Raw genomic sequence first — 72089 nt, forward strand, 5'->3', positions numbered from 1 at the left:
AAAAGTCACTGATCAAATCAGCAAGCCTTGATATGCTTGAAAAGCTAGCTTGGGCACCTGACCTGTCACTGGTAAATGCAGAGTTATGCCGTAAGTGGAAAATTAAACTTTTTACTTGGGAGCGGAATAACAACTATGTCAAATTTAGGAAGTTAAGATCATATGCTAATGTCTTTGAGAATATGGATACATATCATAACTCCTTGATGATATTTGCTTATTTGCCCCTCACCTAAAGTTTGATGATTTACTTTATTATTTCGGATTAACCAGCTCCCGGTACCGAGTATGATGGGGGCCAGATATGGTCTATTCTTGGAGCAAAGACATTGCTGTTTATGTAATCTTAGTAATACATTGGAATCTCTCAGGCATGTTTTTACTGAATGTAAAAATCTGGGACCTTTGTATATGAATGAGCTGGGCAAATATGTTTGTTTGTCATTAATACGCGATCAAGGGTATTGGCTATTGGAATTATTGTCTCAGTACGAAGAACATTGCACTGCATATCACACTATCGAATTTGGAATTGTATTGCTGCAAAATTGAGGGTGGAAAGATTTTAGCTATTTACGTGGAACAAGAAATTTTAGGCGCAGCTATCATAATATATATTTACCAGCTGTCTTAGTTAACAAAAGATGAACATTGATTAATGAACATTTGGAATATTATCAATTTTATTGGATGATTATGGATTTTATGAATTTGTCACTTGAATTGTTTTTGTGTTTCTTTATTCATTATGCGGTTGTATCATACGTGGCAACTGTCTTTTTCTCGACTAAAACACATTAAAATAAATAAATTAATAAATTACATAAACGTTGGCTGTATTGTCTTCCGATTGCATTTTTCACTCTCAGGAGTCAGCCAGGGAATGACCATAATTAAACTCCTCAAGAAATAAAAACAGGGAGGAAGCTGCATACCCCACCCACAGCTCAGCAGAGATTTTAGGAGATGAGTTTGAGGGATATCTTAGGGCCTTAACCAAATCTGTCAGCCTTATCTTCCGCCTCGTGGGGCCTCATCCAAGAGAGCTAGTACAGAACAACACCAAAGCATCAACAACACAACAGGACACTGCATCTCAACAACCGCAGCAGCTCTACCACAGGGATCACATTTTCATCAAGATCTTTAGCAGAAAATGGAATGAACCACACTTCGAGGCACCGTTGTCTGTTATCAACGCCACACCCACAGCAGTGAAGATTACTAGCAGGAAAACCTGGTTCCATTAAAGTGGCACCCAAAAGGCCAACAGACTCACACTTCCCATCCAGCAGCAGGAATAGTAAAGAGAACCACGAAAAGATGAGTGTCTCCAAACATTATTTGAACATTTTTAGCTCAGTACACCTGTTTGGGGGGGTTCGAGAATAACACTTCTTTGCAGATTAGCTGTAGGTTTAATAATGATATTAACCTTGTATCAATGCAAGATAATAGAATTCAGAGAGACATGGTGGATTCATAGGGCTTTCTAAGGAGTAGCACAAATGTTCATAACCTAGAGACAGACAATGGGCCTCATTACGAGTTTGGAGGTCAAAATCCGTCATTACCGGCATGCCGGTATGAACGTGTCCGAGTAGCCTTGATGCCGCAAACAGTGGCTGATTATGAGTCCGCGTGCACGTGCATACTGGCATAGCGGTAACGGATGTACCGCCATGCCGGTAACATCCCAAAAACCGCTGATAGCGGCATCATGAAATGCGCTGATACCTACTCCTCCATCGACATCCCTTAAATAACGGTACCGCTAATACCCTTAGCGTTATTCCCAGGTCCGTCACTACCAGAACCGCAAGTAACGTCATCGCGCAGGAACGGGAAATGCACCCACTGCCATCTTCAAAAACACAATCCATTGCAATTCTCTGCAGACAGGTCCTGTGCAGGCAAAATCCCAAACACTCCTGGAAGAAGATGTCCAAAGCTACAAAGAAAGCCGCAGCTTGCTTGCGTAAACTGAGATTTAGCGATGAGGAGCTAAATATGTCATCCGACACGCTAGTGTAGCAGACCTGAGGCGTCCAGCACAGCTAAGAAAAAAAACAGATATGGGAGGATGTAGTGAGAAAGGTGACTGCAAGAAGCGGTGGGGCGACCTGCGCCTGTGAGGACGCAACATCCTGTCGGCCAATTGCAAGTAGGGGCTGGCAGTGCACACTCCCCCATAAAGTTAACAAGGTGGGAAGAGACCTGCACCTCGACAATCGATATGGAGGCCATTGAAGGAGTAGGCGGAGTGGAGTATGGAGTCCCATCATCGGCTGATGAAGGTGAGTGACCCTTGGCGCACAACACAAGTTCCCACAAACACCTGACATCCAAAGTACAATGTTGACCAACGAATGTGAATCTGATGAGAGCTACTGCATGGCCCATCATACACACATTCACATATACCTTTATAGATTCTGGCCTCACCACTGTCACATTAAAATGCATGTAGCATGCCACTCCTATACCTAATACACACCCGATACACAGAATAACAGCACATGTCACACAGCACGCAAGTCACAACACACCTGTAGGCCACACAGCAGACACCATGCTGAACATGTGAACACCTGAGGGATGGCAATACTACCCCCCGAATCTTGCATGCACCCTGTCATCCACAACAACAAGCATGCAACAATCCACATGGCAGAAACTGCACAAACACCAATGCATGCATGATGCAAGTACTCCCATCACTGATTCCCTGCCTCTCTCTGTCCCCCACAGGCACAGATGCAGACAGTGACGGCATGATGCTGGTGCACAGCCCAGGACACCAGCCAAAACGTCAAGGGGTTGGGACGATGGCACCAGGCCATCCACATCCAGGGGCACAGGGTTGATCCAAGTGGCACACAAGGCACACACCAGTGCCCAACCAGCTGCACAGCCCCCAACACATGACCAGCAAACACCTGCCCATGCACCCTTGGAGACACACGTCTCACAGGTTGATCCCACATCTGTGGAGACCGAGCATGACGGCACACAGTCGGCAGCCACTAGTTCTGTTGGGGAGGCAGCTGCATCCGCACCACATAGTGCCGATGAGGACGAGGGGCATGAATAGTACACCCATGAAGGAAGCATCTTGTTGTATGAAGGCCCAGCCTGCAGGACGCCCCACAGGTCACCCCACATGGCACCCCTCTACATGAGCCTGAAGGCGCGGGCAGACATGAAGAGTGGGCTCCATCAGAGGACAGCCCCGCATTGCCCACATCAACACCAGCCAATGAATCATCCACCTCCACCGCAATACGGGACCTCGAGGGACGTTTGTCAAGGATGGAGGGCCACCAACAGGAAATGCACAAACTTGTAAAGCAATATGTTGCCGATGGGGAGGCAACACGCCATGCGATGAGGGACAACACTGTGGCAATCATCAAGGCCATTAACAGAAATTCCAAGCGGGTCCATGCGGGCCTTGCTACTGTGGCCCAGATCCTTGCGAGAATGGCCAACACCATGGAGCAGGGGCGTCCAGCGGCTTCCGAGCCACAGCCATCAACTTTGTCGCCTGCCATGCCTGCCAGCTCCACGCAGACCAGCCCTGTGCGCAGGTCCCTGCGCAGCATGCAGCGCACTGACATGCAACCCACTCCTCCGAAGAGGGGGCGGCAGTAGCAGGGGTACCCTTCACATGTTGACTGGCAGTGCATCTGGACACATGTTGTGCACTTGATGTGTGGGGGTGTTGGAGGGGAGGGGGGAGGCTGGAGAGGGTGTGTGGGGGTCTTGGGGGGAGGGGGCAGGGGAGGCTGTAGGGGTTGTGAGGGGGTGTTGGGGGAGAGGTGGAGGCTGGAGGCTGGAGGGTGTGTGTGGGGGTGTTGGGGGGAGGGGGGAGGGGGTGTATGGGGGTGGAGGGTTCATTCATGTTGTAAATACCATCTGTACAATACACCTGTTGTGTTGAAAAAATCACATGACTGGACATTGCTTCTTCAGCGTGTGTCAATTTATTGAATGACAATGTACAGTGCGAATTCATCCCCAAACCGAGTGCCAATACTCCCCCTGTCACAGTGCCCAGGGTCCCACATCCATGTCACCCTCTGCATCCCAGTGCATCAGAAACTATGGTTTATCAATGATTGGCGCAAAGCACGTCCCTTATGTGCATCGAGGCCTGGACGATGTGCAACATCCTCTCTTTCCTCATCTTCTTCACCTGGTGGTGACTGGTCCATGTCAGGTAGCAGAGGAACGTTCCGCCGGATGCACATGTTGTGCAGCACGCCACATACCATGATGATCTTGCCCACCTTCTCAGGACCGTAAATGAGTGTGCCACCCGACCTGCTGAGGCAGCGAAACCGTGCCTTCAGCAGGCCAAATGTCTGCTCTATGACCACACAAGTGGGTGTATGGGAACGATTGTAGTCCTCTTCGTGCCTGTTCTGTGGATTCCTGACAGGGGTGAGGAGCCACGGCTTCAGATGATAGCCAGTTTCACCTGCATGGGAGCACAATAAGGTATGTGTAAGGGTATTTCTTCTGTTCCATTTGTGCTCAGCCTGTACATCCTTCATGCTCATATGCAGTATATCATGAATGGCAGCTATTGACTTCACATCTGTGCAACTATCTGCCCTGTAAAAACTTGGCACTCCATGGTGCTGGTCTTGGGTCACGTACACGACTTAGGTGCCTTGAGATTGGAATCACCAAGCACTCAGATGGAGTGACAAGGTCCATGATGTAGTCACATGTGAGGGTTGTGTGACAGGGGATGAGACCAAATGCATGTTGGGCAATGTTTGATGCATTAGGCTAATGCCCAACGTGATACAGCTTGTTTAGTCTATCATGCTTTTGGATAATTGTTGATGTCATGCACGTGTCTCTCGACGTCTTCACACCAGTCATAATGGCACAATATGATTGTTGGTAGGGTCCTGCAGTGTAAGGATGTGTTCCTTGGATGTTGCAGGGTATGGACTTGCATGGTGGTACTCATGTGCTGTGGATGATTCCCGCACTATTCGCACCCATGTAGGTGTTGTTCAATACTTAATGGTTCCAATTTGAGGCATCCTTGTCACATGTGTTTTCCCATTTGTTTTCATCTGCACATGTTGCCATGGTGTTATGCAGTGTTACTGTAGGGGAGGGGCAGTGACAGGGGATTTCCCTAAGGTGGAATTCACACTGCGCACTCATGGAAGCATGACCTGCGAGGTGCTTCGATGCTGTCATGTGTATTCAGCTTTGTGACTGTATGATGGTGCATTGTGGTGCTGTGGATACGGTCAGGTGATGTCCAGTGGACAGATTCAGGGGTGTGCGCTGATTGTGAGTCTGATATTTAAACATTGGTGTGCGGGCCGAATATGTCGGCCTCCATTTTCTGTGTCAAGCATCTTATTTGTATGATTAGGGGCACATTGTTTGCCAGCATGGACAGTGTCCAGACACCACATTGAGGACACTCCAATGGCCCAGAGGGCAGACAAGTTGCATATGCATGCCTCCCCCACAATACACTCCCATGGCCCAGAGGGCAGACTCACCCAGCAGCTAGGCACATCGTGCAGCATCTCGTTCCATATAGCGGGGTAGCGAGGAGTTCCGCAGCACCATTGCATCATGCGTGGATCCTGGGAATCTGTCACAGCAATGTGTTATCATCTTGCTGGCATCACACACCACCTGCACATTGATGGAGTGGTATAGCTTCCGATTGTGGTACACCACCTCCACGGCATGTGGGACTACCAACTCCACGTGGGTGTAGTCGAGGGCACCAATGACATTGGGTATGCCTGCCAGTGCATGAAATGCTATTTTGATGTCATTCACCTCCTGTTCTGTCCGTGGTAGGGATATGTGGGCCGTTGCGTGCTTTAGGAGTGCATCCAGCACTTGGTTTAGCACACCAGAGAAACATGGTTGCGAGATGCCGTGCAGCTGCCCCACTGTGTGCTGGTAGGTGCCTGTGGCCAGGAAGTGGAGCACAGACACCACCTTCAGCAGAGGGGGAATGGCGGTGTGGATGTTGATCAGGCTGACCAAGTCTTCATGTATTGGATCCACTATGGTGGTGATGGTGTCCCTGTCCAGACGGTACAGGGTGTGGATCTGTGCTGGGGTTAAGTTGAATGGACTGGCCCTTATTGCGAGGGATTGGTGGCTGCCTGCGGGGAACCACTGCCAGCACTGGTGGGATTTGCTGGGGCAGTCTCACCCTCCTTCTCCTCCTGTGTCTCCTCTGTAATCCCTGGTGTACTGCCTGCTCAAGGAGTAGCAGTGCAGGCATGTCGTCCAGCTCCAGTGTCGCAACTGCAAGTGGAATCATTTTGGTCTTGGAAGGGGTGTGGTGTGTGTGTGTGCTCCTTTTGTGCATCGCCAGGCTCCATTGCCTCCACCTGTGTTGATTGTGTGCACCTGTGGCAGTTGGGAACACAGCAGTTTGCTCTTTATGGGTAATCTGCGATGCCGGTTTTGCCGGCATCATGGTGGCCCTTCTTACCAGCATCTGATATGTGTATGTCCATGCGACTCGTAATGTCCTCTTCCTTGTGGCATGCTGGTGTTACTGGCATGGCGCCCGCGCATATGCGTGCATGCCGGTATGGTGGTGCACGGCCACAGCGGGTCCTTGTCGATGCCGGTAGCACCGGCTTCTAGGGTCGTAATACACCAGTCCGGTAATGGATGCCGGTATTGCCTTACCGGTACCATTATTACCAGAGCGCCCACCTTGTAAGCAATTAACAGAGATAGAATGTGTTGTTTTTCTGGTTGGGAAAACTTTTGTTAGTTGTTGGGTATATGGCTGAAGTTTCAAGTAGTGCAACCATTAAGTAGGAAAGACATTGGGTTTTTATTAGCATGAGGGCCATCTGACACATTAACCAGAGTGCTGCCATTTTGAACTGGGCCCTGCTAGAGTCTGTAGCTTTCTACCAGTCAGGGCACTAGGCGCATTTCTGAGATTCAGTCATGTTCATTTAATTAGATTTTATTCCTGCTTCCCTCCATGAGCACCCATATTGCCAAGGCCCTAGGAGAAAGGGTAAAGCACCACACAAATATTGGTTATTGTTGCACAACTTACCTGTTCTCAGATGTTTCAGGCAGGAGATAGGTAACTCTATGTCCCCAACATTAGATACATGCAATGGCAGTGAAGAACATGTTCTGGTGTGAACAAGGTTTAGGGGCAAGACCTAGGGCCTCATTACGACCCAGGCGGTAAGTTACCGCCTGGGTCGTACCTTTACCACCATGGCGTAAACTACATTTACGCCATGGTGGTTGGCGGACTTACCGCCCCATTCCGAGGTTGGCGGGGTGGTAAGTCCCCAATCCCCATTTACCCTTCCCCATTCCCATTTTTGCCCCATAGGGCATAATGGGAGTGGGGAAGGCGTTAATTACGCCACCGTAAATTACGGTGGCGTAATTAACAACAAGGTCCCTTAGCGCCATGGATTTTAACACCTGCTAAAAGCAGGTGTTAAATCCTCCATGGCGCTAAGGGACCTCGGAATCAGGCGGTAAGGGTCGGCGCTGTTTACGCTGCCGTAAACCCCTTACCGCCTGGGTCGTAATGAGGCCCCTAGTCAGGGTATTGAAAGAGGTTGTGGTTCTACTGCCCCCATTGAGAAGTGGTAAGACCATAGGAACTGTACCTGAGAGGATAAATAGAGCAAATAAATCAGAGCAATTAGTCCTCAAGAGCTTTGTCTCAGCTGCGGTTTTAGGAAGCCACCTGGTTCCCAAGAGAGATATAGGAGAATGTCTGCTAAGAAAGCAGCATGTTTCAAGATGGGAGTCACAAGAGGTGTTGCCAAATATACAACTGCAAGGTCTGAGAATCGATGAAGGGTGCCAAGTTGTCTGGTCTCATTAGAAAGTATTATTTTGTCCATTTTGTTGCCACAGGGTACTGACTTCACTGCTCACTCTCATTTCAGGATTGTGTCGTTTCGAGGGGCATGCACATCATGAGGTTGTCTTGGCCAATGTGCCCACATTGTAGCAACAATAATATCAATAATGTCCAATCAAAACTGAGTATTTTTTGCTGACTACACAATTAGGTGATCCATAGGCGGTGACATTTAAATGATCATGGGTAGGTTACTAAACAATTGGTTTGGATTGTATAGGTTGTGTTTTTCGACTTTTGTATAGGGACTATCCAATGGAGAGTGGGGGATTCATATGCACTGGATATTTGTAACAAATGCTGTTTTGTGGTTTTCCTCTATATGATCTGTAAACTAATATGGGCATTTCGAGGGCGTTTTCAATTGTAAGGAGCTAACAGACATTCCTAGCCTTATTTGCATGTAATACATCTGTTTTTCTTGCAAAACATGCTCTCTTTTATTAAGTCCTTGGATTACTTTTTCCAATCGGTTTTGGGCCTACTCTGCAACTATTTCTTGTGTATTGATGAACGGATTTTTTGGGAAAATATGATGGATCCGAATGCAAGTTTTGATCTGTGTATTTGTTATCTTTATTTATAGCTGATTGCAGGTGCATTGTTCTTTCCAATTCCGGGTCATCTGTGTTCATCACCTCCTGCATCTTTGAGGTCATGATCCCACAGATTCGAGAAATGTGCCAGCTGAAGATAGGTTTAAGACATTTTGCAGGCTATTCATGCGATTTGTGCACATACATTGTTACACACGTTTATGTGAAGCCATCGAATGTATGTCACAACGTTTGTCATATGTGACCACTTGCATGCAGATTCCTGTGTTCTATTCATTTTATTTATTTTGCATTTTTAAAGCTCTCACACAGCCAGTGGGCATCGAGGCGCTTTTACAGGGGCATGTCTTATTTGGGTATTTATAACGCCCCCAGAGGACCTCGGGATCTAACCTGTGTTGCTTCTTGTCGTCTTGCTTCCAAGGCGAGCACGTTGCTGCTGAACCATCCTCCCGGGACTATTCTTGAACTAGTAGTGCATTAGATGAACAGAGGGTTGCATATGTGTCCTCACACGCCGCAAGTCTGTGAATTGGCAGAGCAAGAACATTCACATTAAAGTTTTGTTTAAAAAGATGCTGTGTCAACAAGGGCTGTGACGTCAGAAATCAATTGGAATAACGTATCATAGAAGGGAAGTGACAAAATGTTCTTCTTTCATGTGAGTAGTGGTATCCGAGTTAGATGGATTTAAGGTAGCGATGCATAGGTTTCATATAATAACAAGCTACTAGAAGTCCTATTAATATTGCATTACAAAATGTCCAACACTCGTAAAATGTACTGTTTGGTCTTAAACTAACCAGCGAGATCGCACACCAGAAAGGTGGAGAGAGTTAGCCTCCATGCCCATCTAAAAGGCAAAGAATGCCTGATGAGTAACGGCCCTAATTATAGAAACAGTATTGTAAATATATATTATTACCCATATTAAGGCGCCCCACAGCACTATTTTTTGGCATCATATACACAGGAGACTATTTACCTCAAGTTTCAGAGGCCACTCAAACACAGCCCTTACAGAAAGTGAAACACCTAAAACCAGAGACTTTGGGCAGCAGGCCTCTTGTATTCCATGAAACCGGACCAGGTTCGTTATGCTTTTGGACGTGTCACGCATTGTGGTTTGAAAACGATTGTCTATACCGTCCAAATCATTGGTTAACATCAATACCTTTCTACAATCGCCTACTTCATCTTCCCAACCCATAGGATCCAGGAAACAAACTTTTTTATTGTGTAGGCTTACAAGCCTGGAACTTGCCTGCGGTCTGTTGAGAAGGTTTCCTCACAAAGCCAGCAAAGTGAAAGAAACTGAAAAGGATGCAGGTGGGCTGATGCAAAGCCGTGCCCCTCACTGCCCCCTTAATCTTCATAGCTTGCAACATCTCCTACCTTTGATCTCATCATTCAAAGGCTCGACCCCCCTCTGACAGGGAGGAGGACAATGCGAGCTTGTCCCAGACGTAACTGTTTGCAGCTGCCAAACAAAGAAAGTTTGTCTTCGCCTTACAGGCTTGCACCAGTCACGTTTAAACCAACTTCATACAAATTAGCCGAATGCTAAAGACACCGCTAGAGCGGCCTACCTGCAGCGATTGCGAAACAGGGCATGCAATGCTTGCCTTTTCACCACAGCCCTCCGAAACCCTTTGCTGACCTCTTATCATGCAATCCACAGCCAGCTGCACTGGAGTATCTTTGAGTGCTAGGAACGAGCTTACAACGAAAGAAAGTGGAAGACATTTGAAAGGAGTGATCAGAATGGCAATGGAGTAAATGAATATGCTTAAAAGGAACAATGCAATGCTGCACTCGTATTATTATTATTATTATTATTATGAATGGCAATTGTAATGATAATTAATATTAGAAACAATAATAACAATACAGCCCGTTTTCCTTCATTTCAAGCAAATACTACTAGTACTACTGAACATAATAATAATAATAATAATAATAATAATAATAATAATAATAATAATACTAATAATACTAATAATAATAATAATAAACTCTGATATTTTGCAAGGTTGCCAAATTCAGTCGTGCTTAGTTGTTGCCTCTTCAGCTGCAACTACAGCACAGTATTTGTATTGGGTACATAAGCCAGACTCTATTCTTTGATAGTCTTTGCTGGCATCACAAGGCCTTCACGCTACAGTAACCACCTTCCTGCTTCATGGGCATTGATGAGTCTGAGAGAGCAATGAGGTCAGTGATTGAGGAATAATTAGCTTCACTCTTCCCCTTTTGCCTGCTGCGTCACATGCACGTCCTAGGGTTTATCAAGGCTGGAACGGTGTCGGGATTCTGCAATAAATTAATCTTGATATACCTCACTGAGTTAGGCAAATCCTCTAAACGGTCCAAACTGGCAAAAATGTGTTGAGTAGTCTTTATGTTTACGTTTATATATTGAATTAGTGTAGTAGCCCGCAGGCATGAGTGCACACAATAGATTGTCCAGCCAAGAAGCCATTTCAGCGAATAGCAGAAGAATTCTGTCTAAGGAAGCAAGAACAGGGCAACAAAGAGCAGTTAGTGGCCATGGGCCTCATTACACGGTAGGCGGTAACCATGGCGCTTTTAGCGCCATGGTTGCTGCCGGTATTTTACCGTGTCCGCCTTGGTGGATGGAGGAATTACCGCCCTACTCCAAGGTGAGCGGGGGCGGTAATTCCCCATTCACCAAGACACTTCCCCATTCCCATTTTTGCCCCCATAGGGCATAATGGGAATGGGGAAGGAGCTAATTACGGTACCGCAAATTGCGGTACCGTAATTAGCACCAAGGTCCCTTTGCAGCACCCTACTTTAACGGCTGGTAAAGCCAGCCGTTAAGGTCGGGTCCTGCGAAGGTAACTCGTATTAAGGTGGTAAGGGTTTACCGGTAACAGTGCCCTTAATGGTACCGGTAAACCCTTACCGCCTACCGTGTAATGAGGCCCATGTCAGTTAGAGCAACAAAGGATGGTGACCACATTATGATCATGGCTAATGCTTCTAAAATGAGACCACCAACTAGAAACATGTGTCTCTAAATGCCAGTAGTGCAGTGCAATTGTAAATTTGAGTTTGGTGGTCTGGACAACAATTCACTACCTCATTGGGCATGACCCGGACGCAGTACTTCCCCGGGAAGACGTCTCTCTGAAAACCTTTGTGCATGTGCATGTGCAGCACTTATTAAATGAGCACAGGTAGCTGCTGCAACTGGCATGATTGCCCTGAAATATAGCAATATAGCATTGGTTGGTGTCTGAATGCCCCAGGCATGATATATATATAGATGATCGGTTACTACTTTGGGCCTTCCCTTTGCCCTGAGAAAATCTAATTATGGATAACTGGATAACTGGGGAATTATCTGGGAGACAGAAATGCCAGACAGGCAAATGTGTCTCCATCTGGTGGCTATCAGGTTCAGGGCTGTCGCATTGTTCTGGAACCCAACAAGGCAGAACCATGTCTAAGGTTGTTTGTCTTTCTGTGCAGAGGGCGAGTGGGCCAGCAGTGCGGGCTGGACTGCTCCCATTGGTGTCAGTACCAGATTGATTTGCATATGGCTAGTCCCTTTTTGCAAAAATATACTTTTTATGCTGCCACTTTCATTCCCCGTCCACTCCCTGCCACAGACTCCCACACTGGCTCTTCCCTTGCTAACCTTCACCTCTCCATTTCCAACACTGTACATCATTGCCCCTGTCATGAGGATCAGCTTGAAGCCTGCCTCCAAGCGCAAGACCTGGTATGACTCAGACTTAGCCTCTCTGGAACTCAAGTGAAGAGTTGCTGAGCAGAAGCGGCAGGCATGAGACACATCCTCTCCATCCGCACAAAGAAAATGGCCCATATCCAAGCCCACATCTCAGGGGCCACTAACAACTTTGGCAAACTGTTTAAAATATGCAAGGAACTGGCCAATCCTATTGCAGTTTCCGCTTCTCCCCTACCATCCATGACCCTCTGTACTTCACTGGCGTCCTGCTTTTTAACCAAAATTCAGGTCATAGATTTGTATGGGATTGGGGAGTAAAAGATTCCGGCCCCTGGCAATGGTGAAATACAGGGTCTGCCAGGGTTGTAATGGCCCTGTATTTCCCCATTCCCAGGGGCTGGGAAAAATTCGGAAGTTTGGCTGCAGCCTGCCGGTTTTACCGGCAACGCTACCGCTAAACTTGTAATGAGGCCCAATGACTGTAGTGGAAAGAGAAATTACACAGATGGTTGTAATAACCCTTGAACTGTGTGTAAATTAGCTAAAAATAACTTGCACACAAGGGATACAATGTAGACAGTGGGAGGTAATTAGACATCTTACCTCCTAAAAATTAACTGATGTCATGTTCTGCAGGAAACACGTGGAGGCACAGTTCCAGGAAGGCCTGTGTTATTGGACTAACAGCATGCTGAACCCACTCATCTTACTGAAATGGTAAAGGCAAGAACACGGGTAATGCATCACCATAGGAATGGCTACACACCGGACACGTGATGGGATCACGTGTCTGGGGCGACAGGAATGCTGTGACGGTGTTGCCATGGTGACGCCTTAGAGGCGTTCTATCCCTATGTAATCTCTGCCATAGTGATGTGCACCCGGCACTTGGCTGAAAAAACTAAAAGCATATGTCCCAAAAATAGTGGATTAAAATCCGGGTAGCGGCCTGCGCTCGAAGGCAAGGAGACAATGGGCTTGTGGGACCCATGTGTCCATTGAAAGTGGGAACCGAAAGTGTCTGCTTCTGGAAAGGTGCCAGAATGCCGTTGCTGTGGCAATGCCTTTTCTGTATCTAGCGCTGCACTCGATAATGACTTGTATGGCAGCCTCCAAACCCGGCAACGAGCCCATGGAGCGCTAAACCCCTATATAGGTGCTCTCTGAGAGAAATAGGCCCGTGTTTGCTACAGCCAAGTGAGGGGCCTAGTAGAATAACTCAATGGCATAAGGGCCATTGTGTGGGGTCGGGCACATGATGAGGGGCCATTTTAATAAAGACCCCTGTGTTCCTGGTCATGTCACAATTACAGGGCAGACCAGGGGAGGAGGACTACAAGTCGGATACACTGCGAATGAAAAGCATGGTGTAATATCCATGTTACAAGGCAGTACAACATTCATGTTGAAGGGGGAGAATAGAAGCAACTAGAAAACCAGGAGAAAAGATGCACAATACATGTGCCAAGATGGTTTATAGGCCCAAAGGTTACCATTGTTCCTGCTGATGCAACGATTGCTATCTAGCTTGCATAACCAGCATTGTTGTTTCCTAGCTAGCAGTTGTTCAGTGTCTCTGGTGTCCCTCCCTTTGGTTTTGTCAATTACCCACCATTTGATGTCATCTTCGCTGTGACCCATAGTCACAAAATGTTCCACTATTGGCGCAGACATGGTATTGGGCTGTACTCCTCACTCTTATCAGTCTGGTGGTTTTCCCTATGTATATCTTGCTGCAGGGACACAGAATGACATACATTAAATTTGTGCTTTTGCAAATGCTGCAGAACATTATGAGTGACTTTGAAGTAAAGTTTCATCATGGTAAATTTATATACAACCCAACTTCCGCATGGATAGTGTCCCTTGACAGGCGGCAGTCCAGTGAATGGTCTTAGATTTGCCAGGGGTTTGTAGCTGTCGGTCGAAACCAAATGCAGCTTGAGATTTGTTCCTCTTTTGAAGGCAAAGAATGGGGTTCCATCTCAGGACAGTTGAGTTGGAGGATATGACAATTATTTAAAATCAATGTTTTGAGGGCATTACTCTGTGGACTGAAAGTGGTGGCGCATACAGTCCTCGACAACTCTTTCTTGTTGATAGTCTTCTCCAATAGCTATTTCTTTGCACTTTTTCAGAGCATGTTGGGGCTTGACCTTAGCAAGGAATCTTTTGAATGCAATCTCTGTTTCCCTTTCAAAATCCTGCACAAAGGTGTTGTTTCTCCTGATGCGAAGAATCTGTCCAAACGGTACCTTATCCCTCAGGCCCTTGATGTGATAGCTCTGATGATGTAAAATAGTATTGCGGTCCGTAGGTTTTCTGTAAAGACTAGTGCCTAGGGACCAATCTATGACTTTAATTACCAAGTCTAAAAAAGGGATGCATTCATCATTTTTAGCTATTGTAAATCTTAGTTCGGAATTTAGACTATTGATCGAATTGAAAAAGCATCAATGTTAGGCTCTCTGGTGTCCCACACAATCAAAATATCATCTATATATCTCTTATGTTGACGTAAAAGGCGTGAGACGGATTGCCTTGATTGAAAATGAAAAGTTTTTCAAATTTGGCCATGTACAGGGTACCCAAATAGGGGACAAATTAAAGCCCCATCGTTGTTCCTTTGGTTTGTATAAAGAATTGACTTTTGAAACGAAAAACATTTTTGTTTAATGGCACTTCCAGGAGTTCCAAGATAAATTCTGTTAGAACATTGTGCGGCTGGATTCTTTCATTCAGGTAATCTTTACACATTTTCACAGCTTCCCCCTGTGGAATTTTGGAATAGAGAGATTCCACATTCAAGGTTGTAATGCTTTTGACTTAAAGGGATGGTCTAGTAAAATTTTTTATTTAAAAAATAGATAGGCAACATAAAAAAAAATACTAGCATTCTCCGTTTTAAAACTTCCTATGTAAACTTTTGAGCTATTCAAGCTCAAAATTCGCAAAAGCAAGCACATGGGCGCATCCATTTTGTGAAATGGAGGCCCCGCCTGTGCTGGCTTTTGCTTTTGCGGCACTAATGAAGGAAAAGCCAGCCAGCTGTAGTAAACAAAAGCTACCGCTGGGTGGCTTTCCCTTCATTAGTGCTGTAGGCGGAGGACGGGGACCGGAGACCAGAGCAGGAAAGCTGCAGCTGAATCTCGGTAAGTGCTATTTATTTCTTTTAAAAAAATAAGCACTAGCTGCGTTTTTTTTTCTAAGTTTTCCGGGCTGGAGGAGCCCGGAAAACTTAGAAATAAAACCGCAGCTTTAAAAACGTTGTATTTATGTTTGCGGTCGCTTTTGAAGCGACCGCAAACATAAATACAACATTATTGTGTTGGAAAACGCTGCGGTTTTTCTTTCCAAGTTTCTCAGGCTCCTCCGGCTCGGAGGAGTCTGATAAACTCGGAAAGAAAAACCGCAGCGATAACCGCGTTGTTTCTGCCTGAATCTGCTTTCCCATTTGGGGCTCTCGGGCTCCCCACGGGGAGCCCGAGAGCCCCAAATGGGAAAGCAGATTTAGGCAGACAACGCAGCATTTAGCATTTCCCATTTGGGTCTCTCGGGCTCCCCACGGGGAGCCCGAGAGCCCCAAATGGGAAATCAGCTGCAGGTAGAAACACTACGCAGCATGTAAACATAACCGCGTGTGTTTCTGCCTGCTGTGGCTTTCACTTGGGGTGATAGCCACAGCAGGCAGAAACACACGCGGTTGTGTTGGAAAACGCTGCGGTTTTTCTTTCCAAGTTTCTCAGGCTCCTCCGAGCCGGAGGAGCCTGAGAAACTTGGAAAGAAAAACCGCAGCGTTTTCCAACACAATAACGTTGTATTTACGTTTGCGGTCGCTTCAAAAGCGACCGCAAACATAAATACAACGTTTTTAAAGCTGCGGTTTTATTTCTAAGTTTTCCGGGCTCCTCCAGCCCGGAAAACTTAGAAAAAAAAACGCAGCTAGTGCTTATTTTTTTAAAAGAAATAAATAGCACTTACCGAGATTCAGCTGCAGCTTTCCTGCTCTGGTCTCCGGTCCCCGTCCTCTGCCTACAGCACTAATGAAGGGAAAGCCACCCAGCGGTAGCCTTTGTTTACTACAGCTGGCTGGCTTTTCCTTCATTAGTGCCGCAAAAGCCAGCACAGGAGGGCCTCCATTTCACAAAATGGTTGCGCCCATGTGCTTGCTTTTGCGAATTTTGAGCTTGAATAGCTCAAAATTTTACATAGGAAGTTTTAAAATGGAGAATGCTAGTATTTTTTTTTATGTTGCCTATCTATTTTTTGAATAAAATTTTTTACTAGACCATCCCTCTAAACATGGCACCTGTGTGCAGTGCATTTTGGGGCACTCTGAGCCATAATGGACATTTGCTCCAGGCATCAGTGGAAGCTGCATTTAATGTGAACTATTTAGTCGATAAACATATTTTCAGCATTGATCGTATAATTCTACTGGTAAACATGTTTTCAGCGCTGCCTATGTTATGTTGGATTGCTCCAAAGACATTTTGGAAAAAAGATGCATGCATAGGCTAGAATGAGACAGATGCCGGCTGGTACTTGATAACATAATTATGGAAGTTTCTGAATTCGAGGAGAAGTTTTGTAGTTGTTTTTGCTGCTTTCTTGAGAAAGGGAAGAGTTTTGTCTGTTGGGGTTACCATGGGGCACTCTGGCTTGGGGCCCAGGAGAACTGTCAACAGGTAGAAACTTGAAAACCAGAAGGTGTGGAAAATGCCATCACGCTTTTGCTGAATAAAATCCAGTGGTACTTTGGAATGGGGAATAATGGTAATCTCATAACTACTAATACCACCAAAATCAAATGAGGATCTATGTCCACATTACTCAAGAAATACGACTGATTGTAAATGACCCCCTATACATATTACCACTTAGGGAGGCAGAAAACCTTACAGAATTATAATTAATTAGTACCTCCAGAAGTATGAGATTTCGTTTGATGGTACACACTGTTGGCAGGAATCAGAGCCACTGTTAAAAAAATAAAATAGATATTTTCGTGCCTTTACAGCATACCACCAAATACCAAAAGGGATACATGTTTACTACTAACTGTAATAAAATGCGGCCAGTCATAAAATACTCACATTGCCAGCGAGAGGATAGGTCCACTGAATCAGAAAACACATCCACATCAATACCTGGCTGTTTACTGAAGACCCATAAGACAATAGCACCCGGAGCAGGGGGGCAAAGCCAATCAGGTTCTGCGGTTGGTGGGCTGAAAGCTATATCTCAGCCCACTTTCCACGGAACACGCAGGCTGCCTCATAGCCGCAGGCTGCCATCTTCCTTCCTCCCCCTCCCGTATATTTATTATAATTTTATTTCAAGATCCCCACTTACCTGATTGTGCGGCCAGAGCAGCTTCTCTTTTCCAGCTGCCATGGTGATAGAATAGGGTCTCCGTACGCAGCCCCGCCTTCTATGACCATGGTGGCCATTTTGGATCAGTATTTTCATTCATTGAAGGGCATTAACCCCCGTTCCAATTGCTGGAATGGGTGGTAACAGCCCAGAGCCCTCATTAACTGCCCTTGCTTTGCTTGGGCCGTTAACTTGGGCTGCCGGCCCATTACGCCCCCGTTCCCACCCTTGAATTGGAGGGTTAACACCACATTGTTTACATTGCAGCATCGTTTTGTGAGTTATACACTTTTAAAGCAAGTTCAGAAATGATCTTATTTTGAGGGATCATTTCCATGATTTATTAATGGTATTTTGGTGTATTATTGAATTATTGTGAACTGATTTCTAATCCATTGATACATTAATGATTCTCTGTACCCAGAGTGGCTCTTTGATTACTGTGTCAAACACGACATATGCCTGCTGTAACAAAACCATCATTTAGCACCCAGGATGGTCAGTGAATGTGTCAATGCAGCTATTATCATGTTTCGGATGCTGGTGCGGGTGCTTAATCTGCAGCTCTAATCCATTTTCATGTTCATATGCCAGCTAGGTCAGGCAGCACGCGTTCCATTATTAACAATGCTGCAAACCCCGGTGGTAGCTGGAGTTTGTGTTGTAGTTCTCCTTCTTCTTCCAGCTACTCAGTGTCATGGCAGGAACACCTTCTGGGGACCATGCAAGGCAGAAGCCAGATCACCCCAGTCCCCTGTGACTTGGTGTCACAGTAAAAATAATTGAAAACCCCTCTGACTCACAACAATGTCCTAAAAAATGATACTTTAAATGGCTTCTGGGTTGGGAGCATCTGGTCCACAACTCTGTCTGGGCTGTAATAGTTTAATTGAGCACAGGGTTGAGAATAGAGGTCAGGGCTTGACACTTCAACAATCAAGTCGACTTGGTTTGTTCATACATGAAAAAGCCTATCGGAAAGTGTGCATCCACACTTTGTAACAGGCAAGAGGCAAGATCCCAAGCATCCTCCATGCAGTACCCTGTACTTTGCAGGATAATAACACATGTTTACACATTATACCATATCAATGAGGTGCCACAAAGCCACACTGCTTTGAGACAACAAACGGACTAACCCTGCATAACATGAGTCCTGACCTTCTTAAAAAGTCAAGCACTCACAGAGCAGTTTGAACCCAGCTCTTCCTTTTGCTCCCTTTTTGTGTTCACCTGTAACGCACCCTTCATTTCATATCTTTTTTTTTCATCGCTGGCAAATCTATTTACAAATCAATACTGCATATTTCAGCCAATTAGTGTGTTTAATTGCATGCCACTTTAGGTCATATCAGTTTTCATTAAAAAAAAAAAAGTTTGAAAACTAGCAAAGAGATTTGAACACAAGTTCACAAGGCTGTCTCTTTTTTAATGTCGCTGTATGTTCTTCTACTCTACCAATGCCCTGGCTGTAAAGCTTTTGCAGGTGTCTAAAGCTTAAACACAAAACATCACTTTAATGCACCTGTCACCATTTTGAGCATGCCATGTATTGCCTTTTATTGTCTACACTGTAAAACAGTCGATAATGCAAACTGTTGGGTATGCCTAAACCTCCCCCATGGGCACTGTGGGGGGAGTCTAGTGCCATACCATGGAGAGAGTGGAGAGGTGCCGTTTTTTTTCTTGAAGGTGCATCTACGATAGCATAAAAATAAATAAACCAGGTGGATATGTCATGCCAATATGCAGGCAATTGTATTGTGCTATAGAGGACATCACATAATGGCCAAGGTTACAAAGATTGATGACAAGTAATGTACAACTGTATATCCTTACAATGGCTCAAACTTTGGGACACCCTATCATTACATTTCAGGGAAAGATACTTTACTAGTTGACATAGAATGAAAGAAAATGATCCCCCTTAATAATCACAGGAAATAATCAAACACTAAAAAGTACTATCAAACTTAAGTGATTTCAAATCATGTAATCATAAAATTATTGGACTTCTTTGGTCTACCAAAGAAACTCTGAAATTTCAATATTGAATTGCATCACCCTCGCTTGCAAGATATAGAGCATTGTAAAACAAGGAGATTGTAAGGAATTCGACCATCCACACGGTGGGTATGCCCTTGCCTGGCCTTTTTTGAAATGTTATTGAAATGGAATGATGGTAGACCAACCTCAGGAATATGTGTAGGCTAATCCACACACATTTTGCTATACTCACTCCATGACAAACACATACACCAATGTATGCTGGGTGGACACAGCATGCAGGCACAGTCCACCCTGTCATATCTCCAGAAAGGGTGAGGACCAACTTTCTGCCTGCCATGGTCAGCCTGACTAACTAACAAAGGTTTCATGGATCTTCCCTGCTCTTTTGTTTTGGCCTACACCTGGTGGCAGAGATTAACATACAAATGGAGTGTACTTCAAACAGGCCCACATGGGGCCTGGCGGCAGAGGTTATTAGAGGAGACAGGAAACCCCAACAACCTTTCATATGTAACTGTGTCAACCAGAAGCCAACACCCATCCTCAGTATCATTGACAGTGCGTTGCCATGTCTGGGACTGTCTGCTTACAGTAGGCCTCCCTGGTAGGGGGACCACATTCACCAGGTACAAGAGTGTGGTTTGTAGCAGTCAGAGGGTCTGGTCTCGCCACAGCATAAAGGGAGACCTGCCGCTTTAATCAGGAACCACAGGGAGAGAGTCTTTGATCAATAAAAAACAGGAAGATAGGTGGGACTTAGTATCACACATTTTCACCCCTTTACCTTTGCAGTTGAAAAGCATGCTGGTTATGACTGCATGCATACAGAAGATTGTTGGTAGGGACCCCAGGGTTGGTTCTATACGGTAGGCTTAGCCTGTACCAATCACAGTGGCCCACTTGGCTTTAAAAGAGGGCTGAGCCCATCTTTTAGCAGATCATATAACAACTTCTCTTGAAGCAACAAAGAAGAACTAAACCTTGGACCCTGGCGGAAGGTACAGTCTGGCTTACATCTTCCGCCAGTTAAGGAAGGCCAGGATTCCCAAAGAGGGAAGCAAGATCCCTCCCCTAAACATCTCCAAGGGAACAGAGGGAAATCCAGAACTCCAGAACTCAGAGGCCCCTTCAGAAGCTCCAGAACCAGTACCCACCCAGCACACAGCATGCCCTGCTAGCCTCTGCAGCAGGTTTCCTAGGTAGGAAGTACAAGAAGGTCTCTGAACCTACAAGAAAGGACAAGGCAGCTGCCTGCAACACACTTCTCAGCGTTGGCCCGTCCGCCTTAAAGGATGACACAAGCCCATTGACGAAGCTTGGAGAGGTTCCTTGAAGAGCATCTACTCACGTCTGCCTTAAAAGACATTTTTGAGCCATTCGAGTTCCACGAGCTGCAACCGATGGCAATGCTGATTGTTGTCAAGCTGCAGTCGCCTAAAGACCTCTGAGACTTCTCAACCAGTGCTCCAGAACCACGAACCAGCGCTGGAACAATGATTACTGATCCCAAGCCGCTGTGTACTCTAGCCTTCAGCCGTTCGTTCAGCTTTGCTGGCTGAACCACCTTGCCACCTGATACCCGCAGCTGACTCCTGTCTTGGACTCTGTCACAGAAGCCTGCAAAGCCCCCAAAAGCCTGCTCAACCCTGTCAAGCACCAAGAACACCTACAGAACAAGATACATTGTCGTTCTGTTCCCAGGTTCCTTCATCGAAGGACCCTGGAGACATATCAAGACCCATTGCTCCCTTTGTGCTGAAGCCAGTAACCTTAAATTGTTGTGATTATTAACCATACTGACTACCCTCCTGTCAATATCCAGAGGGCATCCCTTTTCCTTCTTTGAAACTGTCTGTCCTCTGCATTACTTTACAGGGTGGGTTGTATTTCGTAGTGTTGCCAGAACAGTCTGTTGTGATACAAATAAAGTAGATATTATTGATACAACCTTGACTGGACAGTCCCTTTTATCATTGGGTAATAATTGCATTTTCGCTGTCTTGCAACTAAACACTGATCCACGACCTTTTGGAGATAAGCCTGCCGTTCCGTCCACGTTACTGAAATTGGACAAGGAGGTTTATAATTGACTTGTTGTTCCAATCTGTTTGGATCTCTTCTGGTGTATTAGAGGTGTGGACTTATTGATGATTGATAGAAACCGATATTCACCCCTGGACCACTGGTACCCCGGAGGTTGATTCTTCAAAGGGATACAGTAGGATATATGGTATGGAGATGATTAGAGATCCAGGGTATTAAGAGGACGGTTATAAGACTGTAGAGAGAGGGGCTACAGAGGGTTACAGGCATGGTAGGTCGTTTGGAATGGAAAAGGGGGACTCAGTCTACGTGGGCGAAGTTATACAGGTTTTTGGTCTGTGATGCACATTCAGCCCATTTCCTATTTGTAAGAGAGAGGGGACCAGTCGGATGTTAGGGAAAGTGCTATGTTGTAGGTAGCATGCATGTTTTACTTACCCCCTTTGCAGCACATTTCTCTGCTTCAACACCTTTGCATCACAGGTCTTCACCGTGCTGCTAAGGTGGCGTGGGTATGCTGGGGCTTGTGAGGCGGGCAGGATGTGGGCAGCTAAGGGGCTGACAGGGGCTGTGGGGAGTGGGTGGCTGACGATGAGCTATCTAGACATTAGGTTACATGGAGGAAGCCGTTACGCGCAAATGGACTCAGGTAAGTGTGGGGTGGATGGTTGAGGTAGCGGATGAAGGAGGGAAACAACCCCTTTATGGGGCCATGAGAAAGGGGGGTGTAGGGTGCAAGGAGAAATCTCCTTTGAAGAAGCTAGTTGGGATGGGTCAGGGAGGTTGCAGAGATGATAGATCTGAGGTGTCTATTGTATGGGAAAGACCTGCACAGAAAGTACCTGTAGAGCAAAGAAATGGAACTGTGTTGTATTCTTAGTACATATTTAAATTGGAGAAGAATTTCTTCCTGCTCTTTCCTTTTTGCATATCTTGGTTTGCAATTTAGTGATGCACACATTTCTAATGTTTTGTTGGTATCCAGAGATGTTATTTATTTAGGCAAGGTAAGTGGGACATTGATGGGTAGTGCCTTGTAGTTGATACAGGATGTCTTCAAGATGATGTGGCCCTGAAGGGGCAGCCAGTGTCGTTCCCTCAGGATCGGGGGTCATATGGTTGCAGATGCTTAGTCCTTGATAGAAAACAGATTGCTCCGTGCAGGCTATATTTCAGTCAGGGCAAAGAAGTGTTGGGTACACCAGTGAGCAGAGCGTTGTCACCATACAGTTTAGATAGGACTAGTCTCTTTTCAACAGACTGGAGGTCCACTCCATGAAGTTTGGCTTGGTTTTGTGAAGTAGGGGGAGTTGTCAACATACATTTTAGCCTGTTATATTGTGATTGATGTAGAAGCTTAGTAATTTGATGTCATTGGTGAGGTGGGAGGAGAGGCCATCCATGTGTAAGTATTTGTGCCACATCTGGCTTTATTCTTGTGTCATGCATTTGCCAAATGGGATGAAAACTGTCTATTTAAGTGTAATTCAGGAATACTGTAGACATCCATTCTTCAATGCTGGTGTGGCAGTATCTGGGATGGTGTACATTCGTGTCAAATGTGATCTTCATATAGAGTTTGCCACAACTGCCTACTGGTGGATTTACATTGCACTAACATCACACAAAATCAGATGACAATTTGCATCAATTGAATACAAATACAATTGATTGGAAAGTAGAGCTCAACTGTACAACTAGAAACAAACTGGGGCAGTTGCCTGTCAACCAGTTACAGAATTGATACAAACCGCACTCTTATATATAATCAACAAAGGATTTTGTTGCAGGTTAACCGACCCATAAGAAGATGCTCAATTACATCTACGCAATGTATTCCACATGCAAGTAGATTGTAGAACAATATCATTTGGGTGGTCAGACAGAAAACATAAACTGTGGTGAGTTCTGGAGAAGGAAAGCGACTTGGCAGAGTATATTATTATCTTCAATCATATATTATGTAAAATAAGTCTTAAAACACTGCGATATAGGTGCAGATTCAGCACTGCCGGGGGGCGCACCTACCAACTATGTGACTGATGGAGGAGCACAGTTTGGGAAGGGCAGAGGGCACCCTTTTAGGTGGAGACCTCATTGATAGTTGTACAGTGTAACCTATGTGACATGTGCGCAGGTGCAGCCGGAGTAGTGTGCGGGAAAGAGCAGTGTTGGGGCACCAAGGGGGCGAGGGGCAAAGGGACATACCGGGTATAAGAATAAGGGGCATGGGTAGGGGGAAGAAGTGGTTGAATGGCACAAAATAAATAGCATAGCAACAATACTAGAGCATAGGCCAGAAGTAAGAAAAAACATTTGGCTGTTCGAAGCTCCGGGGCACGGAGCAAATATGAATTTCTCGAGCGCTCAGCTGCTGCAGGGTACTGAAGAAATGTTGCAAGTTGACTGTTCCCAGGGGAACGGAGCTGTCCGGGAATGTGGCTAACACATACATGCAAAGACAGCGTGCCAGGCACCTGGGTGATCAATGACAAAATGTGGATAGTTAACAAATAGAAGCCAGCGAATAAAATAAAATCACGGTGGGGTAAGGGCTTTTAAATCCCCCCTACTTAGATGGGCCTGGAAGAGGGCTGTGGGGCGAAGGGATGAGCCGGGAAGGGTTAAATCGCCAGGAGAGTTTCAGTGTCCCTAAGGTGCAACTATGTTTTGTGTCCTCGCTGATGTCCGCAGCACAAAACCAAAACAGACAGAACTTGCTAGATAGGTCTACTGTCCAAAAAATGTATTCCAATACTGTGTGTGTGACCACATTTTTGCAAACAGAGCAATGCAATAAAATAACTAATAAAAAACTGTGGCATATAATACAATTGGATAACTCAGATCTGGGTCAGCCCCACTTTGCTTTCAGAAGGGTTCGTAATATTAAAGAATACTTGGTAAAAGCAGACAGATTGGCCTAAAAACAGACCTGTAACTTAAGAACATATTTTAGTTTACCTACGATAACAGGACATTTCCACTGTGGAAATTGCTCTGTTTGCAAGTTTGCAGTCAAAAGAACTTCCATTGAGGTCAAGGGTAGGGATTGGGTGTTGAAATGTCACAGTATCTGCAAAAGCATGCATGTTACATATGTGATCCAATGTCCGTGTAACAAGCTGTCTGTGGGGAAAACTAGCGGGCGGCAAAAAACTGGATTAGTGAACACTGTTCCAAAATCAGGACCAAGACTATCACAGCTGCACTCATAGATCACTGTTTGGAACAAGGTTATAGTCAGGATGATCTACAATGTTGGATCATTGATAAGATTCAGATGGAGACAGCAACATGAGAGAACTACAACTGTCGAGAAGAGAACAACATTGGCTCTATACTTTATGGAACCATGTTCAAAGCCTCAATGAAAGGAATGGCACCTTCTTGGATGCATTTGACTGTCTCAAACTTTGAACTTGAATTTCAATTGGTATGGGGTCAACCCCTGCTTATTCACTTTGTTTGGGAGACCATCTATGTAGCTTGACCAATTATTTTTGTCCAAATTCTCCTCACAACCAAACCCCACAATTCTATTCACCACTCCTCTAGGAAATAAGGAGCTTGGTGCTCCAGGGCTTCTCCAACACGGGTATTTAATATTCCTGAAGAGTGACCTACTTATGGTAAGGTCAGACCTGATGAGATTATTGTTTCACTAACACATCATGGCCTCGTACCATATCTGGCGGGTCCCAGGCTCATAGTTTGACTGCCAGCCTGTTCTCCTGCTCCACTTGCTGTCATGAGCCCTACATGGCTGTGTATTCATTATTGTGATGTTGCCCTCATGGCATTCCCCACGCTTTGATGACTTGGCCACTAAGACACATATAGAGAGAGTCCTGCGCATCCGACATTCTTTCTGGGCTGGGAACTCTCTCTTTTTACTGTGGTTTGTACACACAGACTTGGGGCCATGGCAACGCTCTCCGACATTGCCAGGCAAATACATGTAAAGATCTAAGAACTTTTCAGGCACCACTGAGTAACCACTGGAAACCATAACAGACTTCCTTAGTCTCATGACTGTGTTCACCATTCGAAGCTGCAGCGCTTTGATCCATGCAAGGTTTACTGCCATTTCCAGGCAAACACACATAACACACACAGACTACTTTAAGGCTTCGTGTATGTCTGTCTTCATGACATATGCTGCCTTTCCTATCGGCAGGTTATTTAGAAACCAACGCTGCAGCGATTGATCACCTTGTTCCTGTGCACACGCAACGCACGGTTAGTCACAGCTTGGTCCGGCACCATGAGGAGATCCTCCCCTTGCCAGGCATTATTATCGATCTCTGATATGCTACCCATGTGACAGATCGCTGTCAGGTAAGCGCAGGTTTGTTTGTTTTTGCAATTGTAATCCATTTTTTGCATTTTGACCCACGCGTAGCATTTGCCCACTGCGCTGACATACCAACAGAATTATTGTGTTTTTTAGATCACACACTGCAGAGTGGAACTCCCTTTATACTCACCTTCTCAACGCACTTAGAATCTCCAGCGTGCCCCAGGTGGAAGTGTACCTTTACACAGAAAACTGTAAGTGGACACCTAAGCAGTGCTTTTAATCCTTCATGACTAATGACAATCACAGGTTTTGAGTAAAGGTCTTTTTTCTCATGGGACAGAGCTATTTATAGACTATTTCTTTTTTTTTTTGTAGGTGTCTCAAAATCTCAATGCTCAAGGCACGATTTCTTCCGAGTGAGCCTTGAGATTAATGATAATCCAAAACTCAATTTGGGTTTTCTGGTAGCTGTCTCTCTATATTAGCAACACCAATCTCCCTAACACACTTATTTCCTTGTGTATTTTGTATCCATAGGAGCTCTGGGAGTCGTCTGTCACTGGACAAGAATAGGACTACTTTGACTACACAGAACACAATTGTATCCAGTCCTGTTGAAAACCAATCTCTTCTAATGGACTGATGCAGTGGCCCTGAGGCATCGTGGCGCTGTTACAGAAGATTCATATCAGGATTCACTTGTGAACATACAGAGACAAAATATGGTACAGAACAGCCGCACATGGCTGAACCTATATACAGACAATTACAGTATTAGACATGATAGGTTCAGATGTTACATGGGGACTGCATGCCTTGTTAAAGAGCGTGGTTTTCAGTGCTCTTCGGAAGGCAGTGAGGGAGGGTTTCTTCCTGAGAGGGAGTAGTAGAGCATTCCAATTTTTGGGTGCTAGTACAAGAAAGCTCGCTCCTCCGACTTTACCTCTTGTAAAGGAAGGGACCGTGAGCTGATGGAAGTGCTGGGTCCTCTTTGGTCTGACAGAATTCACTTGATGAATTCTTTCAGACAGATACAGGGGTGCCAAGAGCGAGCGGCATCTATGGGTGATCGTGAGGGTCTTGAAGAGAATACACTCTTTGACTGCGAGCCAATGGGCGTCACGTATGGCCTGGGAGGTGTGCTCCCTCCTCAGAATGCTTAATGCCACTCTGAGGGCATTATTTTGGGTGATTTGTAATTTGTTCAGATTATCCGATGAGGTGCCTAGGAAAAGTATGTTACAGTAGTCCAGCTTGTCAGCGATTGTGGCTCTGGCAATGGAGAGGCAGTTCTTTGACGAGAGATAAGGTTTGACTGTGTTAATGATTTTGGTCTGTGGAATGTATTAACGCACTTAGGCTCTGCCCTGCGGCATCACTGTGTCCTGGGGGTGCCAGAATGAAAAAAATGGCAGCAAAACCCTTGGGCATGCCAAAACCTATGGAAAATGGCGCTCTACAAAGTACAGAAAGATGGCTGCCAAATCTACCATGTACGTTGTCAGTGGTGGAACGGAGACCTCTCTCCTGAATAATGTCATTGGGCTGCCCAACCAGTATAAATGGAGCCTGCATGAAAAGCAGTGCTTGCAGAAATCTTGCATTTTAAATCTTTTCTTGGTTGCTGAAAATACAAAATGCCGGTACAAAACAACCACAAACATCCAATATTCTTGCTGGGTGTCACATTTTACTGAATTCAAGAAATCATTGTGAAATTGCAATTTCCTGGAAATCTGAATTGGTCATGAATAGACCCACAGCACAAGTTTGCCTGCCTGTGGGATCTGTCAAAATCTGGGCGCAGTACCAGCAGCCGCCTGAATGATTGTTTCAAAAGCCTGCATTAAAACTGCAAACTTGTACCATTGAAATCTAATGTCTGAAATCTAAGTGACCTGTTATCAAGAGTAACCTAGGTTGTAACTATTTAAGCTTCATGGTTTAGAGTCTGGAATCAGTGTTCTAGCTGCTTGTTTTAAAATTACAAGTTTATTTAAACAAAGAAAATTGCAACAAAATGACATTTAAATTTAAGCCTGACTCCAAGCCAAATCACAAACAACTTCCCCCAAAGGGCCAGGCACCTCCCTTCTGCTCTCCAGACCAGGAACTCACACCCTTGTGTTGATTAAGTGGAGAGGGGAACTTGGGCTGCTGTAGGAAGAGCAGAATGGACTTCCTCCAAGGCAAGGAGATGCTAATCAGGAAGGATCGTAAATGGCCTCTGCCAGAAGGAAGGGGGCGGAGATTGCTTCTGAGCTGCAAGAAGTAGAACAAGGCAGGGACATACAACCTTTTGTTGATTCACAATGGACAAAAAGCATATTTCTAAAACGACTGATAATTTACTGCGTACAATTGTAAAAAACATATGTAAACCCCAGACTTCTGAACCTAATTTTTGGCTGCACATTTTAAGAGGAGACACAAGTCTGTGCTATGTTCTGGGAAGTAACTGTTTTGGTTTTATACCAAATGTAGTTATGTCAAAAGTATAAAACTTCATACGCTTATGCCCATATGCAATGCACACAGTTGTACACATTTGTGGACAAACTAGATATTGTGTTCCAGCCCAAAAGGGCAGAATTCTGTCAAAAGCCGACACAAGACCCTAAAATGACGAGGCTTGGAAGAGCATTTGCTCCACAAAATATGTGATCTAGATATGTTATTGTTATAAAGTTTGCAAAATTGTAAATATGTATTACACTAAAAGTAGATTTCATGTTCAAGGGACAAGGGGAGGATTCTCTGACTCATAAACCCACATCATCATGGTGACCCACTGTTTTCTCCTCCAATCAAGGGAGAGGGGAGATTCTAACCTATAGCCAGCCCAGGGGGCGCGCTTAGGATAATCCAGCATACACACCTCTTTACCAAATGCATGAATAGAGAAAGCTGAAGACTTAGAAAACACACACAGATTAATCCACTAACCAATTGCTGGCGAAGCACCCTGAAGATCTATCCATATTCCTTGCTCCAGACTCCAGAAACTTGTCAAAGCAGAAAGGCCCACTCTATAGCTGATCCATTCTCAGCTAGGCCTTAAACTTCTAGAACCAGAATCCCACAAACTTAAAGGGGAAACCAAAAAAGCACCCGGGCTGCGATGTAACTGCTTTCCTGCTAAATAATTATCTTCAGAACCGAGAAGGGCAGATTAAACCCAATCCTGTGCCGTGCTGTGCCAATCCTGTCCAGTCCTGTCGTGCGGTGACCAGAGCGCCTTGCTGATTGCAGACCCCGTCCAGTCTGGTGTGCCCAGCAGTCTTTCCTGACATGAATCCCTGACCAGAAATCTTAACGGACCAGAATTCCTGACGGTTCCATTCAAAACATATATAGTGAGTATCCATAGTATGGAACTGTGTCAATAGCTTAGGTACTGTCCATAGCAATCCCTATCCAAATCCATCCTATCTTGTCTTCAGAACTGCATGGTTAGAAATGTTTTTGAATTGCCTGAACTCTTTGTCTTATCCCTACTACCTTCCTTCTGTAATAGTATTGTTAAACATATCTTTGCGCTGATATGTTTCATCTGAAGAAGGCAAGTTCCTTGGCAGGCAAAAACTTGATCCAGAGGCGTCCTGGTCTAGTGGCTGTGCTCCCGTGTAGTATTTGCTTCTTCATAGTCTGACCCTAGCGTAAAGAAATCCTATTTGTCTTTTGAAAGCGCATCCCTGTTTTCCAATTTTACGCCTATTTGATAAAAACGAGCTCCACGAAAACGTCCATAACTTCTTCAAATGTTATGCTAGAAACAAAATTTAAACATCTGCTTGTAGCTTACATCCGCAGCTTTCCACAAAACCACACATCCATATAGTTTTTCCGCAATAGCGATTACCGCGCACTGAAAAGTTTGACGCAAATTTTCGTTTTTGTAAAATATTACATGTGTAAAATAGCTTTTCATTGCACCCAACCTCAAATTTCAGTTTTCGCATTGCTTCTTGCTATCCAATCATTGCTAGTGTTTGTCTGCAACCAAATAAAGCGGCTCCCATTAGAAGTGAAACAATTTCAGTCATTTAAACGATATTTAGTGTTTTACCTATTCAATTCAAAGACAACTTTAAAACCATTTTGACAGTTCGCCTATCAGTTCTGTTTCTCTCTTGTGTTTACTGGAGGGACATTGGGATTGATATATTTGCTTGAATCCTGCATTCCTGAAACCTGTTCTCTCTCCTCCTATCTCTCTACATTGCATATTGGGTTTGAGGGGTGTGCAGGGGGAAAGAGTAACCACATTGCTATTTGATTTGAACACACACCCACCAAAATATTATTGCCGTGCTGCATTGTTTTTGCTCATTATTACTCCTTGTGATTAAAGAGATTGCTTAGTGTGACATCACCCCATTGGTGATTATAGCATCCCCATTAAAAATAGTTTGATTTTATTGTGAACTATATAAATAAATATTTTAACCTTGCAAACCAGCCTGATTCCTGGTTCAGTGTGACCGGGGGCGGGGGGGGGGGTTCCAAGAGAGGGGGGTGATATAAGTGGTACATCGTTCAGAACAAAATAACTTTTAGACACAAAATAAATAAGGATTTCAGTTGTGCATTACACGCTAGGCATTGACTTAGGTGAAGTGCCGGATTGAAATCACTTACAGATTGAGGGCTCGTCTCGTGACAGTCTAATACAACTGACGGGGTACATAAACCCTGTTGGGCTACCACAATGTGCTACACTGTAAAAGCACCCTTCAATAGAAACGCTCTAAGGACTTGGCCTGTTTTGCAAAAATAAAGTAACTCCTGTAAGTCAGAAAGGAAATAAATATTTCCGGAATGGCGACCCCAGTAGAAATTAATATGGCAAAAGAACACCCACTGTACACATTATTTGTCAGGGGTGAATGGACAGAGTAGGATCAGAACGTTTGGTTGCAGGAAATCAAAGAACAAGCCACTGCCACATGATTTGATATACGGCAGGATGAGGGTCCATTACACATGGCACTTAGTGAATTGTACATTGCCCCTAAGGTAAAAGAAGAGCAAAGTAAAATTGCCAAAATAGCGGCATATCTGTACCTCCACATTGGAGCAATACAGGAGAAATATGCCGAGAACCTAGATCTGGCAAACGGGAAACTACAATTATTAGAAAAAACCCAAACTGATTTGGAGTCTGCAGAGCAAAGGCTACAAAAGAGCCTAGAATTAGAAAATGAAACCAGACAGTACCTGATGAAAGTAAAAGGAGATTGGGATATCCTGCAGCAAGAGAAGGTAGAGCAGGATACCAAGGTACTGGCGCTGCAAAAAGAGTGCCAAGAAAGTTTGGACTCTCTACTACAGAGCCAACAAAAGCTGGAACAGCAATTACATTTTAATAGAGCCTGTGCAGAGCAGGTAGTCACCCTGCAAAACCGCCTAGGCCAAGTAAAAGAAGAAAAGAATAAATTAATTCTCAAAGACCTTGACACCCAAACTGAATATGATGAAGAGCGCCAGAAAGCTGGTGCACTCAAAAAACAAAAGGACGACCTGGCTGCACAGAGGGGTTCTCTAATTCAGGAAAGGGACTCCTTAGGCCAAGAGGTCAGTTATTTAAAAACTAAGATGGAAGAAAATCACCTGGCCCTTCAGGGACTGGGTGAGCTCCAAAAAGACTACGAAAAACTGTTAGAGCACGCTAGGAGGGTGGAAGGGGCTCTAGCAAAGAATGACCAGGCCAGTAAGGACAGGACTCAGGAGGTAACTACCCTGCAGCAAAAATCGCCCAATACTCCAAAATTACACAGGAAGCACAGAGAGACAATGAGGCTCTCTGTGAGAAAAATGACAGGCTCCACAGACAGGTAGCTATGCAGGAATGACTAATAGAGACTAGTAAGGCCTTGATAGAAGAACAAAAGAGTCAGGTTCTTGCATATCAACAGGGAGTAGGGGCCGAGAGAGATGAGGTCCGCTGGGAGAGGAAAACACCTGAGCATAACCTCAGGAACCCTGGTACCAGAGACTTTCATTTCTTCAGTTCCATGGACTTTGCCAACCCCATGTCCACTGGCTCACATGAGCCAAGGGCCACGGGGATGATAGACTGCAACCCAATGGGAAATATGGGACTCATAGATCAGGAATGGATGGGCGGGCATCTGTGTATGTGTTCCCAAGTGCTTGGGCCATCTTCTCTGATCAGGGAGACTACAATGAGGGGAGAATTAGAGAAATATATCAGATATCAGATAGTAAAATTTGGTGGGGAACTCCAGGAGAGTATACCCACTAAGGGCATCCTGAAAACCTCTTCCCAGCTAGGACAGTGGGGGGGGTTACTAAGCCAATCTTGGGATCAAGAAAGAATCAGAGGACTCTTCTGAGTGCCACAGGACTCAAGAAACTAGGTCCCCACATTCTGCCAGCCTTTCCCAAGCTCGCAGAATCGGGGAGAGCCTAGAAGACCAGACAGGCACCTCTGGTAGCAGTGCCTCTGAGTCAGAGGATGAGTGGACCAGAGTCACCCGAACTAAAAACGCCACCAAGGTCAAGAGGGCCTTGCTCAAGGATCCCCTGAAACAAATAAAAGCCATTAGGAGCGTCATCACGCCCTATCACAAGAATGCAAAATATTCAGTTTGGGAGCACCTTGAGTTATTTGAACAAATGATGGAAACTTTCCATTTGAAGGACAGCCAAAGCCGTATTCAATATGTAAACTGGACATTTTCTCCCGAGTATTCCAGCTTCTTTGCGGGGCTGGAGGATCATAATCATTCCAGATGGTCCACCTATAGGGCGGCCATTCTGAAACATTTTTCCATTCACAGGAATCCGCAGTAGGCTCGCAATGCGGCCTTTAACTTACAATGTGGGGAAGATCAGGCCCCACAAGAATTTGTTCAAGAGTTAAAACGTGCCTTTGTGCAGACCACTAGAAGGATGCGCACTGACAACAAAGAATTTATAAACACTTTCTTTCATGCTCTCCCTAAGTATGTAATGACCCAGCTAGTGAGGGACTTTCACGAGAAAAGATCACTAGACTGGGTCATTGAACAAGCCACACGCATTTATGAGGTGCAAAAGGCAGTGGAAAACAAAAATAGTCCCAAAAGCCCCAAAACAACCAACACCCCTGCTGCTGCTAAAGTGGCAGAGGTGAAGGTTGCCCCTATTTTAGACTTAGAGATGGGAGGCCTAAAATCCTGCCCGCACAGAATCAAAACAACCCCAAACCCAGAAGGCCCTCGGGCCAATCACAAACAGGGAGCCAGGGAGGCAACCCTACAAATGGGACGCCTAACTCCCCTGACTACATCAGCCCACGCTACAAGGGCAATAGACCCATCATGGGTTATGTGTGGACTCCTCCGGCCAAAGGGGGGGGGCACCCAACCAAACACCAGGAAACCCAGGGAACCTCCCTCCTCACTTTCCCCAGGAGGGCAGTAATCCCCCAAATACCGGACAAAATTTCTTTCCTAGGTACCCGCAAAATCTTAACCCTCAAAACAATCCATCCTTCTTTCCCCACTTTCCTGAGCCCAGACAGCCCAATCCGGGAGAGGGGAGGCCAAGGGTGGAGGGGTACTCAAACTTTCCTAACCCAGGGTATTTTGGGAGAAGGGATAGCTACCCTTCCCGGGATCAGCCCAGGGGAGACATAAGGACCCCGTACCAGCCAGAGCGGGTGTCCCGACTAGAGCGCCAGGTCCAGAACATGCCACAGGATATGGGTCGCATGCTGAGGGCTCAACAGAACCCTCAGATGAGCATGGTGGTGCAGAATGCCTCAAATCCAGGACCTGGTGCTTCAGAGCAATGACGGGGGAGAACCTCGACAACCCACTGGTTCCCAGGGAGGAGGCACAAGGGAAAGGGGGGTGTAAAGCCTTAGAGGAAGCTTCCTTCCCCACTTCTAAAAAGCCCCTGGAAACCCAGAAACCGGAATCAAAATCTCCTGCCCCTGAAAGTCTGCAACCCAAGGAGCAGAGAGGGGGTAGGAAAAATAACGACCTCAAAAAGACCCATTTTGTGAAGGAGGTACAGATCTTCCAGTTTGAAGGAGAGGGGTCCTCAGAGGATCCTGGGAAAAGGATATTTCTTTCAGAGATGGGGGAACTCCTCCCAAAGAAAAATAGGTCCCAAAGGATCCAAATCCAGACTTGGAAGATGTGGGGACTGAGTTAGTACCGCCCATCATCAAACCCCAGAATCACCAGCACCAAAAATCCCCTGGTTCAAACCCATCCTGGTGACTGCCTCCAAAAGGGGGCGGGCAGCCCAGAATCAGTACCAAGGAACCCAAAACTTCCCCCATATCTAGCTGTCACCTTTATCTTCCAGATTCCCAAGACACCAAAAGGAATCCTGCCCAAATCACCTTCCTATCAGTATCCAAAACCAAGAAACTAACCCACTAGTTGTCCAAAAATGTACATTATCTTTGCCCCCTTGAGGAGAAGGAGGGAAGATTCTATGCCCCGGTCCAAATACAGGGGCAATGTACAATTTTGGAACTGGTGGACACTGGATCCCAAACTACCCTTCTGTCAAAAAGGACCTTTGATCAACTGAATTCGGGAAGGGGGGAAAATACCAAATTCCTCTCACCCCTCTTCCTGGACAACGTCAGAACTTCGACGGGAAGGAAATTCCCGTCGAGGGGACTGCGGATTTGGATATTAAAATCGGACGACACAAGGTGAAGCACCCGGTCATAGTTGTGACTCCAGAGGGCACACCTTGTTTACTAGAGAATGACATCCTGCGTAGGTTGTCTCCCCTCATAGATTGTGTAAACAAGGTCCTCTGGACCCAGACTAACCGACCAATAAAATTGAAACAGTGTCACCCATGTTAGTTTAAACGGCACATGCCACATGGTTGAACAAAAACCTGCCCAAATAGAATTTCACTTCCAGAATAATCAAATCCCAGATGTGACAGTAATTGCACTAGGACAACAAACTGGTGATGGGGGGTCCTTTCTATTTCTGAAAATCAACATTCCTTCCAGTCTAAGGTGGCGTTCCACACTGGAAGGAAACACTCTGAAATTCTTTACAAATTCACAATCAGAGAATCCCATTCCTATAGTCCAGAAAGACGAGAAATCAGCTGAAAGCTTGGATGATATTCAGAAAATTGGAGAGCAGTTGTTCATCCCTATTCAGTTAAATGAAGGGAAGGACTCTGTTCTCACCCAAGTATGTTTGAACAACGATAAGAGCTTCATCAGCGAGGCTATGTTCCGCAAACTCCCAAAAGATCCAGCCATTCCCACATTTAAACTATTAGACAAATGGGAAATGGACCTGGAAACACCCAATTCCAAACATCTCCTGCTTAGCAGGTGTATGCTCAAAATTTCCATAGGCAACAAGAGCATAGTCCATAATTGTTGGGTCATGTGAGAGGTCCCTGCTGCATTTTACTTAGGCAGTGACATTCTCAATTGCTTTGCCATTAGTTTGGACCTAATAAACTTCAAAGCCTGGTCCCGATTAGCAGGTAATCCCATGGACTTTGATGACCCAGAGAAAGCTCAGAACGGACCCTACAATTCTCACTGGAAGTAAAAATTAAAAGAGGACAGAAACTGAAAAACCCTGACGCCTATATTCATCTTAATGCTCACTTCCAACCACAAGGGTTGGGGGTAAACCCAACACAACTAGTCAATATAGAACACAACACCATTCGAATAGAGCTGGATAACAGCAACCTAAAGAGTATCACTCTGGCCGCAGGCACCATTATTGGAATGGCGATTGATGACTGACATTTTTCCATAGATTTAGGTAATGAACTGTTAGGACCAATCCCCAAGGACTGTTTTGACGGTGATAGCGACGATGACGCAACACCAGACAGGATCTTCACCCAGCATGGGGGGAATTTCCTCGTGTATACTTCCTGCCCTTATGGTAAGGAAGATGTGACCTGTGACTTCAGGAGGGATGAGGTAATCTTTCAAGTCCGCGAGGACTGACTTCCCCACCTGAAGCCACCAGTCCAACTCAGCACTTTGACCAGGGACTTCTCCACCCAGCTGGAGGAGGCCGCTGAGATAGCAAAACCAAAAGTTTTTCCAGGCTTCAGGCAGATGGTTGAAGAGAGAGTCAACCTAGCTGATGCCTGTGAGACTCTGGAGCAAAAGCAAAAATTGAAACAAGTTTTCTTAGATTTTCAAGATCTCTTTGAGATGGACTCATATGACTGTGGCCGCACCGACATCCACACAACAATTCCCACGGACCCGTGCATGACTCCAGTGTTTGTGAAGCAATATTGCTTGCCTCTCGCATCAATGGAGTCCCTTACTGAAATAATTAAGAACCTTGAGTCCCGTGGGATAATTCGTCCAGTCCACAGCACCTTCAATAATCCGGTGCTGGGGATTTTGAAACCAAACGGCCAATGGAGACTCTGTGCTGACCTAAGGGAGGTCAACAAATGGGTCCATACTTCCTCATGGCCTCTTCCCTACATTGACCAAGGGCTGGCCCAGATCAGGGGTCAAAGGTATTTGCTGCCATTGACCTGACCAATGGGTACTGGACTGTACCTGTCAGTAGGGAGGACCAATACAAGCTGGCCTTTACCTTCGGGGGGCAGCAGTATACATGGACCCGGACTCCCTTCGGATACATCAACTCTGGCAATGAATTTAATATCTTTATACATAAGGCCATGCCTGACTTGGGTGAAAGTGGTAACCTGGCCTATGTGGATGATGTTTTAGTCAAAAGCTCAACTGTGGAGCAACACATAGCGGAGATCCATTATGTTCTGACACAGTTGAGGGCTGCCGAAGCAAAACTCTCCTTTCAAAAGGCACAGTGGTGCAGAACCCGTGTCAACTTCTTGGGGCATGAGATTACTCCTCAGGGTCTCTGTCCCCAGGAAAAGAAAGTGGAAGTACTCCAGAAATTAAAAGACCCCACAACTCTGCGGGAACTAAGGAGCCTCCTTGGACTAACTAATTACAGCAGAAAGTTCATTGAGGATTACACAGAGATCACAAGACCCCTGATCCATCTTTTGAAGGGGGGGTCAAGTGGGAGTGGGGTCCGGAACAAGCCGAGGCAGTAAGACAACTCAAAAGAAGCCTATCACAAGCGCCTTGCCTAGCTTACCCTGTCAAGGAGTTCTTCTTGGAGACTGCAGTATTATATCAAAAGCATGACAAGGTCAATAAAGTAATCTCCTATGTGAGTAAAACTTTATCCTCTGTGGAGAAAAAATTCAATGATTGTGAGAAGGTACTCCTGGCAACGGTGTAGGCATTGAAGAATTACCGCCCGTTTATCCAGGGGGAACACATCATAGTGGAGACTCCACTCCAGCCTCTGCAATATCTCCAAAGTGACAGAATATGGGCTGGAAATGTGAGTAATTCCCAAATTAATTCCTGGATTCTGTCGATGCAAGGCTTTCCTGAGGAGGTCAGATATGGCCAAAACAAGAAGAGTCCCCTCGCACAAGGTCTGGCTGACTTGCATGATTTTGCCAGGGAAAATTGTCTCGAGGATGAAAGTCTTAAAATCAAGGACAACATGGATGCATACCTTAATTCCCCACACAGTTTTTGAAGAAGACAAGTGTGAGGGAATGCCCACTGTCTATGTGGATGGATGCTCTTACCATGTTGACAACAACGGGGAAAAAGAACTTGTGGCCAGCGTAGGGAATGCATGGGTGAATGATGCCCCAGAACCCTAAGCTGGGTACAAGCTCGGTCCCCGAAGTAGTCAAGTGGCAGAATTGATGGCTGTGCAGCAAGACATCCTCACTGCTGTCCAACACCAACTGCATGAACTGGTCCTAATCACAGATCCGGATCATGTCCGGAACAGGTTCGTGGAGCACCTGGTTAATGGGAAAACCAGAGGCATGCTATGTGCTAATAAACCATTGAAACATGGGAAATTAATCCAAAATATTTATGATCTGATCACCTCGAATGGGATGACCAACTACTGGAAAAAGATCAAGGGTCATTCTAAAGTAGAGGGACCAGACAAAACTGGAAATGATCTAGCTGATCAGCTGGCCAAAACCGAAGCCATCCAAGGGGATCTACTTAAGACCGAGTTCCTGTTGGGGGAAATTCAGGTCACTGCTATCACTAGGTCCCAGACAAATGCTCACAATGAACTCTCAACTGCACAATGGAGTAAGGAGACCCCAGATGCTGACTTTATTACTGCTCAAAAAGGGGATCCAATCACTGGTAAGTTTTATCAACACATTGAGGACCCTGAGAACTTTCCCCTGACGGATACCGATTACATAGGGAAAGAGAACCTCAGAGTGTTGATGAAATGTCCAAAAATGTTCAGAATCCAAGATGGTTTGTTGCTGAGGAGATCCATAGCTGGCCATGACCAGTGGGTGGTCCCCACCTCATTCCGAAGCCTGATGCTAAGTCACGCCCATGATGCGGCCACAGCCGGTCATCAGGGGTTTCATACGACACTAGAAATCTTGAGAGAGGTTGCATACTGGCCACACATGGGGCAGGACCTCGACCAATACTTGAAGGGGTGCCTTGTATGTACACAATTTCAGCCAACATCACTCACACACCGTGCGACTCTCCAAAAGAGGGGGATGACACTGCCTTGGTCAGATTTACAAGTCGATTTTATCAGGCCCATGATTCACTCCTCTAGGGGGAACACGTACATGTTGACCGTGACATGCTTGTCCACTAAATGGGTGGAATGTCTCCCGGCCCCAAATTGCAAGGCAGAAACAGCAGCTGCCCTGATGATCAACCACATCTTCTCACGTTTTGGACTTCCCCAAAGGATCGAGTCAGACCGAGGTAGTCACTTCACTAGCGAAGCGATGACAAAGATGTGGGAGATACTTGGGGTCAAAAGGAAACTACACATTGCCTACCGGCTAGCCTCTACTGGTGGAGTTGAGAGATACAACAAGACAATTGTGAGCATATTAAAAAAGTTTGTGGCAGATTCTGGGCCAAGTTGGGACATTCGATGACCTCTTGTCCTGATGGCCATCAGATCTACCCCTTCTTCTGCAACAAAAATGTCACAGTTTGAGCTGATGATTGGACGGAGGATGGTGCTTCCCCATCATCCGCTCTACAGAACCCAAGAGCAGACCTTGATAAATGCCTCCACAACTCATGAGTATGTTGAGAATCTGAGAAAACACCTTCAACATGCTTTTGCCTATGCTCAGCGGAATCTAGAAAGATCTGCAGACAGTATGAAGACCCACTATGACCTTAAGACAACTAGAAAAGAATACCAAGTAGGAGACCAGGTCTACTTGTACAATTTCCAAAGGAACCAGGCCAAACAATGCTAATTTCTTCCTAGCTGGCGGGGTCCTTTTGAAATTGTAGACAGAATCTCACCAGTCACCTACAAAATCTGTATCCCCAAAGGCAGTTTGGCAGAGGGGGAAGATAAGTGGGTCCACATCAACCAGCTGAAGTGTTGCCATTCTAGGCATACTGTGCAGCAACTAGAGGATTCATCTGGAAACCCAGAGGGGGACACTCCAGCTCCCTAGAAAATTCCGACTGTAAAAACCATTCCATTTGTTATAATCAGTAATAATTATAAGCGGGAAAGATTGTCATTTATATGTCAAATGTATGCGTCTGCCCCACTACATGAATAGTGGTGGCGAAATGTCCACAAATATGCTCTGTTTTGTCATCATAGGACTGAAACCATGGACACTAAGCACCAAGGAGGACCACTCGGGGACCGGAAGGAAAGACCCAAGGGGCCCGGGGAATGGCTTCATACTCTCATCCGGAACCTGCGAGGAGAACCTGTCGATCCAGCACTTATGGGAGAAGCAGACGAATTTCCCACTTGGACCAAAAAGAAAAACTGAACATCCCAATCTCCCGACTTCCCCTTGACAGGCGGTCAAAAGTCAAGTCATGAGAGGGGGCTTTGTGGGATGTATTAACCCACTTATGATCTGTTCTGCAGCATCACTGTGTCCTGGGGGTGCCAGAATGATCCAAAATGGCCGCAAAACACTTGGGCGCGCCAAAACCTATGGAAAATGAAGCTCTACAATGTACAGAAAGATGGCTGCCAAATCTACCATGCATGTTGTCAGTGGTGGAACGGAGACCTCACTCCTGAAACTTGTCTTTGGGCTGCCAACCAGTAAAAATTGAGCCTGCATGAAAAGCAGTGCTTGTTGAAAGAAATCTGAAATCTTGCATTTTAAATCTTTTCTTGGTTGCTGAAAATACAAAATGCTGGTACAAAACAACCACAAACATCCAATATTCTTGCTGGGTGTCACATTTTACTGAATTCAAGAAATCATTGTGAAATTGCAATATCCTGGAAAGCTGAATTGGTCACCAAGCACCCACAGCACAAGACTGCCTGCCTGTGTGATCTGTCAAAATCTGGGCGTAGTACCAGCGGCCGCCTGAATGACTGTTTCAAAAGCCTGCATTAAAACTGCAAACGTGTACCATTGAAATCTAATGTATGAAATCTAAGTGACCTGTTATCAAGAGTAGCCTAGGTTGTAACTATTTAAACTTCATGTTTTATAGTCGGGAATCAGTGTTCTAGCTGCTTGTTTTAAAATTACAAGTTTATTTAAACAAAGAAAATTGCAACAAAATGACATTTAAATTTAAGCCTGACTCCAAGCCAAACAACAAACAACTTCCCCCACAGGGCCAGGCACCTCCCTTCTGCTCTCTAGACCAGGAACTCACACCCTTGTGTTGATTAAGAGGGGAAGGGAACTTGGGCTGCTGTAGGAAGAGCACAATGGACTTCCTCCAAGGCAAGGAGATGCTAATAAGGAAGGATCGTAAATGGCCTTTGCCAGAAGGAAGGAGGCGGAGATTGCTTCTGAGTCGCAAGAAGGAGAAGGAGGCGGGTACAGACAACCTTTTGTTGATTCACAATGGACAAAAAGCATATTTCTAAAAAGACTGATAATTTACTGTGTAGAATTGTAAAAAAATATGTAAACCCTGGACTTCTGAACCTAAATTTTGCCTGCACATTTTAAGAGGAGCCAGCACTTTGTACTATGTTCTGTGAAGTAACTGTAGAAATTGTGGTTTTACACCAAATGTAGTTATGTCAAAAGCATGAAACTTCATACGCTTATGCCCATATGCAATGCGCACAGTTGTACACATTTTTGGATAAACTAGATATTGTTTTACAGAATTATGTCAAAAGCCGACACAAGACTCTACAATGACGGGGCTTGGAAGAGCATTTGCTCCACAAAATATGCAATCTAGATATGTTATTGTTATAAAGTTTGCAAAATTGTAAATATGTATTATACTAAAAGTAGATTTCATGTTCAAGGGACAAGGTTAGGATTCTCTGACTCATAAACGTACATCATCATGGTGACACCCTGTTTTCTCCTCCAGTCAAGGGAGAGGGGAGATTCTAACCTATAGTCAACGTAGGGGGAGCACTTAGGATAATCCAGCATACACACCCCTTTACCAAATGCATAAATAGAGAAAGTTGAGGACTTAGAAAACACACACAGACTCACCCACTAACCAATTGCTGGTTAAGCACCCTGAAGAAGATCCATCCATATTCCTTGCTCCAGACTCCAGAAACTTGGCAAAGCAGAAAGGCCCACTCTATAGCTGAACAATTCTCAGCTAGGCCTTAAAATTCTAGAACCAGAATCCCACAAACTTAAATTGGAAACCAAAGAAGCAGCCGGGTTGTGCTGTAACTGCTTTCCTGCTAAATAATTATCTTCAGAACCGAGAAGGGCAGATTAAACCCAATCCTGTGCTGTGCCAATCCTGTCCAGTCCTGTCGTGCGGTGACCAGAGCGCCTTGCTGATTGCAGACCCCGTCCAGTCCGGTGTGCCCAGCAGTCTGTCCTGACCTGAATCCCTGACCAGAAATCTTGACGGACCAGAATTCCTGACGGTTCCGTTCAAAACATATATAGTGAGTATCCATAATATAGAACTGTGTCACTAGCCTATGTACTGTCCATAGCAATCCCTATCCAAATTCATCCTATCTTGTCTTCAGAACTGCATGGTTAGAAATATTTTTGAATTGCCCGAACTCTTTATCTTATCCCTACTACCTTCCTTCTATAATAGTATTGTTAAACATATCTTTGCGCTGATATATTTCATCTGAAGTAGGCAAGCTCCTCGGCAGGCAAAAACTTGGCTGTTCTTCCGTGTAGTATTTGTTTCTTCATAGTCTGACCCTAGTGTAAAGAAATCCTGTTTGTCTTTTGAAAGCGCATCCCTGTTTTCCGATTTTACGCCTATTTGATAAAAATGACCTCCACGAAAAGGTCTATAACTTCTTCGATATCAATATTATGCTAGAAACACAATTTAAACGTCTGCTTGTAGCTTACATCCACAGCTTTCCATAGAACCATCTCATATCCATATAGTATTTCCACAATCGCAATTACCGCGCACGGAAAAGTTTGCCGCAAATTTTCATTTTGGCAAAATATTACACGTGTAAAATAGCTTTTCATTGCACCCAACCTCAAATTTCAGTTTTCACATTGCTTCTTGCTATCAAATCATTGCTAGTGTTTGTCTGCAAACAAATAAAGTGGCTCCCATTAGAATTTAAACAATTTCAGTCGTTTAAACCATATTTAGTGTTTTACCCATTCCATTCAAAGACAACTTTAAAACCATTTTGACAGTTTGCCTATCAGTTCTGTTTCTCTCTTGTGTTTGCTGGGGGGAAATTGGGATTGATATATTTGCTTGAAATCTGCATTCCTGAAACCTGTTCTCTCTCCTCCTATCTCTCTACATTGCACATTGGGGGTTGAGGGGTGTGCAGGGGGAAAGAGTAACCACATTGCTATTTGATTTGAACACACACCCACAAAAGTATTATTGCCGTGCTGCATTGTTTTTGCTCATTATTACTCCTTGTGATGAAAGAGATTGCTTAGTGTGACATCATCCCATTGGTGATTATTGTATCCCCATTAAAATAGTGTGATTATATTGTGAACTATATAAATAAATATTTTACCTTTGCAAACCAGCCTGATTCCTGGTTCAGTGTGCTGGGTTGGGTTCCAAGAGAGGGGCGTGATATAAGTGGTACACCGTTCAGAATAAAAGAACTTTTAGACACAAAATAAATAAGGATTTCAGTTGTGCATTAAACGCTAGGCATTGACTTAGGTGAAGTGCCGGATTGAAATCACTTACAGGTTGTAAGTGCAGCTCAAGATGAAATGGCGCTGACTTGATGCTTCTTTGAAAGGGTGAAGTCAAGGTACACACCCAGAGTTTTTACTGCAGCAGAGGCTGTGATTACGGTATCCTCAATGCTGAAGGTTTTGTATTGGTTGCCAAGCTTGTTAAGAATTTCCTTGGTACCTACCAGTAGGATTTCTGTTTTGTCTCCATTGAGACATAAACCATTGGCCGCCATTCATGCCTGGATGATGGAGTAGTTATCTCTGAGGGTGGCTGCATCCTATTCATAGGAACCGGAAAGGGGGAGAAGAACTTGAGTGTCATTGGCATAGTTTGTAAATGCTATGCAGTGCTCATCTAGATCAATGAAGAGTGGTTAGGTGAAAATGTTGTAGAGGGTGGGTGAGGTACATGGACCCTGTTGGACTCTGCAGTGGATGGGGGACGGGCTAGACACGGCCTCGTCCGAGAAGACTCTCATAGCCCTTCCTTCGAGGAAGGAGGTGATCCAGGTAGTAGCTTCATTGGAAAAATGGGTGGCTTCCCTGAGGTGTCTACAGAGGATCTTATGGTCCACGAGATCAAAGGCTGCAGATAGATCAAGGAGAAGGAGAAGGGCTGGTTTGCCTTTGTCCATAGTTTCCTGCAATTGGTTCTTAAGGTTGAGAAGTGCTGACTCAGTACTATGGCGAGGACTGAAACCGGATTGTCTTTTCCCCAGGATATTGTTAATTTCTAGATAGTTCTGGATTTGAAAGTATGTGGCTTTATCTAGAATTTTCAACAGGAATGGCATGGTTGTGATGGGCCTTTAGTTATTTGGTGAATCCGGGTCAAGGGAGTTTTTTTTTAGCAGTGGTCTGACCCATGACTCCTTGAGGGAGGGAGAGACGATCCCCGAGGTGAAGGAGGCTTTGATGAATGCTGTGACAAATGGGGCTAGTGAGTCTGCACTCTTTTATAAGATTAGCTGGGCAGATATCGCCTTTACAGAGAGAAGGCTTGATATGTTTCATGATAGTCACGACTTCAGCATCAGTTACATCCTGAAGGCAAAGGGCATTATGTCATTCTTGACCTGATTGACGATTGGAACCGGGGTTACCTTAGCTTTAGGCAAGGCCTTGAGTTGAGAGTTAATTTTACTCTGGAGAGTGTTTATTTTGTTAAGCATGGCAGTTTGAATATTTTTGCACCATGCTCCATCTTTCACTGTTTTCTGGATGTTGCTTGGGGGTACGGCCAATTCCCTCAATATAGCAAAGGTATATGGACCCACAACATCAAAATGTATTGAGTTGTTTGAGTACCTGACATGAATTCTTGATGAAATAATTCCAGGATTCAAATCTATCTTGTGATATTTTTTTGTATTTTACTGTTTTACCTTTTCGAGTAGATAAGGGAAGCATCTTGTTTCTATAAATTGATGTACATATTTTTGGACAAAATTTGTTTGTATTAAGTGATTATTTGCATACGATGTATGAAATTTGTTGTTTGGGGAATTGCCAATTGTTTGATAAAATGAAATGTTTGTTGACATATCATTTGTTGTGTATTTTTCTCCAACCTAAGACACACGTTTGTTATACTTCATGATTATTAGCCCTAGTGTTTAAGGTTGTTAATGGGGCAAACCTACCTTTGGGTTTTACACCTCATATTTATTAGCAACATATAAAGGCTCTAAACTGAAGAAGGGCAAATTATTTTAAGACTCTAAGACCACCCCCTCCCTATGGGTTGTACACCATGTTTAAACCAGCCATCGGGCACACCAACTACCGGCGGTTGTCCCAGAGTGGGACAAAGATGAAAAGGGGAAAGGAAAAACTAGAGGGAAGTGTCAACAACAAGAGGGAAAAAAGGCAGCAGGATAGAATTAGCAGATATATAAGAAAGCATTCAGCAAAAGTTGAACTCAATGTTTGAGGAGGAAGAGTCAGTGATAGAGCAAGCAGTACGGAGGAAGGGGAAGGAGCTGGCGGCAGAAGGGGACAGAGATGGGTGGATATAAAGGACAATAAAAGGGGGAGGAAGGGCCAGACAGATGTTAGGAGGTCGTTAGCACCTCAAATGAGGGTGAAGAAGAAGGGCCGAGTACAGGAGACGAAGAGTCATGGGATGCAGACAGGGAGAAAGAAAGGGTGCAGAAGGGAAAAAAGGGGGGAGAAGAGAGGGACAAGACAGAGACTGATCCAAGTCCCTAAGCAGTAGGAAGACAAAAAGTGGCCGTGGCAAAAGCCCTGCATGGAGGTCATCATGGACCCTGGAACCAGAGGCCCATATTACAGAAAGGGAGGGGAGATATACATTAGGTACCATGGCAGACGATGAATAGAGACAACTTAATATATAGTTTGCCTCCCTTGTGGCAGGAGCGCACACGTGGATATACGCCTTCGAGAAGTATGCAGCAGGGGTCGCTTTGGCGATTAGAGATATGAAGAGCAGCAGAATATATTCGACAAATACCGGAAATGTGTATGCTTGAGAACAAACAATCGTGGGATGAAAAGATACCTCTATTATACCACATATTTGTTTGGGGGCTTCCGCCCGATGTGCAGACCTCCCTAGAGAAACTAGTGGGGATAGAAACAAAGGGTTGGCCAGAGATACAAGCCACTATCGTGCACTATTGCAAATAAAAGCAATGAAGGGAGAAAGATGTGAGTGACAATGGCACTAAAGCGGAGACAAAATTGTTGCAGAAGAAGTTAGCAAAGCTCTCCGTAGATAGGGCAGAGCTCACAGTCCCAGTGGGGTTTACAGTGTGGGACAATCACAGCAAGGGGGTTACACTGAACAACCGTACGCAAAACAGTGGGGGCCCAACAGCCCAGCGTACACCCCAAGGAGTGAATAGCACAGTAGTGAGGTACTACTAGCAGGGCAGAGGGTACCCCCAGAGCAGCAGGGGATTTGAGTATAGAGGGGCAGGACCCAGGTTTCTGTGGCACATTTTCTGTGTAGACAACCGGGCCATTTTGCAAAAATGTGCCCATATAGGTAACAGCTCTACTATCACAGCGGGGGCCACAAGCAGGAACCCAGCCAGCACAACCTCAGGTGCAGACACAGTACCAAGGGCCAGACCTAGCAACCCCTGCAGCCTATCAATCCACACCAATAGCCCCTCCCAGTGACACAGAAACCAACACAGCAGCAAATGCTGATGCCCACCCAAGCTGGACCTGTAGGGCACCACTGAGCGTACTGCAAGCACCCGCACTATTGGGCTACAACGTGGTATCCCACTACACAGGAGTAACAGTTCTGAGAGGTAACCCATTCCCTTTCCCACATAATATGACATCCCAATAGGAGTGCCCACAGAAAGTATGTGTGTGTTTCCAGTCCTTGCAGGAACTAAAGATCCTGAAGATGAACATGAGGTAGTAGTGAAGATAGGACAGAACGATTTCTCCTTCTTGATAGATACGCGGCCACCAAATCTTCCATAAAAGAAGATGGATTCTCACTGTCAGATAAAGTAATGGACACATAGGGCTTCTCTGGGGTTATTTTCATGGTTCCAGTAACACAGGATTTACCATTATCAATAAACACACAACACCTTTTGGTGCATCTATTGTAATAAAAAGATACACCTATGAACATACCAGGGAGAGACTTGTAAGCGGAACATGACCATTTAATTGACGTAAAAAGGTATGGTGTGCTCTAAGCCTGACATGTATCTAGCAAGGGTGGCTGCCATTATACAGACCTACTATTCACGCAGCACATTACAAGGACAACCCATGAACTCTGAGGTGTTCCTATACAGAGTTCACATACTATTGGAGTGGGCCCCCGGGATGAAAGGGAAGACATTTTAACTATCTACAGAGTTTTTGTTCAGGCTCTCATGGCACACAGAAAATGCCCCAGGGGCGCAGATACTGTTGTACTTAGAGGAGATGATAACATGCAAAGACAGGGTGATACTATGTTGGACAGATAAGGATGACATTGAATAGCATACAATTCTCTTTTTGACCCCACATTGACATTGACTGACATGACTGATGACATGACTGATGAGTGAGAAGCATTTTGCAGTTGGGGAGGAGGAAGAGGAGGGAGAAGTAGTGTTTCAACTGCACATCTCCTGTCCAGTACAAGTGATAGAAAGGCTAGTACCTCAACTGACACAAATAGCGGGCCAGCTACAATCAGGAAGACATGAAAATGGTCCCAGAAATGTTATAGACCCCCCATGACGTGGGGGTGCTCAAGGGAGCCGGGGTGGTCTGCATACAATTAAAAGAGGGGGTCTTGCTGACCCTGGTGAAACAATACCCACTTTCGCGTGAGGCAGATGAGAGCGTTTACGACACACTCCTCACAGTATGGCAGCAGGGCATAATCCAGACATCAACAGCCCCATGCAACATGGCCATATATCCAACTAAAACATCAAAGAGAGGGGCCTGGAGATTCATACAGGAGCTCTGCCCCTGAGCAATGTGGTTGAGACCGAGTTCCCAATCGTGCCAAACCCTGCAACAATATTGTGCAAAATTTCAGTAAACACAAAATATTTCACAGTAATTGATCTAAAAAATGCTTCTATCCCATTATATCCCGACTCCAGATACCTCATTGTGTTCACATATCAGGGGATCTGATATGAACGCACAAGGTTACCACATGGGTACTGTGAGTCCTCCAGTGTGTTCAACAGGGTGATCCAAATGAATCTAACCACTATGGTGATACAGTATGTGTACAACCTCCTAGTGTGCATTATAACAGAGGAACAGTGCATGACCAATTCAATAATTCTTCTGACCCTGTTAGCAGAGAAAGGGTAAAGGTAGAGTGACAAGGAGAAGTTACAGTACTGTCAGTCAGTGGCGATGTAGCTGGGCCAAATAATACCTGCAGAGGTGCAAAAGATGTCTGCAGGGCACCTAATTATAATTGTGTCTTTATAACGCGCTTAATGCCGAACCTGTGTTGCTCAGAGTCATCTTGCTTCCACGACGAGCGTTTTGCCCCTGAGCTATCCTCCGAGTCAGATTGGTCATTGGTCAGAAGCCGTGTGAATGTCTCCATATTGCCAAACTCAGGTTGTCTTATGTGTCCCATGGGAGCTGACCAATGGCAGAATAATTAAGCTCCAGCGGTCCGCAAAATCACATAATGTAAATAAACTCAATTGTGGGGTGGTGTGGGAAGGTTTGGGATGTCACAAGGGGAGATGTTGGACAATGGGGGTCAGAATGGCCTGCACCAATCATGTGTAGTAAATGACTACTCAGATATCCCAACTCTGCTTGGAGTATACTCTCCAAGCAGAGAGTTGGGGCAAATCTCTTTCCTCGGCTGGGGCCTCCCTCTGGAAGAGCCTCCCTGCCTCTCTCAAACTTGAGGAGAACCACCTCCAGTTCCAAAAGCAACTCAAGACTTTCCTTTTTGCTTTTGCTTTCTCTCTTCCTCTCCCCTGCTGATGTCCCCGACTTCTCCACACACTGGTCACCTGAACTCCCACTGAACTCGGACCCAGGCTCCTGCAGGTCCAGTTGTCCTTGCACTGTCTCCGGGCTCCCCTAGCACTTAAGGGTCTGTATCTGCAACCCTACAATCCCATCTCTCTCTGCACTTATGAGCCACCATCCGGCTGCACTTATTGAGTACCCACACTTCTCCCTTCCCCCGACACTTATCCAGCGACCTGCACTTCTCAACCCTCTGGAACTTCCACCTCTGCTTCTCCCCTGCACATGCGCAATCTGAATGATACAAGGCCTAGTAAGACTGTTGTTTTGTCTTCCTTCTGTTTCCCCCTCCTTGTCTTGTCGCGCCTAGAAAAACCTGTGTACAGGAGCGTTATAAATGACATATATCATATCAGATATAGGGGCATGACATAATCCCATCGATCATTTTCGTAGGGAATTTTTTTAGATGCTTCTACTATGTTCATGCAAATTATGATGATGTGGGATACAAAGTTTACCCACAATGGGTGGTGTTGACAGCTCTCTTCACTCAGTTTCGTTCCACCGTGCTATTTGAACCGTGCTCTCCCAGCTCTGTCTGGGCCTGTAATAAACTGCGTTACTTCCTGCTTGGTGTACACTCCTTTTTGGATTACTTGGGTGTTCCAGTCGTTACTTGCCTTTGGAGGACCCCTGATACAATACCATTAGAAGTGGATGACTAGTAATGTCCTGCAGGATGTATACAAATTGTTCGAACTACAATTGTTCGAATCACAATTGACCTTTGCACAATTGACCGAATTATGAAGGTCAATTGTTACATATCTGCGGGGGGAAACCCCCCACAACCCCCCTTATATATATATATATATATATATATATATATATATATATATATATATATATATATATATATATATATATATATATATATATATCACCAAAGCAAAATATATTATGCGGTCAATTGTGCAAAGGTCAATTCGGACCCTTGACTTTCGATCAATTGGGTCATTCAAGCAATTGTGTTCGAACAATTTGGGTAGTACTGTCCTGCATGCTTAAAACTAGAAGTCAAAAGGTACTGTACATTCAAAACAGAGTCCTGGCTGGCACAGGTTTCCAAGTTGGCTTCTCGTGAACTTATTACCTACCGAACTAGTGATTAGGAAGAAATCATCTTTGCTACTTGTGAACATTTCCTGGGGATTGTTTGAGTAAAACAGCCTGAAATTCTGCTGAAAGAATGTCTAAATTGGATCCGCACATGTCAGCAATATAGTTTTGTGTTTTTCTGCCATCTGTCTCTCCTCATCTCTGGTTAATACTGCAATTTGTTGCACTCTTTTTCTTACAAAAACGATGTTCTTATAGATGTTTAATGTATTATTTCACTCTTTTAGCATTGTTAAATTTGTTTGCAATGAATATAACATTTAATAAGAAATCACTTGTGCAAAAAATGAATGTGTTCCTGAATTTTGGCAATAGTTTTTGAATAATTGATGACTATACTTCCCAACTCAATGCTACTGGCTCTGTCAGCTTCCAATGAAATAAATACTGTAGGGATCATTTCGATTTTGGTGGTAATTTGGCAGTAAATCCACCAAATTACTGCCAAACTCGATTACCATTAACACCACTTTGACATGTGACTGTAATTCCCCATTTTTCAAATCCATAGGACTCCATGGGGAGTTTTGGTAGACTTACCGTCGGCAGAATTACTGCATGGTAAATCTGATGATTGTTGGCGGTAAAATGGTGGATTCACATCCAGTTTTTATTTGCTTGTGCTAAATCCTCCACCTCCAAATGTATAGATTAGTGGTGCAGGAAATATTTTGGGAATTGCATTACCACCAAAATTACCACCACTTTTTTCCCATACCGCCAAACGTGTAATGAGGCCCAGTGTCTTACCTGCTCAGATTTCAAACTCCACTAAGAAGGTGAGATATCGATCACTTCTGCAGACACCTTCGGAGCTACCACACTGCTAAATGTAACATGATCTCTTGACTGGATAACGTTAACAACTGTGGGACTTTGGGGCCACTAAAGACTCCCAATAATGTTCAACTGGCCTGCATGATTATAGTATTGATATGTTAAGCTTGTATTACTTTTGTACACGTATGTGATGATACCTATTAGTGTTATAATAGCATAACATTTTAAACCTTACCACTTGCTTACCTCCTTCTCCAGCCTCAGTCCCAGTTCTTAGCCTTGTCTGTAGCTTCTCCCCATTCCTGACACCTTAACTGTCACTGAAGTTGTCTTTTGAGCTATTTTTGTTTTACTAACGGATTCTAGAGCACCTACAAGATAATGAGGGTGTCAAAAAATGTTTTGTCTAGCACATCCCTAAAGAAAGCTTGAAGTCCTCGGTACGGTTCTCAAAGACCATGCAGTCACTCAAATGCTCAATAACTCTCAATACAGTTTGTAAAGTGTCAACAAACCTCACAGTGACGAGTTTACAGATATCTACCCATGGGTTATAATTTATAAATAATACTACGAACGCTTTTTGTGCAGGCATAACATGTTCTGTAAAGTGTCTTAAAATGATTCCTAGGAATAATGGGTTGTTATAATATAACAAAACACAAAAAAAAACATACCTGAATCCCCGGCGGAGGATGAAGGCGGCCTCCAGCCGTGTGGAGGCTCGGAGTGGGGATGTCCCCGCTTCGAGCCTCCTCATTGGCTGAGAGGCTGCCATGCCCCCGCCAGGGACAAAGGTGTGGAATCCGAGGGATTCCCGGCCGGGTAATGCCGCGGCGAGGGACAATCAGAATGGTTCTTGCATTCTGATTCTCCCTCGCCGGGCACTAATATACATTAACAAAGTATACCCTCGCATTTAGTATTTAACAGTTTCCTAGTATTATGCAAATTTAGGATTCTAAAATATTATTTTGTCATGTTGCTGTATTTTGCGGTCTACCGTTATGGATAAATAATATTATTAGAAAAACAGAACACTTTACCAAACCTACGTTTGAAGTTATCACACTTTTGACAAATGTAATACTTCCTGGCCGTGTGCACTTAAAGAAGCCTACAAATCCAGACAGATAGAAACCAATAATGGCTAAAAAGTTGGCAACCAACTTTCTTTTTTGTTACACTGTGGTTTCCTATACATGGATTCCAGGAAGTGTGCAATTAGTGAATTTGGCTGCCTATAAAACAAATAAAGCAATACAGACATGAGTCATGTATAGCATTCTACAATAATGATCTTGTATATTTAAGGAAGTGATTCTTCCAGTAGCGCTCACCTTGCCAGTTTAGGCATGCTAATTTGTAATTGCCAAAACCTGATTCTCTGTTCAAAGGCGAGTGGGCGGCTGGGCCACACTAGTAGTTCAATGAAAAGTTAATACTTTTTTGTGACAGATATAAACTAAAAAAAATCCAACAGTGAACAAGAAAGACTACACATCATATGCCTAGGAATATATTTAAAAAAGAGAGACTTCAAATGTGACTTGTGCTCATGTTCCCAGCAGTGTAAGGCAGTGCATGAAAGTAAAGGCAGGCAAAACACAGAAGGGTATTTTGAACACATTTTCTTAATGCAGACATTTACGATATTTTCTCCTGCAAAAAATACCAAAGAAAAGTTGTTGAATAGAAAATCAAAAACCTTTTCATTTGTTCCAAGGCAAATCAAAAAGTTGATCAAAGTGTATCCTTCGCATATGAGCATGAGAGTCTACAGAATACTTTGGTGCAAGGGGAAAGAGTTCATTTGTTTACGTCTGGCTAGAGAGAATCTTGGCTTTCGCAAGTGCTTTTGTAACTAAGAAAAAAGAATGGCGTTTTTGGAATGACGTTAAAATGAAGTTTTCTTTGCTAACAACACACCTTGCACATTTTCTTTAATGCTCCCTTATCACATTTAACTGTTCCGGAATGCTCCCAATTGCACAGTTCACATCTGCAAAGTACATATCGTCGAGTTAGCACACTTCACAATTCCTGCTAATGGCCCACTCAGGGCCTGGTTCTGAGCGCCATGCAAAAGAAGTGTCATACCGTGATGGAAAGATACTTCTCTTATTTTCTCCATATGTGCCTATTTTTAAACAGCTACAGAATATGGAGCAAATAAGAAATGTGCTGTCCCCTCATCTTATTTTACATGGAGACCAGAATCAGTCCCCACTGTGACACACAAACGCATATACAATTCCATATGTTCTCAATATGTAATTTGAAAGTGTCATAATGCTCCAGGAAGCACCATCATAGTTCTCACACCGCAGAGTCACAATTGCACCATTGGTCCATTGACATTGGTATGCTGGTCCAACGCGGCATTTCATTAAAATACACAAGAAGTTATGAATATTTTGGATGGTCAGCTTTAGCAGGAAAAGTGTTATGTCTTTATTAAAAATGGGCAATTGATGCCGGGACTAGGACCCTCCAAATGGGGGACATTTGACTTAAGAGCTTTGACTTTTGCACTTTGCAATTCCCCACGATATTGTGCTAGCACGCCATCCAATGTCCCCTAATGCTTCCAAACACAGATTGCATTTTCCATATGCTTCCACTTTGCCAATATTACACTTTGGGCGTGGAAAGCGTGTAATGCAAAGGTTAGGATGCTTTATAATTTAAGCTGCCTTAATTAATAAAACACATATCGCAAGGTGCAACTTACTCCCTTTGCAGAATTAACAGCACAAGTATAACACTTGTACCATCATTTTACATAAGGCGCCAATTGCATGCAGGAGACCACCAATGTTAGCACATATGGGCTGTGGGGTCCCCCGATTTACCTCTCCACCCTATTCAAAATCAGGGTGATAGCATAACTCTGCAATATTCCCTAACACCCCACTTTGCATAGAGTGCTATTTTTCAATTCCTTATATGTTCCCCATCTGCTATGCCTACTTTCCTCTTTCACAATTTAACATTTATGGCCAACTCTCAATTATTGCCTTTTCCCACCTATTTATTGGTGCAAACACATTATTTGTAGTCTACTAGTATGCTTCTAGTAGTGCCAGATAATCACTTTCTGGGACTGCAGTACTTGTGTGCAAGTCACAGTGGGTGGCAAGTGCCAGATCTTCCCTCCTTTGTGGCTGCTTTAATCAGTGTTGAGTGTTGCAGGCCTCACACTTGCCAGAGAAGGTGAGCAAGATCAGAAGATAAATTAGATGTGCCATGCACAATACACAGCATGCTGAACTGGAGCTGGTTTAAGCCGCTAGCTGGTGAGGGACCATGGTAGATGTGCAAGCTGCACAAAGAGCAGCATGGACCAAAAAGAAAACATTTCCCTCAAGCAGATTAGAAAACAATACAGTCAAAGATAATACTTTGGTGAGCTTGTTTCCAGAGAGCAGCTGATAATGGATTCTTGGCTAAAACACAGAAGAACAGCATATTGGGTCAGCTTCCACCTCCAAAGGAATCAAGCGTGATACACAGATAGACTCAGCTATGCAGAGGTAGATATACCCACCACAGCCCTCCCGCCCCCCTTTAGCACTGCTCCTTTGGGGTGTCCTGGACACCTTTCCAAGTTGACCAGATGATGGGTAGCAGGTAATAATGCCCCCATGCATAATGTCCCCATACATTATGTCACCGGGAAAAGCCATTGGCAACATTATATATGGTGACATTATGAATGGGGACGGGTTGCGGAGATGTGTCCTGCTCCACTTGTAAACAAAAAAACAAAAAATCTGGGGTTGCAGTGGTGTCCCCCGCATGTTCAATGTAGTAATGTCTCTGCAAAAAACAGTGACTTTTTATGTCAGCAGACAATTCTGCAGGGACATTATTACATGGAACCATGGGATGGTAGCAGAGCTTTGGGTAAGGGAACAGGTCAGTCACCTTCCTTGTATGAACATTGCCAGCCACACAGGGGTGGGGGGGGGGGCACAGAATAAACTATGTCCAAGAAGTTGACAAAGACTGCAAATTCATGCCTGGCATCCATCTTAGACAACCCTCCTGTGGTAGGTGGAAGGTGTTCTGGTACACCAAAATCATGGTCCAGCACTAAGAGTACACGGAACAGATCCACCCCTCCTCCAAGTGAAGGCACATTGCCCAGGGACAGTCATTGACAATTCAGCCACCCATCACTAGGATTGACAGTGGAAAGGTGCAGACTCAATAGCCCGCATGCTTAAGCCCCCACTGGCACACCCAGCAGAACTGTAGATGATCCCACCATTTCCAGTTCCATGATTTTCAGATGTTTCCTCCATCATCCTAGCCTTTCCTCACTCTCACACATCTCAAAGTGACTCTGAGATCACCTATACAGAACAGGCATAAGAGAGAAAGGACACCATCAAAACTGTAGCTGCATGGAAGGCAATACTGAGATCTGGATACCCCTGGCAGGTGCACAGTATGCCACTCCAGAGAAAAGCCTAGCCGCTCTGATACTGTTATGGTGGAGATTCGGTACAGTATGAAAGAATATTAACATAGCATAACAAAATAAATTAGATGCAGTCAGGTGTATCGCCTCACATAATATGGAAGATAACCTTAAAAACGTATGTGGAACAATAATCCAATATCAATTCTATAGACACTTAACATGGGCCTGGGGAAAAACATACAAAAATAACATCTTCTGCGAATCTATGCCCTAGTTGTAGCTCTACCAGGGATAAAGGAACGCTTTGGTCATCAGGCATGTATGTCCAGGTTTGTGTGCATAGGCCTCTGTGCCAATGGCCCTTAGTCATTTGAGCAACTTCATTGGCTGAGAGGTTTTGGCTCCTCGCCTGACCCATCCAAGATGGTAAAAATGAGGATCTGAGTGAACCAGCTTGAAACAGATTTGAGCCCATTTAAACAATAACGTTTCGATTTGACTCGAAAGATTTGAACTATTTGGTAATACTGAATTCTCGGACACTGAAGTGGGATCCTAAAATGGTGATTAAGAAAATGATACAGTACGGGCATAAATATGAACACAAATGAAAAAAAGGAGGATGTGTTGTTTCAGCTCTTTTTTTCATTTGCGTTCATTTTAGAAATGGATATAACACCTTGTGCATTTCAGGGGGTCTGTTCCAAAGCAAAAAATATATTCTGGCCAGCCGCCTTGCATATATAAGCTCTAGGAGTGTATTCCCGACCCTAATGCATGTGCTCCTGACAGTAATTTATGAAAGTCTTGCAGCACCAACGTGGGTGCTGGGAGTGCATTTCACAGTAGCGTGCCCAAAAAGGACCCATCATTTTGAAATAGAAGGAAGAAAAAAACACATTTATATTCCAGTTCGAGGGATAGAAATGGACGACAGCAGTGGTTGAAAGAGTGGGAAAAATAAGGGTTCAGGTTGTCTTTACTCTTCACAACTTCGGCTTAAGATGATTTTGTTTCTCTCTCTATATATAGCCTAATCGCTGGGGAATTTTCAGGTTTTTTTTAGGCCACCCAGCCTATTGACATCCAGCCCGAAAATCTTATAGAATCCAACATAGTGTCGGTGGATCCTTATTATCCATGCAAGATTCCTTTCACTGTGTACCTCTTCAACTTTCATGCTCTCCTTTGGAGTTTAAAAGAACATCTCTAGTTTAAAAGTGATGTCATTAACCTGTACATCTGTCAAGAGCCTTTCACATTCAAGCACTATTTCGGGACCTATCCTCAAGTGCAAAACACATTTCAAACTCATGCACTAGAGGGACTGAAACCTGAATATCACGGTTAAGTGCCTCTTAATAAATCACTACTTTAAAGTTCACTGCAAGTGTGCCTCAACCTCGACATCAGCACCTAGCACGTGTCAAGCTCAAACACTAGAGAAGTATTTACTGCCTGTCAATGAAGCTCGACCTCGAATGTGGTGTCAGGCTCCTTTAAGATGTGTCATGACTGCGTCATGTCTGGATGTTAATAAAAGGAGCACCTTGCAAACACGTGCGCTAGAACGGTGGCATACTCCAAGAATGGATTTACTGCACCCGTCCCTCATTATGTGTCTGCAGGCCTGCACTGTGGGACCACAGCCCTGCAGGTCTTGTTGCTGTGGGACCCTCATTCCAGAATGGTGGCCAGGGTCCTCACAGGCCAATCTAACAACCGGCTGCTCCAGGCATCTATGGGTGCCCCGACACCTCAGGCCTGTGCCAGCATGGCCTCCCAGGGTCTGCCCTGCACCACAATAAGGCTGGGTGAACCCGGCAACACAACAGTGGTGCGACACCTCCATCACTGTTGGGGCCGGCTCAAGTGGCCTCGCTGGGCCCCATAGCACCGAGGTGCAGCACCTCACAAACTCAAATGCTACTTCAGGTTCAGCGCTTATCTTTTTTTTAGCATTTTTTTATTACTTGCATTTGGTTGAATAAAAACCTTTACAAAAAGCGAAAAACAGTTAATCAAGAACAAACATAAAGAGAGAATGAAAACATCAAAAGCACAATTTCAATACATCAATTCATCAAATTCATAGTCTAAATATAACCCTCCTCCTCTAGCCCCTCCGATACAGAATTTATCTTTATACATCTCATCCAATAATAATAATCACACATTGATAACCATTACATTATTCCTATCACACAAGTTTAAAATACATTTCTACACGTATTTAATGCGTCACATTCTACTAATAAATGTCTCAAAGTTACCATAAGACCCTCATTGCAGAACCTACAGCAGGTCTCCTGCTGAGTAATGATATGTCTCCTAAAAAAAATGCATTTCGTTAAAAGCAAATTCCAGCATAGTCTCAGTAGGATCATTCTATAATGATGATTTGGAAATTGAGATAAGATAAATAATGGCATTTCACGGTTTAATGTTCATTTGCCAAATCGCTCAAAGTGGTATAGGAATGGAATAGATCAGTTGTACTCATCGAGTTTTGGTCATAAAGGGCTTTCCTGACATTCTCTGGATTAGCCAACAAAGTGTCCCTGTCCATTGCCAAATTCATTAGTGGAGAAAGTCCCTGTTATACCGCTGATCCTGTTTGACTTGAAGTTGTGCACCCAAGTCCTCATATAAGGAGTTCTGCATCGGGGCAATCAGATAATGAGAGCAACCGCCATGTCACCCGTGCCCCCAATGAAATACACCCCGATTTGAACATGATTGCTTCCAATGGAATAGCAATTGGAACTTTAAAAATGTGACGCCATAAATTAGCCTCAATATTATCCAATACCTTCAAAATAGATTCATCAACCAATTCCAAACCATATATCAATTTGGGGACTCAAATTTAACACTGGTCTGAACGAAAATCGGCCGTATTTCCTATCAAGGTTTATGGCTTAATTAGAAACTTCCCTTTATTTGATAGAGTCTCTTCAATGTTTTTCAACCCTGGCTGGGTACCTTTCTGAAAACCCAAATAAATCATGGAGTCAATCGTTCCTATAGGCTTATTTTCCAGCCACCAGACTTTTGATGTGTACTTTTTACCCTGTGAGGTTGCTAAGATCCTGGTCTTGCCAGGATTAATTACAAGACCATTATCTTTAGCAAATTGGGAACGTTTTGACAGCAGGCGTTGTAGGCCGAGGCAGGAATTGTTAAATAAAAGGAAATCGTCGGCATAAGCCAACCATTCCACTTTCATTGACCCAATCTTGGGAACAATCAAACCCGCCCCAGCCAAATACTTCACTGCGTCAGAAACATATAGGTTGAAGAGGCAGGGCACCAGAGTATATCCCTACCTCAAGCCCATAAACATCTTAATACGCTCCAATAGGACACTTTCCTTGTTCAACCTGACACAAATACCAGAGTTCTCATGGGGACCCATTAAAAGTTTCAACAGCCCGTCTGGTAGCCCAGTGAAATCAGAAAATGGAATATTAAGGCTTTTACACCATGCAAAGAGAAATACACCAACACAGGCTTGTAAAGATTCCCAGAATCTTTATTGCAACACTGAATAGTTTACAAAACAAAGTACACAAATAGCTATTTGGCCATCAGTACTTCACAGAGACCACCAGCAGGTTCAATGTGAGCAGTGAACAGGAATTGCTTGCTGGACATCAGCATATTTATACAGTTTCTTCATAACGATGTCCAACCTCCTGCAAGTTAATCATGTACTGGGCTAGGGTTCGCGCCAGGTTCATTCCTAATTTACATATCTCGTGCATGTGGTTTAATTCTTAATACATTTCACTAACAAGTACTATTATTCTCTGGATGTGGCTTTACACTCTTTACACATTTGCTTCAATGCAGGTCAAACAGATGTTTCGCATATCATGTTTAAATAGCATTATTGTTCTTATATACTTGTAGGTTAGCATCGCCGATTTGAATAATCCCCTGATCCCTAGGTTAACAAAGGACAAGGTCTACATGACCCTAACATGTAGCCTGCAGGCATGTTGGACATTAACTCGCCTACAGAGGTTGAAGAGGTTAAAGTAAGAACAAGAGAACACAGGTCGGCCATTTTAGGCCACAGGGTGACTTTGCACGACAAGCCAAAATGGCAGCTTTAACAATGGAGGCTTGATTAACTTAAGGTCACGACCTTGCAATGCGGATTTCCTCGCAAAGCGTCTGGCCATAGGCCAACATATACAATGAGGACGAAACAATATTATATCAGTTTTGACAAACCCTCCTTTTGGCCTATGCCAAGCGCTAAACTACTTTCAATCACTTTACGACGAACTCCACATTTCAACGTCTATACACCCCGAATCATTATCAGACATATCTATTGCCATTAGGTCAGACACTAGAGTTTCTTTCGTCATGTACTCCTTGGAGACCTTATCTGGGGCGTATATTTTATGCCCTAATACATTTGTTGCTTGCGCGCAACATCCCCCTAATACCGAACATATACTAGGAAGACACTGTATACAACAACAAAGGAACAGTAAACTACCCAAGATAATCAGCAAGGCCGAAAGCAGCTTCCATCCCCACAACCCTAGGAACGTGCACTTCTGAACTAAGAATATGTAGATTTTGGATCGCCCTAAAGATCGTTGGAGAGGAGTCTGGTACGTAAACGCAGCAAGCGGACCCCACTAATTTACATACTCCTCCACGCTCAGCCAGAATGACATCTAATGCCATCCGGTTCTGAAGGCTACTAATCTTATAGCTTTCTGTTCTAACGTCATATTATAGAGTATGTCAGTGGTCCGGTTGATGGTTCTCTCCAGTACTCTCGCTCGTCCCCTGATATCTTCTGAATTCATAATTTGCCAGAAAAATGGCACAAAGGATTTCATTATATCTCCTAGAGTTTGTGCTGGAGTATCCCCCTTCACATCTCGTCGTGGACGAGTCTTCGGAAATTCTGCAGTACTGGCAATAAATACGCCAGGTAATAGAATCCCTAAATAGCAAGTTCCTTGCCAATCCCTGGGCAACCATGGAAATGCCACATTACCGCAAACAAAATAGACAGGTTCACCTACATACAGAGGTCTGTTCTCACTTGTCAAATTTGCAACGTTGGCGCAACTTTTAAAATTACCCATTGACCGTGTCCCATTCCTCTGTATGCAGAAGGAAACTGAATTGAGGCTATGGTTAACAGAATAAGATGGAGGTGTGGCATCCTTATTGTCTATAGGAGCCATTTTGAAAGAGATCAAAGACTGAAAAGGGCGAGACAATCTATCAGAGGGCCTAACAGAAGCAACATTTGGCTTACTCCTATTTGCAAAAAGCGAGCATCCCAGGGGCATCAAAACACGTTTTTCAAAACTATTCAAATGTGTACCATCAAAGCTCCCTGGGATGCTGTCATTCCAACAGCCAAAGAATAGTGCTCTAAGAGAAGCATAACAAGCAGCTGTCAAAGGTAAAGGATGAATGTACCAACCTAGCCCCTTATCCCCATGTTGCGGTAAATGCGAGCAGATCGAGCAGTTGGTCCTATTAAAAATTGCATGAGTGGCATTCATTATTAACAAAAGAGTATTATTCTGATAATTCCGTCTATGCGAAGAATCTCTAGGTGACAAGGTATGCAATTGCACAGAAGGAGTGGGTATAACAGATACATTTTCAACAGGTAAAAAGTCCTCTAGCGGATTTGCTTCCTCCAGGTACCATAACCCAAAACCAGTAGTTACTAAAAACCCAGTTATTATTACAAAAAGACAACAATACATTTTCGGGGTCCCCTTACACGCTTGATCATTGTCTCTGCTAGTCACATATTTATCTAAAAGTTTGGTACGAGGGGTAGCGGGTGCAGGCATCGTAGTCTTCAATCGAAAAACACCAATTGTTTGTTTGCTGGCGACTCCAGTCATGCGTCTTCTTAATGTCTTTCCCACATCCCTTAGCCAACAGAATCCTTTGGTATAGTCGGGCCAAAAGGCAAGCCCTGAAATGATTTCTTCAATCGCACAGTCAAACCGTGCCGTACGTCTATCTTCTCGGACATAAATTATATTTCACAATTTCCGGTGCCGAAGGATCAGAAAACAAGGTGTCGTCACTTCCCACTGGAGGTGGCGAGTGAACGGAAATGGGATCAGGAAATGGATGATCCGGAAGTACCACTGTTGGAGAGTGCGGAGACAAGATGGCAATTTTGTCTGGCCTTACGAATTCTGGAACGGTCTCCGATACTCTCTTGTCGGTTGTTGCTGTTCGGGCACGTTGGTTACAGCATTGGAAAGGGATTCTGTGTCTTCTGTATCGTATGGCACGGGCTGCGGGATCCGTTTGGTGTGCGTTGCGTGTATCCAGTTCTTCCGCCCTGCTACCCGCACCGCAGTCTGGGTGACTAGCAGGACCTGGTAGGGACCCCTCCACCGAGGTGCAAGGCAAGACGACCTTTCGAAAACTTTCGTGAGGATCCAGTCCCCCGGTCGTAGACTGTGACCGGGACCCATGTACCGTACAGGTAATGCCTCTCGCACCTGGTGATAAATTGAAAATAGATTTTTAGTCAACTGGTTACAGTAATCTGAAAGAAGCACATTCTCTACATCCCGCAATGAGCGACTCTTTGGCATACCCCAAATATTAGCAGGCCTCCCCATCACCACCTCGAAGGGAGAGAGACCAGTCCTAGTCTGAGGGGTGGTTCTCATCGACAACAACACGATCGGTAAGGCGTCCGGCCATTTTAACTTGGTGCCAGCACACATCTTAGCGAGCTTGTTCTTTATAATGCCGTTATGTCTTTCCACTAATCCGGCACTTTGGGCATGTCTGGCCGAATGGAACCGTTTATCAATCTGTAATGCTTCACATATTTGTAAGATTACAGCAGCGATAAAGTGTGGCCGATTATCCGACCAGATGACTCTCGGCAGCCCGAACCTAGGAAAGAACTCTTTCAACAGAGTCTTTGCCGTGGTTATGGCCATTGCATCTCTAACAGGGAAAGCCTCAACCCACTTACTAAATGCACAAATGACGACCAACACGTATTTAAGATTGTTGCAACGTTCCATCTCAATGAAATCAAAGTGGATGACCTCAAACGGAACAGAAGGTGGAGCGAAACTTCCTCTAGGAGTCGTGGTACCTTTTCCTACATTGTGCTGCAAGCAGACCATGCACCCTTGGACAAAGCGCTCCGCAATTTTGAAAATTTTATCATTGGCCCATACACTGTGTAACATTTTAGTCAATTTACTCGCACAGACATGGATCAGACCATGAGCCATAATGACCATCATTGTAATATAGGCATCAGGGAGTAACCATTTTCCTTCAACATTGTCCACCCAACACCCATCACCATCCAATCTCCCTGCACCCTTGACCCATTTATTGGTCTCCTCTACAGTAGCATCTGCTTGAATGTCTTTTACAGAATCAATACTTTCACCAAAAGTGCAAACATTTACAGTTTCCCTTACGGCATACATTTCTGAACTAAAATCAGTGGCAGTTTGTTTAGCTATCTGATCAGCGAAAGCATTCCCTTTTCCTATATCATCTGTAACCTTCTGATGTGCTGTACATTTTAAAATGGCTAAGTGAACAGGGAGTGAGAGCGCTGAAAGTAATCGCACTATTAAAGTGCCGTGCTGTATTTTTGTGCCATGTGAGGTCAAGAAACCTTGTTCTTTCCAGAGTCTACCGAAGTTGGGAACTACCCCAAATATATATGACTGTCGGTATATATATTTACTGTAAGCCCTTCAGAAAGTTCACAGGCTCGAGTTAATGCTATAATTTCTGCGGCCTGCGTGGAATTATGCATAATTTTTTTGGTTTCCACAATCGTGCTTAAGGTAGTGACGGCATAAGCAGCCGTGGATGTACCATTCAGAAGTTTGAAACAGGAGCCATCACAAAATAGCTCTCCTTGTGGGCTATTCAAAGGCGTATCTTTCAAGTCGATTCTACCTTTAGTCTCTTGTTCTGTAGTGTAAAGGCAATCGTGTGACGTTTCGTCACCATCAACAGTATCTTGCGGGACAGGTAAAAGTTCAGCCGGATTTAATACACAACACCTCTGAATTTGAATGTGGGGAGCAAACAAGATCAATTCGTATCTTGTCAATCGTGCGGAAGAAAGGTGTTGCGTTTGAGTTCTATTTAATAGAATATCTACAGAGTGAGGTACCATTAGGGTTAACGCATGATCCAGGACCATTTCCTCGCTCTGTTTTACAGACGCAGCAGCAGCAGCGACAGCTCTCAAACATCTCGGCAAAGCGCATGCAACAGGATCAAGGGCGGATGAGAAATAGCCGCACGCCCTATTCTTCCCTCCATGTTCCTGCGTTAACACAGCCAAAGCACATCCATCACATTCATGCACATACAACACAAAGGCCTTTTCATAATTTGGAGTTCCTAAAACCGGTGCCGAACACAGCGCGGTTTTGAGTACATCAAATACTGTCTGGTGTTCCAAAGTCCATGGCAATGGCAAAGAAATGCCCTTCTTTGTCAAAGCCAGCATTGGTTTAATCGTTAACGAAAAGTTAGGGATCTACAATCTACAGTAAGAAGCCATACCTATCAGGGCTCTAACTTCCTTCTGCGTATTTGGGACAGACATGCCAGAAATAGTTTTTTTTTGTTCAGGTGTCAACCTTCTTCCCTCCTTTGACAGGAGATAGCCTAAATAGGCGACCTCCTGACAACAATATTGGAATTTTTTGAGTGAAGCTTTGTGGCCATGTTTTGCTAGATGACAAAGCAACTACATGGTGCCTTCTTTACAGGCACTCTCAGAATCAGCAGCCAAGAGGAGATCATCTACATACTGTAGTAACGTGCAAGTAGTAGGCAACTCGAGAGTATCGAGTTGCTCTTTCAATGCTCTACTATAAATACTTGGACTCTCAGTGTACCCTTGTGGTGCACGAGTGAATGTGAACGAGCGTCCACCCCGGGTAAATGCGAACAAATACCTACTATTCTTGTGTATAGGAATACTGAAAAATGCATTTTTGAGGTCAACAACGCTAAAGTGAGTGGCGGAAGCCGGAATCATAGTTAGTATCATTGTTACATCAGGTACAATGGGAAATTGAGGAGCCACAATCTTGTTAATAACACGAAAATCAATTATAAACAGAAAAGGAATTGCATTATCACCTTTTTTGTACACCGGCAAAATCGGGCTGTTACACAAACTACCTGTAATTTCCTCAATTACTCCACGATGTACAAAATCAGAAACTATGAATTTCAAAGCCTGTTCGCCTTCAACTTAGATCTTATATTGTGGAATGCGAGGCAGTTTTACTCCATGTGTCAGAATAATTTTAACAGGTTCAATTTGAAGAATGCCCACATCATTATCATCATTTGCCCATAAGCATTCCGGAATGTTACTGAATTCTGGCGGTAAAGGTCGAGTCAAGAACTGAGAGGCGAGTGATTGCTGAGGTGAAATTGTTAACCGAACTCCGTCCGAGGAGCAATGTATTACTGCATTCAATTCCTTCAACAAATTTAACCCCAGCAAATTCTCTCCACAGTTTGTAGTAAGCAGAAATGGACACTGCTCCGTGAAGGGACCCACTGTTATTGGGACCGCCAAAGAGACTGGACAAACTACAGGTGTGCCTGAGAACCCCACGGAAACGTTGGATTGCCCTGACGGGAATGTTTGGAACCCGTGAATGGTCAATGGAACACTTTTGTGCTCCCATATCTACTAAAAATAGATGCTTCCTATTTCCCACCGCCATCTCAACATAGGGACCTTTCTGATGAACGAGATTAGGCGTTGGTTCCAAATCCTGCTTCGGGCAATCCTAACGAAACAGAATGTCATCAAAACGAAGTTCTTCAGAGAGGTACGCGGCAGAAGGATGATCAAAAATGTTTCTATTATCCACACTCGATACTTGTTTATCCTGCAAAAAAGGTTGCTGTGATTCTGGCGTGAACTGACCTCTACCAGGGCCCCCTACACCTGGGCGACCTCTGGATCGTCTACCCATGTTCCCAAATGACCTTTGCTGCAAGGTCGGACATTGTGCGCGCCAGTGACCTTCCTGTCGACAATAGGCACACTGGTTAACGGTTACCGGAGCCAGGGGCGTACTTCCCTGTGGAACGTATTGACCTCTAAATTGCGTACTACCCCATCTAGGGCTTCTAACGATCTGTTGTAATAGTACTTTTGTTTTCAGGTCACCCTTTCTTTTCTCAAGTTTTTCCTTTTCATTATTCACACGATTTTCATAATACTGAGCCATGTGCAGTACTTCTGATTGAGACTTCGCCTGCCAAGCGCTTTCGGAGGACATAATCTGTAACTGGATGTCAGGCAGCAATCCACGTACAAATTTGTCCACAAACAGCCTTTTCCCTGACTCTGTGCCTAAGTCTTGTCCACTGAAATCTGAAAATACCTGTTCGAACCGATTGAAGAACTCCGTAGCACCTTCAGACTTTCCTTGGACACAGGCCGTAAGCTTGTCCCAAATGATTATTTTTTCAGGAGCTATAGTTTTTAATTTTACAATAATCCTATCAGGCAAAGTTAACATCACTTGAGGCGGTCTCTCGCCAGCTGGTCTCTCTCTGTCGAGCCTAACCATATTATCCCATGTATCTCCTAACCCAGGTACATCATCTACAGTCCTAAACTGTTTCCACAAATCAACTGGTAGGAGTACGAGGAATAATAAATCAATATCGCTTAAGGTGAATACCGATGATTGTAAGACTGACTCTATTTCTTTATAGAATCCCGTCAGATTCTTTCTTATATAAGGAATAGATTGCTTTATGGTGGTCACTTCCTGTCTCGGGACATGAACAAACTGCGATACGTAATGTGCAGGAATGTCCAAAGCGACTATACCTTGTGCAGCATCGGCCGCAATCTCAACTTTTGGACAAATGTCGGAGGGACCTCTCTCATAGGCAACTGAGAAGTAGGTAGCTCTGAACGCTTACTAAGCAACAAAGCCAAATCAAGCGCTAAGGCAGTCAAAGAAGTATCAATCGAAAAGGCTCTCTTATATACATCCAATAATTCTGCGGGACAACAAATCTTTCTTTTTACACACTCATCCTGCAGGTATTCTAGCATAACCTGTATTACTTTCTTTTGCATTTCTAACGTATACTGACTATACGTGTCATATTCTTTGTCTGGAGTTATCGACATATCCGAAATCCATCTTATCGCATCCTTTGTACAAATTCGCGCTTCCTCACCTATCAATTCACGGCGAGGAGAAAACCGTTTCTGTAAAAATATAGTACCTAAACTATCACCATTAGTTTCTTCATTCTGTAACTCTTCCAACTCCTTCCTATATACAAAAATCCTCTTGACATGCTCATATACTTTCTCCGCAGTATCCCTAGACAACGCTAAGGTATTCAAATCCCGTAACCCTTGTGGGAGATCTACATCGTCTAATATATTCCACATTATGCTCAAATGAATTCCTAACCCTTCAATAAAAACATCTTTCTCAGGAATACCTTTTAGATTTTCGAGTGTGGAAAAAACATCAGCTTGTTCACCCTTCTCCATACAATGTTTGGCCCAAGCAATCAATTCATTCTTTTTATCCGGGGACACAGTATTACGAGTCACAACCCTTGATCCCATTCCCTGGTCTACTACAAGCGATGCAGAATCACTTGGAAGAGGGAGAGTAGGCACATTCTGAATATCAATAAGTGGAGGCAAGGGAGCAGGCAAAGGAGCGACGGCTGGAGGAACAACAGGAAGAACAATAGGAAGGACCGGGGGGACTATAGGAGGAGGAATAATGACAGGAAGAGGCAAAGCACCAGGAGGAGGGACGTACTGGGGTGGCGCAGAGGCATCGGGCCTTCGTTCATGCAAACGTTTATTAATCAATTCATCAGACTTATGAAAATCTTTCGAAGGATACATTTTCTGAATGCTTAATTGAAACGCTCTGTCCGTGTTCCTAACTGATTCCAATTGTTTATTTTGATCATATAACAGTGCTTTTTCGGCGTTCGTCATATGTCGACGCATATGTTTCTCTCTACTCTTTTGTTGCTGCAAAGCTTCTGTTTTCCAACTGTGCAATGCGTCAAATGCTGCAGGTCTAGCCTTTTTCTTTACCAATACAGACTCTAAATATTCTATACGAGGGATTTCAAAGTTACCATTGGTTGGCCACCGAAGATTAGAGTTATGTCTGGTCTGTCTGTGCCAAATATCATTAAATGCTATACTACCAAAGCCTTTCTTACAGTACATAGTACATGCCGGCGACCCCTCCTGTGGTGCGGGACGGCTAACTTCCAAAGATTGTCTGTCGCTGCGGAATAATGTCCTGAAGCAGGCAGAAAATTTCCCAGGCATATCAGAATTCTGGTGTTACCTGGTCAAATAATTGTGCTCGCGAGTACAATGCTCCAAATTCAAATTGTCAGGGTTAAATTAAGAATCGGGTCACGATTCACCTGACCAAAAGACTGGGAGGCCCGATCGGGTTACTAAGGACAATCTAAGGACCCACGTGTCTGGTGATTTCGGCAAATTTACCCACCTCGATATATGGACCCTTGTCAAGACGTTGTCTCGGGCTACAGCTCACCGTTCAGGGATCATGCTGTTCTGTCGAGGAATTTGCTTCTCGTCCAGAGGGGCCTTTTTGTTGACACCGTCCGATCCCGGTCTGAGCCAACCTTCAACGAGACGAAGTCAATGTTGAGGGTCCCTATTCGGGCGCCATCTGTGAAATCAGAAAATACAATATTAAGGCTTTTACACCATGCAAAGAGAAATACACCAACACAGGCTTGTAAAGATTCCCAGAATCTTTATTGCAACACTGAATAGTTTACAAAACAAAGTACACAAATAGCTATTTGGCCGTCAGTACTTCACAGAGACCACCAGCAGGTTCAATGTGAGCAGTGAACAGGAATTGCTTGCTGGACATCAGCATATTTATACAGTTTCTTCATAACGATGTCCGTCCTCCTACAAGTTAATCATGTACTGGGCTAGGGTTCGCGCCAGGTTCATTCCTAATTTACATATCTCGTGCATGTGGTTTAATTCTTAAAACATTTCACTAACAAGTACTATTATTCTCTGGATGTGGCTTTACACTCTTTACACGTTTGCTTCAGTGCAGGTCAAACAGATGGTTCGCATGTCATGTTTAAATAGCATTGTTCTTATATACTTGTAGGTTAACATCGCCGATTCGAATAATCCCCTGATCCCTAGGTCAACAAAGGACAAGGTCTACATGATCCTAACATGTAGCCTGAAGGCAGGTTGGACATTAACTCGCCTACACAGGTTGAAGAGGTTAAAGTAAGAACAAGAGAACACAGGTCGGCCATTTTAGGCCACAGGGTGACTTTGCACGACAAGCCAAAATGGCGGCTTTAACCTAAAATGGAGGCTTGATTAACTTAAGGTCACGACCTTGCGATGCGGATTTCCTCGCAAAGCGACTGGCCATATCAGTTTTGACAGCCCCAATTTGCTAATTTACACCAGAGTATTTTTCTTGAAACTTTATCTAAGGCCATTGAAAGATCGATAGAGGCCAGATATGGAAACCCATTCGAATTTCCCCAAGCCGAGTCCTGCAGTGCCCCTTACGAAAGCCTGTCTGGAAATGGCTTAGTTTCAGAGTCCACCTATCCCACACTTCAATATGACCCAGTAGATCAGATGCAAGCATTTTACAATCTGCATCTATTAATGAAATGGGTTGATAGTTTTTTGGGTCTGACCTGGATCCTTTCTTAAAAATGGGCACAATATTAGCAGTACTCCATGAGACAGGAAAAAGCCCTGAGTCAAATATCCTCCCCAATAACAACAATAGGACCTTGGACCAGTTCACTGGGTCCAATTTCAGTGTATTATTTGTAAGCATTATTTGCAGTTTTTTTAAATCAATATCTTCATACTTTAACTCCAGTGTCCAGGGAGAGGACGGATCATAATCTGTCTCAGTAGAACAACCGCCATAAATATCTGAGAAGAAGTCAATCCATTGAATTTCCGTAACCGGGTTCAATTCATTAATTTGGAACAAGGGCTCCAAATTGTTAATCAATGCCCAAAAGGCCCAAAGATCATGTTTACTCAGGGATTGCAGCATACATTCTGCATCTAACTGGAGAAAAGATGCCTTTTTGGATTTACAGAAATTCCTGTATTTTTATTTTAACTTCTTAAATTCCTGCATAATATTAAGATTGCCAGATCGCTTCAGGGCCCTAATTTCGTAATGCAGTTTCCTCTCAGCAGCAGCCATATCCTCATCATACACATGGGTTGTTTTCCCCGAGCCATGACTAGAAAATGTAGGATTCAATTTCACTCTCCCATTCAACTGTCCCATGAATCTATCAAAAACCTTAATTTTCCAATCTAAAGGAGTACCTCTAATGACTAGGTCCAAGTCAGTATTCAAGATCTCAATACTTCGATTAGACCATGGAATGGCATTCCCTGCACAGTTAGTTTCCACAGGCTGCATTCTGTTACGTGGCCTTGAATCATTCAAAAAATTAAATTCGGAACTCCACATCGCATGGTCCCCCCAGTTGTTAAGTTCTACTGAGAAATCCACGAAGCAGTTTAATAAATAGGAATCTACAAAAAATGTAGTCCAAAGTCGAGGAACTCAGCTCCTGCTGCCAAGTTGGTTGTACCCGTGCCTCCCCCTTGACAATTCTATTAATTGGAAACAAGCCCATGGCCTCCATAGTAGACCATCATAACCAGCCATTTAGTACCTTAAGCTCCTTAGATATCATGTCCCCAGTCACATCCCAATTACCCTCTAATGTTTCTGGCAAAATACGGTTTGAATTAAAATCTCCTGCAATAATAATTCTTCCTTCAGGGAAGGAGTTATCCCATGCATTAGTACACCCCGAAATAACATCCGAGAAACCATGCAGTTCTGCAACTCCACTATGCCAATAAACATTAACAATGAACACGTTCTTATGTAAATCGTCATTTGTCAAGGCAACTGTCATCGCCCCAAACAGGAAATTCAGGAGTAGAACTGCGTTCTGACCCAGAGAAGCCCCAATGCAATGAGCAGGCCCCCCGATGCTCTCCCCCCCTTACTGGGTTTTGCGGACAGTGATAACACATCGGAGCCATCGGGGAAAGGTGCATCCAATATCCATGTCTCCTAGAGTAAAATAACATTACCCTGTTGTAATGCTTTCATTGCCTCAAAATTACCAAACAGGTTTTGACTTCCTTTAGAATTCCAGGAGAAAACCTCCATAAGTACTTCTTGATAACCCTTCTCCTCTAGCCTACGGCCACTATGGGATTTGCCTTTTCCACAATGTGATTGTGACTAAGTGGACTTATTAACATCCTCTTGCTCTCTGACTAAGTTAATAGATCTTGAGTCCGGATGATTGGATTCAATCACTATTTGAAGTCCCCCCTAACAGATTCCAGCCTTCAGTTTCCGTTTCTGACACGTATTGAATATCAAATCCCAGCTCTTTCAATTTGTGTCTTTCAGAGAAAATCAACTCTTTCCCCAGGTGCGATCCAAAATAAAGAAGACAGTTGTTCTTGTCTGCTCGATTCGGGATTGCCACTTGGTCAATATCGACTGATGACAATAGGCTCAATGTTGACAATTCACAAAAATAGTAAGAACATTCCCCATGTTCAAACAAACAGGGACCTCCAGACCCAAAAGGCTACTCTCACTGAGATTAGGCTGGTTGTTACTTTGTCTACTAACGGAGGATTAAGTGAAGCCTTACTGGCTCTGTTATCTTTTTTATTCAAACCCATGCCACCCCACCCAAAGTCACCATTCTTTGCTTGGTGTAACACACTATAGGGTTTGGCTTTAACAAGCCCCCCTCCAACACTTGGCATCCCCCACATTCTTTACCTTAAACCTATACAATTTGTCCAACAATTGCCCGACCCCTGAATTCAGTGTTGTATACATTTTGAGTTAACCTCTGCAAACATTGTTGTTTTTGTTGGCCCCAAAAGACACAATCGTTAATAGAATCACCTGGGCCGACTTCAAATCATTAGTGGTATTTTTTATTATATGGGGATGGTTAGAATCAAACACATTCTCTCGCAAGCTGAAAATAATATTGAATTGTGCAGATTGTGCTACACCCTCCTGCTGGGTCAGGAATCGGGCAACATTAGACAAACCTTACCCAGCCTGAGCCATGGGCATAGGCATAATTCCATAAGTATGCTCCTGGGATACCCTTTGAGCAGCATTAAAGAAACCACCCCCTTGTAGGCATCCCATTGGGTCCTTCTTTGCCACCTCCACTGTTTCATGGGCCACACTCATCTTCACTTCATGGTTACCCAGCCCTTGGGGATAACCCCCACTGGGCATAATAGTCTCACCATGCATAACGCTAATTGCCCACCCTCAGATGTTACTTCGTCCATAGGTTCAGCCCCAGTCTGAGTTGTAGAATCTCTAATAAGCTGAGTTGTACCCTCCTTAGCACAGGGTTGAAAAGGAGACCTTCTATGGAGCGGTGTCTCACCATTACACTCATTGTTTTGTATTACTATCACCTCCCCTGCCATTTCCTCAACCACCGGTGGAATCCATATTGATACACCTCTTTTATTTCTCCCCTGCTTATTTGTTGTACCACAGTGGACGCCCCTCGTGCTAATTTACAAAGGGACAAAGGTATTTTCCTGGGCTTTTTAGTGGACTTATTGCAATCAAGGCAACATAGGGGACCGTTTACATCCTGTTGACCTTTTATTGTTTTCAGTTTATGCTATCTCGTTTGGTCAGTCCCAAAAGAGGCAAGCTCACTTGGCTTACAAAATGGTTGTTCTCCAGCCCTTTTTCCCAAAGTAGTAGTAGTGTTAACATTAACATTGGGAGAGTTCTGGCTCAGGAGCTCCACCCTTTCGATTTTACTTGAGCCAGAAGTAACTACCTCAGTAGCGTTAATGGAGGCATCAATAATTACTATAGGATCCATATCGATAACCCCATTTGATTGCATATGCACAGCCTCCCTCGTCCTTAACTGTTCTGCAGCTGGAATTAGATGGATAAGAGAATTAC

The sequence above is a fragment of the Ambystoma mexicanum genome, chromosome 8, assembly GCF_040938575.1.
Source record: "Ambystoma mexicanum isolate Mex_15411 chromosome 8, UKY_AmexF1_1, whole genome shotgun sequence".
Lineage (NCBI taxonomy): Eukaryota > Metazoa > Chordata > Amphibia > Caudata > Ambystomatidae > Ambystoma > Ambystoma mexicanum.